Source organism: Perognathus longimembris, chromosome 24 (genome assembly GCF_023159225.1).
Source record: "Perognathus longimembris pacificus isolate PPM17 chromosome 24, ASM2315922v1, whole genome shotgun sequence".
In the NCBI taxonomy this organism is placed as follows: domain Eukaryota; kingdom Metazoa; phylum Chordata; class Mammalia; order Rodentia; family Heteromyidae; genus Perognathus; species Perognathus longimembris.
The window spans coordinates 17,017,360-17,087,116 of NC_063184.1; the positions used below are offsets into that span (position 1 = coordinate 17,017,360).

The following is a 69,757-nucleotide window of genomic DNA, read 5'->3' on the forward strand; positions in this document are numbered from 1 at the left end:
GAATAGCCAAAATATGGAAACAACCCAGATGCCCCACTACAGATGAATAGATCCAAAAAAATGTGGTACCTATACACAATGGAATACTACATAGCGATTAGGAATGATAAAATATTGGTATTCGCAGGGAAATGGTCAGAACTTGAACAAATAATGTTGAGTGAGACAAGCCTAGAGCACAGAACAAAGGGGTATGGTCTCCTGGATATATGACTATTCGGGGGGGGGGGGGGGGACAGTAGAGACCAGGTCTGCAAAACAAAAAACTTCTTTTTTTTTTTTTTGCCAGTCCTAGGCCTTGGACTCAGGGCCTGAGCACTGTCCCTGGCTTCTTCCCGCTCAAGGCTAGCACTCTGCCACCTGAGCCACAGCGCCCCTTCTGGCCGTTTTCCATATATGTGGTGCTGGGGAATCGAACCGAGAGTTTCATGTGTTGGAGGCAAGCACTCTTGCCACTAGGCCATATTCCCAGCCAAAAATAACTTCTTGTCAAATGGTATTTCCACAGGTTTGGGTCAGCGACCTTACATTATGTATCTAAAACCAAACAACTAGTAAACATAAAAAGGCCTAGAATAGACCTATCAGTGGAACACAGTAGCTCAACAGCTATGTACAAATGATCATATAAGACAAGGATAAGCAAAAACAACTCCAAGGATACAGGAGGATTCTATTGTTGACGTTACATTTAAAGTTCTAGGTGAATTTCCTTTGGCGTATGCCATGTGGTTACTGTATATGATTTTGGTACACTGGGTATTGTATATATGCCTACCTGATCTAGGGAAGGGAAAGAAAAACGAGGGTGTAAGATATCACAAGAAATGTACACACTGCCTTATTATGTAACTGTACCCCTTTTGCACAACACCTTGTCAACAAAATTTAATTAATAAAAAATGCTAAAATAAAAAGAAAGAATGATGTTGTATCATTTGCAAAGAAATGGAAGGATCTGGAAAATATTATGGTAAGTGAAGGTGGACCAAGAAAGACAGACGTAACATATATGGAAGCGCAAATTAGTTTATGTTTATAAATATTTCAGGTGGTATGTAATTGTATACAAATGTATTAACTGAAATATGGTAGGTTTAGGGGAGAACTCAAACAATGTAATTCCTCAGAAAGACAAAACCATAATTCATAAACAACAGGAAACCAGTACTTAAAAGGGGGTAGAGTGGAGTTGAAGAGAGAGGGGTAGCAAATGAAGAGAAGAAGGAGGGAGAAAATGTATATCCTGTAAAAGCAAAGTGAGGGAAGGGCTGGGTTGGGGCAGTTTGTATTTCTTCCAGGTTTGGACTTTCTCCTGCGATAGTTTTTCTTCTATTCTAGGAAGCCTGGGCATTTCATTAGAGGAACCTGATGGAAGTCTTGTCACATACAACTTCTAGGTTCATCTTCAAACCAAAACAGCTCTGCTTTCCTTGTTTCTTTTAAATGACTTCTTAGGCAGAAAATAAAACGGTTTTGTACGGTTAGCAGTATATCGGGGGTTTGTTTTGTACCAACTCCTGCCATGTCCCATTTATGTGCACCCCGCCATTCCCACACCCTTTACACATGAGAAAACTAGATGGGGAGATTAGTATTTGCCTGGGTCCTATAGCTAGAAAGTGATGGAACTGAAGCTTGAACCCAGGGACTCCTGACTTCTAGAGACTTGTTTGTTTCCCTTCACCATCGGGTTGTATCAATGCTGGTTTCAGGGTACACATGGGTTTTGACAAGTTACTCCTGTCACCTGCAATCTCAGGGCGTGACTTCTTAGCTGAAATACCCAATGATATCAACTTTGTCCCGGGACTTTTACAACCCAGTAGGCCAATTATCCAGAAACGATGTTGAAAGAAGAAAAGAAAAAAAAAAAGAAGGTTGAATAAATAAACACAACACACAGCAAAATTGGCGAGCCCCCAAACTTGTACCTCTGCAGCCAGGAGGTGCTATGGTTCCCGCAGCCATAGGCCCCACCCCCTGCACCTGCAAGCCACGCCCCACCGATGGAAGCCACGCCCCGAGGCGGTGGGCCCCACCCCTCCGCACAGCCCGGGTCCCAGTTTCAGGCACCGCGGCGACGGCGCGTTGGGGCCCGGGAGACCCGCCCCCCCCCCCCCCGCCCCCGACACCTTGAGCGCAGCGCGTGGCTTCCTCAACGGTTGCTGAGCGCCTGGTCCGGGGAGAGCTGCTCAAGGAAAGAGGGGCAGGTACGCCCGGCTTTCTCAACGCCCTTCTCGGGCTCTGGGGCACTTGTCAAGGGAGCCCACCAGGAGCCCCTTTTCTAGACACTGGGGGTGGGGGGAAATCACGACTGCCCCTTTCCATCCCCCCTCTGACTCAGTTTCTTCACGCCTGTGTCTGTCCTGAAACTTGAACTCAGGGCCTGGGCACTGTCCCTGAGCTTTTTCACTCAAAGCTAGTGCTCTGCCATTTGAGCTACAGCCCCGCTTCCTCCTTTTTTGCCTGTTGATCGAAGATAAGAGTCTCATAAACTTTCCTGCTCAGGCTCGCTTCGAACCGTGATCCTCAGATCTCAGCCTCCGGTGAAGCGAGGATTCCTGGCGTGAGCCATCGGAGGCCGCTTTCTCATCACCCATCCTTCAGCTCCCTCCTTTCCTCTTGGGTTTCTTCCCTCATGGGTTTCTTCCCTCATGGTAAACCGTCCTGCGAGGAAGGAAGAGGAGGTCTTTCAGTTAAGATCGATTTGCACAATTATCCTCCTTAAGATAATTAGACCCTATAGGCTCGTGTACAAACGGTGACATTCAACAGAGGAGCCTTCTCACGCTCCTGTGTTTGGATATATTTTCTGTCTAGTCCTCTTGATGCTTTAAAATGGTTTTCTTGTGCTTTTAACTGTTGACAGTATGTGTTTATTAGAGCACAAAAATCTACCACTTAAATATTAAAGGGAAGGTGAAGCAATGAAATCTAGAAATTCTGCTGATTTACAGGTAGGATGACTGGCAATAGGGGGATTCATATTCACTCTCATAGAAAAAAAATTAATCGCACTTTTGATAGCACTCCACATTTTCTGCCATCCTTTTACCTCATTTGATTCTTGTACTTGCTTCTTTTCAGATTAGGAAATTGAGGTCCAGAGAGGTATGTTGGTAATGGACACATACCTAAGTGGCAGAATTATCACTAGAGTAGTTTGCCTTTTTTTGCTTTTAAATGGAATTGATGAATACTGCATTGTATCCAAAAAAATTTTTTTAAAAAGATAGCAAAGAAAAACTCTGCAGGGTTGAAAGTACCTCTACTAGTCAGAAATCTCTCACAATAGAGAAAAAGTCCTTTATAAATTCTTAGATCTAACAAGCTCAGGACTGTGGCTCAGTAGTCCAGTCGAGCATGCATGCGGCCCTGGGTTTGATGGCAGGTCTTTTGTCTTAATTTAGAGGAGGAAATAGGAACAGAAGTCACTAACAAGCACCTCTTGGTCTTTTCGTATGGTTGTCTACAGTAGTTTGACCTGTGTACATTATATACTGGGCTTTCAATGAATGTCTGCCAAATTTCAGAGGGGTGGATGGATTGGGGGAGGGGGGGCATCTTGGAGGAAGTGCCAGGGAAACTTTTTGGAAGGAAGGACTTCAGAACTGATAGTTTGCTGGGCAAAGCAGGTGTGTTAGGACAGGGAAACAGCACAATGAAGGAGTAAATTTTGGAGACACAAACCATAGCGAATTGAGGAACTGAAATTTAGAGAAGAATGAAAAAGACAGTAGGGAAAAGGATAGGCATGTTGATTTGAAGGTGAATTTAAGGAGCTTGACCATTTTATTCTATGAGAAACCACTGAAAGATTATTAGGCAGAGAAGTGTCCTAATCAAACGTTAATTGACACTATTCTTTGCAGAAATTACACTTAGGGAAAACAACACTGGAGGTCAAGTGAACAGTTAAAGGCCATTCCACTATTTAAGGAAAAAGATGTTTATGGCCTAGACTAGAGAATGGGTAGTCTATCTGGAGAGAAGTCAGCATTATTTAAAATACTTCTTAGCTTATATTAACATGATTTGGTAATTTACTGAAAAGTGGCAGAAAAGGGGAAGCGGGGAGAAAGAATTTCTCAGTTTCTAATTTGAGGAACTAAGTTGATACTGTCTTCTAAGATAGGAAATGCTCTGAAGAAGGAATAAATAACTTTGGTGAGAAATAACCTTGGTTTCAGCCAAGTGTTTGGTGGTTCACACCTGTAACCCTAGCTACTCAGGAGGCTGAGATCTGAGGATCATGCTTCAAAGCCAGGCTGGGCAGGAAAGTTTGTGAGATTCTTACTTATACTTAGCCACTAAAAAAACGGGAAGTAGCCCTGGGGCTCAGAGTGATAGAGCACTAGCCTTGAGCAAAAGAGCTCAGGAACAGTGCCAAAACCCTAAATTTAAGCCCCATGACCAACAGAAAGGAAGGAGGGAGGGAGGGAGGGAAAATTTTGAGTTCAATAATGTATATACTGAGCTTAAGTGGTGTCATATGCACAAAGCTTCATTAGAATGACTCTCTATCCCTGGATACCATTTGTTTGTTCGTTTGTCCTGGAGCTGTATGGGGGCCTGAACTCAGTCAGGGACAGAATTCCGTTCCTTAGCTTTTTTGCTCAAGGCTGATGCTCTGTCATTTGAGCCACAGCTCCACTTGCAGCTTTTTGGTGGTATATTGAAGATAAGCATTTCATTGACTTTCCTGTGCCCAACTTAGAACCAGTATCCTCAGATCTCAGCCTCTGGAGTAGCTAAGGAGGTGTGAGTCTGTACAGGTATAGTCCACTAGTGCCTGGCTTTGGGATATTACTTTTTTTATTTTCAAACTGATGTACAGAGAGGTTACAGTTTCATATGTTAGGCATTGGATACATTTCTTTTACTGTTTGTTACCTCCTTCCTCATTCCCTCCTCCCCCCGCTTTCCTTTCCCCCCCAAAGAGTTGTTCAGTTCAATTACACCAAACAGTTTTGCAAGTATTGCTTTTGTAGTCGTTTGTCTTTTTTACCCTGTGTCTCACGATGTTAGTATTCCCTTTCAGTTTCCTAGTTCTAATACCAGTATACCTGGTTTCCAATGTACTCAGATAAGATACAGAGATAGTGCAGGTACAACCACAGGAAGGTGATACAAGAAGATCATCAATAATAGAAGCTATGGTTACACATAGCACGTTGAAAGTAGTTACAACAGTGATATAACAATCGTTTCCATAACCTGGAGTTTATTTCACTCAGCATCATCTTATGTGTTCATAAGGGTATAGCTATTGGGCTCTTGTGATCCTCTGCTGTGACTTGCCTAAACCTGTGCTAATTATTCCCTATAAGGGAGACCATAGAGTCCATGTTTCTTTGGGTCTGGCTCACTTCACTTAGTATAATTTTTTCCAGGTCCTTCCATCTCCTTACAAATGGGGCAATATCATTCTTTCTGATAGAGGCATAAAATTCCATTGTGTATATGTACCACATTTTCCTGATCCATTCGTCTACTGAGGGGCATCTGGGTTGGTTCTCGCTATGACAGATTCTCGCTATGACAAATTGTGCTGTGATGAACATTGTTGTGCTGGTGGCTTTAGTGTGTTCTTGTTTGTGGTCTTTTGGGTAGATGCCCAAAAGTGGGGCTGCTGGGTCATAGGAGAGCTCTATGTTTAGCCTTCTGAGGAATCTCCATACTGCTTGCCAGAGTGGCTGAACCAGCTTACATTGGGATATTATTTATAAGAAGAAATATAGTGGGACAATATCAAAACCAAATAAAAGAGAACAAATAAACACATGGGAATTTTCATTCCTAGTTGGGTATTTAACGAAGTTTGATTTTTAAAGAAAATTTTGAATTTCTCTTTTAAGTTTGTTGTTTGTTTTTGCAATGCTGAGGGTGAAGCCTTGTACATGCAAGTGTTCTACCATTGAGCTATGTCCCATCTATAAATTTCAGTTGTTTTACTTTTTAAAAATTGTACCTATCTTTCTATTATGCATTCATTCATCCATTCAACTTTTTGTGTGTCTGAAACATGATCTTGCTATGCAGCCCTCAAGCATATCATCTTCCTGCCTCCGTCTTCCAAAATGTTATCACTGGCAGGCATTACCATGCCTGGTGGGACACTTCAATTCTTAGGTACTTAATTATTATGAAATTTAGCTTGCATTTTCAGACATACAGAGGAGAAGCAAGGGGGACTTTTGGAAGTACTTAGTCATTCTGCAAAGTGAACCAAATGCAGTTAGAAGACAGAGATGGCCATGATTTTTGCTGAATGATCTTTTCTAGTTTTTCACTAGATGTCACTATTGTACAGCATTGCTCTAAGGATAACTCCGACATCCATATGAATACACCAGAAAAAGGAAAATGTTTATATTAAGTGGTGAACACACATGCACACACACACGCATTAGTGATACTTATTTTAAAAATCAATTTCTAAAGCAGCATGTGTTAGATTTTTTTTCACCTGTTTCTTTTTAAAATTTTTTAAATTTCTTTTTGTTTTTGTTGCCAGTCCTGGGGCATGGACTCAGGGCCTGAGCACTGTCCCTGGCTTCTTTTTGCTCAAGGCTAGCACTCTACCTCTTGAGCCACAGCGCAACTTCCGGCTTTTTCTATATATGTGGTGCTGAGGAATTGAACCCAAGGCTTCATGTACATGAGGCAAGCACTTTACCACTAGGCCATATTCCCTGCCCCTTCACCTTATTTCTTAGTAAGTTGATTCTAGAATAGAAACATAGACTTAAAGTCCTTGCATCACATAAAATGCCCCCTTTTGACCCCATTTTCTTGGTTTGGAATTAAGCTGTAAAGAGGTGAAGTGATAAGTTTAGTCAGTTATGTAGCAAGTGGGCAGTTCTGATTGCTCAGTTCTTTTTACAATTCCATACTTTTCTCATTCTTCGTCTGTGTAACCAAATAGACATTCTAAGGAAACAGGGTGAAAACAAAACCTCTATATCATCAAAATGTTCACTTCTTTAAAGGCAAAGCCTATCAATAAGGTAACTATTCATACTTTACACTCATAAAAATTTTGAAAGGAGTTTGTGCTATAAATTACATGGATATCTCACTTAATCCCCTAACAGCAAGATACATAGATCTGTGTATATGTGTATTCATTTGTATGTGCAGATAGGTAGGTAGATAGATAGATAGGTAGATAGATAGATATACTCTGCCTTATTTCAAGTAAAAAGCATTTTAAAAAACATCCTGAAATACAGCAAAAAAAAAAGATGATGGGGTCATAAATTAATAAACTGGGATATAAGGTGTCTGAAATCTTATTTTTGTTGGTATTTTTTAAAATGCTACAATTCTCCCGATAAGCTCATATCTGACCCTCTCTTCTCTCAGCTCTGACTCTGCTTTCCTTACCTGTGAGTGTGGAGTAAAGGAGAGATGAGTGAATGTGGCTATGCCCATTAAAGGACAATGAGAGCTTGTCATTTATTTAAGATCGCACAACTAGTGTATTCCTTATTTCAAAGACTTCCTTCATTCTATCACTCCAGGTGTCTGACATCAGGAAGGCACGAAGAAGAGCCAGTCATTGTAGCCCTTAGACACCTAGATTACCACAATTACTTCTTACACAGGTAAACTTTTGCTAACATCAGAATTTTTTTTCTCAAACAGTTGTACAGATGTGATGGCAAAATGCCTTTCTATGAAAGAAATGGACTCCTCAAAAAAAAGCCAGTTATTAAAGTGTGGTCTGCTTACATCTTTCTAAACTCTGTTTTCCTTATTATTGTATAGCTGCCGATCTTCAAAGATACAGATTTATGTCTTTATTTATTTATTTATTTATTTATTTTTTGCCAGTCCTGGGGCTTGGACTCAGGACCTGAACACTGTCCCTGGCTTCCTTTTGCTCAAGGCTAGCACTCTGCCACTTGAACCACAGCGCCACTTCTGGCCATTTTCTGTATATGTGGTGCTGGGGAATCGAACCCAGGGCCTCATGTATATGAGGCAGGCACTCTTGCCACTAGGCCATATCCTCAGCCCCCAGTTTTATGTCTTGGTCTATACTTACAAAGGTGTTTGGTGTTGCTCCTAGTCCATTTGCCTGGTTAGGATGCTCCTGATTTTACACTTCCAACGTGAGCCAGATCATCCCATAATACCATTCTCATCCATTTTTTTACTACTTGAACTTGGGGCCTGGATGCCATCCCTTAGTTTTTTCACTCAAGGCTGAGCATTCTACCTTTTGAGCCACAGCTCCACTCCTGACTTTTTTTTTTTTTTCTGGTTAATTGGCTATAAGAGTCTCAGGGACTTTCCTACCTGGTCTGGCTTCAAACTGCAATCCTCAGATCTCACAGGAGCTAGAGTTATAAGAATGAGCCACCAGGACCCAGCTTAACTCAAACTTTTAAAGATGGTTCTAACTTTAAATTTATCCCTTCCAGAACTTGAGGGAATTAGGCAATTCACTCTTCCTCCCTGTTGGAATTAATTACTATGTAGCTACTGGTTTAGTAGCTGTTGGTAAGTTACCTTTTTGAGGACAAAATAGTATGGTAGTCATTTTTACAACCACTTTAATGAAAATGGAATTTCACACTAAAGAAATTCACTATGATTATTTAATCAAACTTTCAAAGACAAATATTGTCTTCTGTTTCATTTTAAATTGTCCTGATGTCTCATTCAGGATTGTGGCGTAGGATAAAAAAAAAATCCTGGATATTATCTCAAACATACTAGTTCAGTGCATGAAAGAACTGATTTTTATACATGCTTTTAAAAACTGAGCCCATCATCATGAACTAGTATCAAGTGTTAAATTTCTATATATAATGGATTTCAAAATTGAGTCATGTAGTGCCAAAAGCCAGTGGCATAGCTGTAATCCTTGCTATTCAGAAGATCTAGAAAAATCTCATTTCAAAACCAGCCCAGGCAGAAAATTCCAAGAGCCTCTATCTCCAACTAATTAGCAAAAAAAAAAAAAAAAAAATACTGGGCCAGAGGCAAGGCTCAAGTGGTAGAGTACCAGACAAGCAAACAAGCTAAGCAAGCAGGAGGTCCTAAGTTCAAATTCTGTTACAGGCAAAAAAAAGAAATCTTAAGAACAAATGTTTATACTTAGCTAGTGGGAAAAAAAAGAACAAATGTTTACATATTTTTTGCTATAAAGACATCATGTGTGACTTTGCTACAACTGGGATATAATTTTTAAAAAGCTCTAAAAATTAGTGCCACTTAACCATGTTGGTTTTGATGTGAATTTTGTAGTCCTATTGTTTTTCAAATTATGTTTTTCTTTTAGCTCTTAGCATGAGTACCACACAATCAGAAAATAAACTTTTGGAGGACGAAACTTCCCTACCACCTACTACAAGTATTGAGGTAAATCATGGCGGCCTCACCAATTGCATGCTGGGATCTTCCCAGATAGCTGCTCACATAGGAACTGTATTTCACATGGTGTCCATACTCATATTTATTTACGTATGAGATGTGGTAGTTTATTACATTCCTGAATGGGAGGTATCATTCGTAAAAGATTTCCTTGTTTTACCTCAGATCCTCCATGATCCTAACAGTAGTACACATGAAGAATCTAAGGAAACAGTCCTGTTAGAAACAGAGGAACCGATGCCACAGGTGAAAAAGAAGACATACCTTTCTTGTCCTCCACGAGGACGACTGAATAAAATAATTACATATGGTATGTGAAATAAGAACTAGAAATGAGAAATATACATAATGAATTTAATTTGTACACTACAGGCAATCAGCACTGCAGACAAAGAGAAAATATTCCCTTAAATCTTTCAAAATCAACCCAATTTTGCTTAAGAGATTGTCTATTTAATCCTTTCCATGTGTTCTTTTGTTAAATTTTTAGGATTTAGAACAGCATGAATTATACATTTTTTACAGATCTACTTTTTTGGGGAGGGTAGGGGTCCTAAAGCTTGAACTCAGGGCCTAGGCATTGTCCCAGAGTTTCTCTTGTCCAAGGTTAGTGCTTTACCACTTGAGCCACAGCTCCACTTCTAGCTTTTTGTGGTTCATTGGAGATAAGAGTCTCATGGACTTTCCTGCCCAGGCTGGTTTCAGACAGCAGTCCTCAGATCTCAGCCTCCTGAGTAGCTAGGATTACATGTATTCGCTACCAGCACCCAGTCACAGACCTACTTATCACATTTAGTCTTAACTTAGCTAGAAATAACATTATGTTCCTTGCAATATTAAAGTTTGTCAAATGAGGCCTCAAATTTCAAAAACAGCTGCAGACTTGTAAAAATTGTATAAAACTTGTTTTCCTACATAAGTTTTAAGGCATTTTATTGTTACAAAATATTCATGAAGCTGTTTTCTTGTTTCTTTCTCAATATTCTGTACAATTAGACTAAAATATAATATTGAACTAAAATATAATATTAGATTAAAATATTGGACTACAGTATAGTAATGGAAGTTTCAGTCTTCCATTATTCTATCTTGTGCTAACTTTAAACTGTTAAAAGCAAATTATTTCATTCATTTACTTGTCATTAGTAAAGGTTGCTTTTTTAAAAATTAACATCAGTGTTTGAAAGGCCCTGAGTCAGGCTTTTCCCTAAGCTTGAAAAGTCCTCATCTGCCCATGTAAATTACTGCACTCTTGGAAGTTTAAGGTTCAAAAGGAATAATATGCCCGAGACTTCCTGTTTCAAGTTCTATATGGAAGGAGCTTAGCGCCAATAATACTCTGCCCTAACAACAAACAAAGAACTGAACAAAGTGAAAAACAACTTGCCTTAGGTCCATAAGAGGGCTGAGTCACAGGGAAGTGCTGCCCAGAACAACTGGGGGAGACAGACAAGTAGAGACGGAAATGCAACTTGCCCTAGAAATCTCTGTGGGAACCAGCAGCAGGGTGGGAAAGTCTGAATTGTAGCCAATGGATTGGCTGAAGCTGTGTGTGGACAAGTGTGAGAATGAAACCCTCGAGGAGGGGCCATGTCATGGACTAGGAAAGGCCCACGCTTCTATAGCTTGGGCAAGGAGGAGACAGTAATCATTGTGAAATAGGCCACAGCCTATTATGCCTATCTCCTTAACAAGGCCTGATCTCAAGAGAAAGGATTTTACAAGAGCACAAACCTATAGGAGTTGTTTTTGTTTTTTTCACAGTCTAACCAATATAGAGGAAGAGAAATACCCAACTCTAGCACCCTCTATCTATTCTGCACTGACTACAAGAGTTAAAAGAAAACTGAAATTGAGGGGCAATTGTGACAAGTATGACCCACAAGCACAGGCTGAGTAAAATATGGCATTGTAACACTGCAGAATAGAAACCCCTCCAGCCCAGTTCTTACCACCATATTCAGAATGGCTTCCTCAGACCAGTACTTTTCAGTGCTAGGTCATACTCCTTTAAACTAACATTTATGAGTCTATTAAAAGGCAAAAAAAAAAAGTTTGAAGAGAAAACGTAAACATCACCATTGAGCCCAAATACATTATAGATGTCAGAATTACCAGACTTTAGTTAAAACAACTGGCTAGCCAGGTGCTGGTGGCTCACACCTATAATTCTAGCTACTCAGGAGACTGAGATCTGAGGATCGAGGTTCAAAGCCAGGCTAGACAAACAAAACCAGGGACTCTCATATCCAGTTAACCAGCAAAAATCAGAACCAGAAGTAAGGCTTTAAGTGGGAAAGCCACTACCCAAAACTTAAGCACTTTTTTTCCAAGAATAAATAATTGCCTCTTAATTTGGTAACTAACTTTGGTCAATTTTCTCTATCCTGAAAGAGCTGTATCCTGAAAGATTTTTTTAATAACTTTGTGCAATATGAGAAGTAATTTTTTTCTTTTTCTTTTTCTTTTTTTTTTTTCTTGCCAGTCCTGGGGCTTGAACTCAAGCACTGTCCCCGGCTGCTGCTGCTGCTGCTGCTGCTTCTTTTTGTTCCTCAAGGCTAGCACTCTACCACTTGAGCCACAGTGCCACTTCTAGCCTTCTCTATGTAAGTGGTGCTGAAGAATCAAACCCAGGGCTTCATGCATACGAGGCAAACACTCTTGCTACTAGGCCTTATTCCCAGCCCCTGAGAAGTAATTTTTTTCTTCTTCAGCATGGAAATATATTGCCAACCTAATTGTCACCATTGCTGTAGTATTCCTCCACCTAATTTGTACATTCCCTGATGAGCCATTTTCATCAGTAATGTGTTAGATGATAACACTTGTATAGACTAAACTACATGTATAAAGATTTCTGTCTATATCATTCTTCCTTTTTTGACTCTTATGTTCTATTTCTAAAGCACACCTTTCCATAGGTATTCTTGCTATAAAAAATAGCTGTACTTAGATGTTATTTGAAATTATGTTCAAATTATTCTTTGTTTGAATGACAGTTAAAGTATCCACAGAAAGAAAGAAGATTATCCTAAGTAAAAATCAAAATAGATTCTCATTTCTCAAAAATAGCAGGAAACACTAGAAGAAAACATGCCTAGTGTGGTCACTCATAGTTGTAATCTCAGCTACAAGGGAGAATCATGGCTTGAAGCCAATCTGGGCAAAAAGACCTCATCTCAACTCATTAGTTGGGTCTGCTGATGGGTAACCTATCATTCTACCCAAATGAAGGCATAAATGGGAGGATCAACGTTCAGGCTTGCCACGGCAAAAATATAAGAACCTCTCTGAAAAATAACTGAAGAGAAAAGGATTGGAAGCAGGGTTGTTGCTTGAGTGGTAGAATGCCTGATAAGTAAGCAGAGACATGCATTCAAAGCCCAGTAACATCAAAATGGAAAAAAAAAAAGTCAAACAGTACAAGAAATGGTTACCACCGTAAAGGACCCATACACAGTTAAAGAATACTTTTACTAAAAATGCTTTGTTAAAAAGTTGTCCCCCAGGGGCTGGGGATATGGCCTAGTGGCAAGAGAGCTTGCCTCGTATACATGAGGCCCTGGGTTTGATTCAGCACCACATATACAGAAAACGGCCAGAAGTGGCGCTGTGGCTCAAGTGGCAGAGTGCTACCCTTGAGCAAAAGGAAGCCAGGGACAGTGCTCAGGCCCTGAATCCAATGCCCAGGACTGGCCAAAAAAAAAAAAAAGTTGTCCCCCAAATTGACAGTCTTTGGAATGTATGTTAAACAACTATTTCTTCAACCATAGTATTAACAATATTAGTCCTTACTAAATATAACTAACTACTGAGGATTGGCTGCTAGTGGTTTTTAGTAACATAGAATCCACCTTTTGTTTGTACAGGTCCAGTCTATGTATATTTTAGATTAATGGTTGTTTTTATATTTCAGGAATTATATTATTTTCTATATGGGGTATATTGTGGGCCCTCTCAGGCCCTGAAGCACTTCCTGGTGGAAACTTATTTGCACTCTTAGTTATTTTTTTTAGTGCATTTCTTGGGGGAAAACTTTTGCAACTCATTAAAATACCTACAGTGCCTCCACTCCCACCTCTCCTTGGTAAGTACGTAGCTCACTGTGTACTGTACTGCTTTCCATTCAGACTAGAAATAATTCAAAATATCTCCATTTGCAATGTATATATTCCATAGAGCTTCTTTGTATGTACATTTACTGCCTATGTGTGCATGTATGTATGTATCCACCTATATATCTTTAAAGATTATTTATTCCCTATGTCAACACACACACACTTTCTTTTTACAAAATATTTTTACAACACTTTTAATATTCTCAATATATGATCAGTGTGGCGTCATTTAGCACGTTTTGTTTTTTACTAAACTTAAAATGTGTTCTAAGAAAAAGAAAAGTTTAGAAGAGACCATTTTGGGGTATGTCAGACGAGCAGAACATGGTTATAAATCCAGAGAGGAGGGCAGCTCTGTGCTGCCTGAGGCAGTACGCAGGCGTCCTCGGGCACAGTGACGGATGGCCTGCGTCATACGCTGTTTCACCACTCTAGATGTCTCCAGCTGGAGCTTAGCAGAGGTGTAATCAGTACACCAAATATTCAGCGCGTGCCAACAGAGAGGGTCTCTCTACCTGATCTCTAGTACCCTTTCCATGTCCATAATACCCCCGGCAGCACTTTCTTTTTCTTTTTTTAATTTAATTTTATTGTCAAGGTGATGTACAGAGGGGTTACCATTACATACATAAGGTAGTGAGTACATTTCTTGTCATGTTTGTTACCCCCTCCCTCATTTTTCTCCCACCTTTCCTCCCCCCAACCCCCCTAGTTGTACAGTTAATTTCCAACATATTGTCTTGTGAATATCGCTATTGCATTGGTTCACCCTTTAAACTTTGTCTCACCATTTTGTTGTTCCTCTTCCCTTCCCTAATTTAGATAAATGTATATACAATATCCAGAGTACCGAAATCAAATACAGTAATAACGGGATAAACTGTAGGAAAGAAAAAAACCATACTACATTAAAAATAACAACAATTAAAAAACCTCTTGTTTCTCTATCTTGGAGCTCATTTTGTTTAGTACCATCTTATGTGATCATATGTACAAAGCTATTGAGCTATTGTGATCCTCTCCAGTTTCCCTGCCGTACCTTCTAAACATGACATGGATTGGATCTTTTCCTTTCTCTAAAAACTTTGTGTTTGCTGAGGCTTAGAGCCTGTTTCCAGCTCTTGCATGGACTATGGCAGAGCCTAAACTAAACTCTGTCTCCAGTTTTATCTCTGTCTGATGCACTAAGGCCAGCATAGAGAAAGGGACATTCATTCTATCACTTCCTTCCTAGATCCCTGTTAGGCAGAGGGGACTCTGACCCTGTCAAGCGGAAGGGGAGCTTTCTGTGATCAGGCCCCCCTCCCCAGCTCCTTCTCACCCCTAACCAGGCCCTTCATGTCCCACTGCATTTTTTATTACTTGTATTGCATTTATATATCTTGTTTCTTATCTTTGTTACATTATGTATGCAGATCCCTCTACTAGTATGTAACCCACCCTTGTTTTTCTGTCTTGGAATATTAATCTCTCTTTCTCCTTCCTTCCTCCTTCCCTTCCACCCACCCTCCATTCTTCCTTTCTTCCTTCTTTATTTTCTTGTCTTCCCACCCTCCCTTCCTCCCTTCTTTTTCTCTCCTCCTCTCCACTTTTAGGGATGTTACTGGCTGGCTTTCTCATCAGGAACCTTCCTTACATCAATAAATATGTCCATGTTCAGACCACATGGTCTTCAACTTTACGAATCACTGCCCTTACCATTATCCTAATGAGAGCTGGGCTTGGACTCGATCCAGAGGTAGATTTCCAGTTATATTTTGATTAAGTCCACTGAATTATGTTGTCCATTATCTTTGCTCCCTGGTAAAAATCTCATCTAAAATATTTTTAATATTGTGATTTGAGTTTTGATTTTGATATTTGAGTTTTGAGAGGGTGAATATAATACTACTCAACTAAATGGAGCAAATGTCTGGGTTGAATGGAATGACTATCATGAGGTCATAAATAATTGTAACAAGTAATAGTCTATCTTCTCCTATGGGAAATCAGAACCATGAGAAAAAATTTTAAATCTTCCTTTTTAGATTAGTTGTACAGTTTTTAAATTATTTTCTTTCTTTGTCATGATGCCATTTTCTACTTATAATTGTGAATTATTTGAATAGTCCATCACAAAAAGCTCACTGGTAGGTTAAAAAAAAAACCAAGAGGGTATTAACTATACTATGCATGAGAAAAATTAAAGAAGATAGAAATAGTTAATGAGAGAGAAATGAATCTTTTAATATTATTATATCATCATTTTGTGAAGCATGAGATTGTTTGTAATCTAACTTATGATGACATATAAAATGAGCTATATATGAGTTTCAGTCCCAGTAGGATAATATGGCCAAATGAGATTAAGAGTAATAAAAAGGATAATAAAGTTTGTTACTAAACCAAGATGAAATTTTGGTGTTTGCTTAAATAATGCTTTTGTTGGACTTTGTAATTTTATCTAAATGTGGTCTTCTATCTTTCAGGCTTTGAAGCATTTGAAAGGAGTTTGTTTAAGGTTGTCTTTCGGTCCATGCATCACAGAGGCATGTTCAGCTGCTATTTTTTCCCACTTCATTATGAAATTTCCTTGGAAATGGGGATTTCTATTAGGGTAATTTTCCCCCTCCCCTTTCATGCACATATACCATTTAGGATGCTTGGTTTAAAAGTACAGAAATTTAAACTGTCAGTGGCTCATACCTGTACGCTTAGCTATTCAGGGGACTGAGATCTGAGGATCATGGTTCAAAGCCAGCTTGGGCAGGAAAGTCTGTGAGACTCTTATTTCCAGTTACCCACCAAAAAGCCAGTAGTGGGGCTCTGGATCAAGTGGTAGAGCTCTGACTGTGAGCAAAAAAAGCTCAGGGAGAGGGCCTAGGCCCTAAGTTCAAGCCATAGGGCCAGCAAAAATAAGAGAAAGTGTAATACTCAGAGAAAACAGGGCTGGAGGAGTGGCTCAAGTAATAGAGCATCAGTTTAGCAAGGACAAAGCTCTGAGTTCAAACCCCATTACTGAAAACAAAAAGGGAAAGTTAGGAAAAGAAAAAGCTCAGATAGTTTACAAATCTACTATGTTCAACTGATCCTTGTGGTATCCACCTATAATCCCAGCACTTTGGAGCCTGAGACAGGAGAGCCATGAGTTCAATACTAGCCTGGGCTGCATAATGAAATCCTATCTCAAAATAAATCTTCTGTGTTCTTTTTTTTTTGGCCAGTCCTGGGCCTTGGACTCAGGGCCTGAGCACTGTCCCTGGCTTCTTCCCGCTCAAGGCTAGCACTCTGCCACTTGAGCCACAGCGCCGCTTCTGGCCGTTTTCTGTATATGTGGTGCTGGGGAATCGAACCTAGGGCCTCGTTTATCCGAGGCAGGCACTCTTGCCACTAGGCTATATCCCCAGCCCTTCTGTGTTCTTGATGAACATGGATAGTGCTCGTGTAGTCTACTAAACTAATGTAGTTGTCTTCTTCATTGCATCCGTATGTCTTAGTCAATAGCCTCTTTTTTGTGCATTACTTGTAGGAATATGAAAGTACACATGAGAGATTTTGTAGTTATGTAAATAAAAACTCTCATTTTAAAAAAAAGCAAAGAAAAAGAAAAACTCCCTAAAATCAGTGCACCGACACTTTCACCGTCCACTTCCCTTTTGTCGTGATTCCTCAGATCTGTAGGTACTAACTGGAGGCGAACGGACAGTTCAGGCCTTGCTCCACGTGTCGGAATGCAGTTCTGATGTACCTTGCTTTAAGGTTCCCTTGCATCCTGTCGTCATGGAGTACATAGATGAGCTCCCATGCAGTGACACATATCTTGTCACAGTGATTGCATCTTCCAGAATTGAACTATTCTGAAAAGATCTCAGCATTTAAGGTTATGCTCGTTAGAATAACATGAAGAGTTGGCATCACCAGTACAATATGTTTACAAATCAGCAGCAATATCTTAATAATGATTATCTCCATTTTTGCACATAAAGAAACGTTAAGTGGTGTTCCCAAGGTCAGACAGCTGCTAAATTGTAGAATGGCGATTGACAGCCGTACTCTGGCTCAGCTTGGAGCATCCCAGTGTTAATGGTGTGCTGCCTGTATCTTCATCTCCTTTATATCACACTGTGTCCTTCCTACTGTGCTTACCTAATTCTTTTAAACCTGAGGAGTGGACAGTTAGCTTTTGTTCTCTCCTCACTCATCCTTTATTATATCCTTGTTAACTTTCTCTTCCTGCCTACAGAGATATTTTTAAACTTTGCATTTGTTTATCTTTTTGCAGCACAAACTGCAAGCTCCTCCCTTCTCAGTCTTTCAGCCTTACCTCCCTCTTCACCTGTGTCCATATCACTTATTTGTGTTTTAAATTTTGACAATAAATGGTTAATATCTATGAACCATAGGTTAAAATGTATGGGTAGATTTAGTATGTCTTCATTGTTCTAAGAATATTGGTCATTATTCTAAATCATGTTTTGTTGCTCTCTGTTAAATATGCCTCTCCTCAAGAATATTTTTTCCATTAAAAAAATGGAAATCCCATCTGGCATTGGTGACTCACACCTAGCTACTCAGGAGACTGAGATCTGAAGTTCATGGCTCTAAGCCAGACCCAGCAGAAAAGTTCCCATGAGACTTTTATCTCCAATTAACTACTCAAAAACCAGAAGTGGCACTGTGGCTCAAAGTGGTAGAGCATTAGCCTGAGCAAAAGAGCCCAGGCCCTGAGTTCAAGGCCCATGACTGACAAAAAATATATTAATAACTCAAAGTATTAGATTTCCTCCAAACATTTGGTATTGTTTCAATAAGTACTTATTTGTATATTAAGGGCTTTCTAACACCTTATGATTACCCTCTGTGCTATTGCCCTTTTGTGGAGAATAACATATTCTACCAAACAAGGTCCTTAAATTTTCTAGAAGCAAAGGCTAAGATTAGGATCTTTATGCACGTTATTTGTTGAGGGAGTTATCAGTAGAAAACTCTAAATGAAATGAACCAGATCAAACTTGGAAAAATCCACTAGTTCCCAAACCTTGCTATGCATTAAAATTGCCCAGGGATATTATAGCACTCAGCTGAAAGCTGCCAAAGCAGGTCTCTCCCAACACAGCATTCTGGATAGTAACCTTGGAGAAATGTCCATCTGGTTATCATTACTACCATCTTCTGATTGGGTAAGATGTCATCAGGGCCGTTCCAGATGGCTTGGATTGGAGATACCCTTGTTTTTAGATTAAGGGTAAGAAGGATTTGAAGCTTCTTCCATGCAGACTTTATTCCAAAAGAGAAAATGAAGGGGGAGAAACATCAAGAGTCACACACACACACACACACACACACACACACACACACACACACACACACCAGCCCATGCAGAAACATCTTGGAGATGTCCATTTCTATGAAGGAAAGCTGCATGTGGCCATGTATGCCTCTGGCTCCAACAATGATAGTGAACCAACAGTAGGCAGATACAGCTTAGGCATGTGCCTGGGTGGGAAGGCAAGACTCTATCTAAAAATAACCAACAAAAACCAGGACTATGGTGGTAGAGTACTAGCCTAGCAAGCTCCACACTCTTGGGTTCAAGCCCCAATACTTCCAAAACAATAAATAAACAAAAACCAAATAAAACAAGTGCAGATCACCTTCCCAAAAGATGTACAAATTGTGACTTAGAAACACAAGTAATAAAAAAAAGAAACACAAGTAATATGAAATGGCAGAACAACTTGATTCCTCCAAAAGTTTACAACTCTTCAGTAACTTTAACCAAACATGTTGATATGGTTGGAATTGAAGATAGTGAATTCAAACATCTAGTTTTTTAAATGATCAGCGACCTTAAAGAGGATTCAAATAACAGATGAAGAAGTCGGTGAAGATGAGAAATTCAACAACCTGGATGAGAAATTCATCAAAGAGATATTCTAGAAAGAAAAAATGTCTTAGAAATGAAAGACTCAAACTTTTAAAGCTCAATGGAAAGTGACACCAATAGGCAAAGCAAAGAACATCAGAAATTTTGGTGGAGACTAAAAATGGTTGAACTAGATATATGAAAATGGAGACACTTTTGGCTGGAGGCGGTGGAGACAGAAAGAAAGCTGGAGGTGGTGGAGACAAAGTGTGATAAGAGGGGGTGAGCTTGATTTGACTACAATGTAAAAGTGTGATGATATAACAATGAAATCCCCCATATGTCTAATACACGCTAATAAAACAACAGTTGAAGACAAGATTGAGCAATTACTACATTCAGATAGCAATAATGAAAAAAAATTGGAAATCAGGATCACAGCAAAGACAACTGGGATCCAATTAAGGTGCTATGAATCATTAGTATAGAAGAAGGAATCGAGGCAATATATTCAATTAAACCAAAGCAGAAAATCCCCCAAATTTGAAGAAATGTACACTCCATACTAGAAACATCTAGAACCTTGTATATACACAAGGTTCCAGAAAAGAACTTCTCTGCATTATAGTATAGTTAAAATGCCAAGAGTACAGCACAAAGGAAAATTACTGAAAACTGAGAAATGCCAAGTACCAAACACATACACACACACACACACACACACACACACACACACACACACACACACACACATCCTGGAATGCTTTGTCACCATAAAGTAGATTTCCCTCAAAACCAGAATGGTTTGCCTGTGCCACTATTTGAAAGGTCAACAGCTTTGTCATGATGTTTACCATAAAGTGCTACTCTGGTGTAAAGGGTATTTTCAAGCTGGTTTTCAAAGTCTGTCTTTCAGTTTCATACTAGGTGCCGTCTCTCCTGCAGTGGTGGTCCCGTCCATGCTGTTTTTGCAGGAAAAGGGGTACGGGGTAGAGAAGGGCATCCCCACCTTGCTCGTAGCTGCTAGTAGCATGGATGACATTATAGCCATCACTGGATTCAACATTTTCTTGAGCCTGGCCTTCTCCACAGGTAAGCAAGAAAACACACACAGGCTGTGTCCTTTGTGACCTTGGACTGTAGTTTTTCACTTAGGGTTTCTGTATTTATTGACCAAGATGCTTCAGGTTCACATCTTTCTCATAGAAAGCACATTCTAGGCCAGGAAGAGATTTTCTTTGGTAACACAACAACAAATAGTCTACTACCTAACACAGTGGTTTTATTGGAAGAATGAAGGGTTTCATTTGAGAATCCATATCATCACTATTTATCTGCTTCTGGTGTTTGGGAATTTTATTACTTTTCACTAAGAAAATTTTAACTAATTGTGTGTGTGTGCATATGTGTGTGTGTGTGCACGCCAGTACTGGGGCTTGAACCAAAGGCCTTGGGTTCTTAGCTTTTGCTACTAAAGACTGGCACTCTACCACTTGAGCCACAGCTCCCCTGTGGCATTTTGGTGGTTAATTAGAGGTTAAAGTCTCACTGATTTTCCTACCTAAGCTGGCTTCATACCCTGGTCCTTAGATCTCAGCTGATCCACCAGTGTCCAGAGACACTTTCGATAGATATTTTTGAAATGTACTGTTGTTTCTTTTACAATCCTGTTATAAACAACTCTACAATTTAAGTACATGAAGAAGTTTTAGCATACAAAATCAGAACAACACCGTGCCTCTTTGGTGGTTGTGGCACAAGATCCTACTATACCAGTTCTGACTCCCAAGGTCATATCTGGCCTTGAAAGTCACTGCAGAAATTGTGAAGGTAAGCATTTCCACAGTTAGTAATGCTTTAACTATAATATTTGAAATTCAGTCATCTGTATTATACATGCACTAAAATGCATGGTGGCAAATGCCTTTAATCCTAGCTATTCAGGAGGCAGAGGTAGTAAGATCATGGTTTGATGCCAGCCTGAGCACAAAGTTAGTAAAATCCTATCTCAAAAAGTAAAAGTAAATAGGGCGAGGTCTTTCATGTCTGTAATCCCAGCTACTTAGGAGGCAGAGGTGGGAGAAAGACGGTAGAAGACCGACCTGGTCAAAAGTTTGAGGTCCTATTTTTGAAAAATAGCAAAACTGAAAAGAGGACCTGGGGCGTGGCTCCAGTGCTAGAACGCTTGCCAAGTAAGTATTAGGCCCTGAGTTCCATTCCTAGTACCACCCAAAAAAAGTAGTGTATAAAGTTGGGCATAGTGGTACATGTCTATAGTTTAGGCTCTTTTAGAAACTGAGTCTGAAGAAACTAATGAGCCCTGGAGTTTGAGGCCAATATGAGAAACATAATGAGACCCCTACTCTCTAAATAAATAATTAACTTCAGAAAATAAAAATAAGTGAGGGAAAAGGAAAAGATAAAAATAAGATCCTCAAGAGTCACTTTTAAAAGAATCTTTCCCTTCTGAACTTTTTGATGTAAATCTAACCCACACTTCTCTTTCTTATTCCTGCCTTTTCTTCACCTTTGTTATTGAGTACTACATCTCTCTCAACTTAAACTGTTGCTTTTATCATTTACAGTGGTTACAATTCCATCAGTCAGATCATGAGTGTAATGTTTCCTGACAGTGTCATCCCTTCCTTCATTCTCCCCATTTTCCCCCTCCCATTCCTATCCAAGTTACATAGTTCATTTTTTACACAGTGGACATTGAATACAATGACTGTATTTTTTTTCATTTTTTACAATTCTATTTTTGAGGGCCAGTAATGAAGTTTGACTTGAACTACACTTAGCCCTTTCAGAATAGGAGCTCTTGCTTATGCTCTGGTAATCCAAGGCTATAATTCTCTACTTATGTCTCTCACACACCATCCTGCCTAGCCTTTTCTGGTTGGCATAGAACCTCACATTTTTCTGGACTGGCTTTGAATGAGAATCCTGTGGATTAAAGATCTCCACTTCCCGCGTAGCTAGGATTACAGACATTTGCCACCATGCTTGCTTCAAAAACACTTTTCACTGTGGTAAGATTTACTCTGTTGCACATTTGTAAGCATACAGCTTGATAGAGCTAGCCATATTCACATTGTTTATAATCTATCTCTAGAACTTTCCATAAACGAATTTTTTGTATCCATGAAACCACTCTGTTTTCCCTTTTCTGCAGTTGAAAACCAGCATTCTATTTTCTGTTATCATGATTCTGACTATAGCTTATAGAAATGGAATCATACAGTATTTGACCTTTTGTAACTGGCTTTTTTCAATCAGTGTAAGTTCTCATATATGTAAAAGTAATTAGCAGAATTCCTTCTATCCTATGGCTGAATTATAATTCAGCTATTTTCTAATTCTGTTGTTTGTCTGCACTACATTTATCCATTCATATATCTTTATCCATTTATCTGTCAACAGACTTTTAGCCCCCACCCCCATGGACTGTTTCTATAATGCTGCAATGAACACATTATGCAAGTATCTCTTCAAGATCCTGCTTTCAATTCTTTGGGATGTTTACTCATTTCTCAGAGAGAAACTAAACTTATTTTTGTAACTGAAGGTCAGGGTTCTTGCTTATTGAATACTTTTTACTTAACTACTGTGAACTATAAATATGGTATACATTATTAACATCAAAGACCCAATTTTTTTACTTAATTATGAGCATAAAAGCTGAAGATCAGGCCACTTATTAGTGGCCTGTAATCCTGGCTACTCAGAAGGCTAAGATCTGAGGACTGAAAATTTCAAAGCCAGCCCAAGTCAGGAAAATCTGTGAGACTCTGATTTCCAATTAAACACACCTAGAAAGCCAGAAATAGAACTGTGGCTCAACAGATACAGTGCTAGCTAGCTTTGAGCACAAAAGCTCAGAGACAGTGCCCAGGCCGAGTTCAAGTCCCAGGACAGGCACACACATACACACACACACACACACACACACACAATATTATGATGTATAAATATGATCGCACATTATTACGAGCACAAAATTTGTTGGAAACTCAAATAACCTTTGCTAATTTTAGGACAGACTCTGGGATTAAATTACTTTATGTTGTTGTTTTTATTTTTACCTGTAAATTTTTTCCTTTGTGTACAATACTATATCCAAGAATTATTAATATAGCTTCTACTCAGGCATGTGCTAAATGTCACAGGTTCTTCATTGTTAGTTCCTCTCCATTTCTCTACCTCACCTGCTCTTCACACTGTGGCTTCTTTGTTTTGTGACCCTTTGACACAATGGAAATTTCTCTGTATATATTACATTATTTGAGAGCAAACATTTAATTTCAAATGCAGTTAAATATGCCTGCACATGCATCTATATTAAAGGTCCAATTTTCATATTCTGTAGGAATGTACCATTTCTTTATGACCCACCTAGATTTGATCTTCTAGTCAGAGTGGTATATGAGAACTACTTCTCTGAAGGTTTTCCTCTTTGTATGCCCTCACAGGTGCCGTCATTCATAACCTCCTCTCATCTCTTCGAGAAATAGTTATTGCTGTGCTGGTAGGAGTTATTTTGGGATGTTTTGCTCACTATTTTCCAAGTTCTGATCAGGTAAATTAAAAAATAGCTGTTTGGGGGCTGGGAATGGGGCTTAGGGGGAGAGAGCTTGCCTTGCATGCACGAAGCCCTGGGTTTGATTCCGCAGCACCACATAAACAGAAAAGGCTGGAGGTGGCACTGTGGCTCAAGAGGTAGAGTGCTAGCCTTCAGAAAAAGAAGCCAGGGACAGTGCTCAGACCCTGAGTCCAAGGCCCAGGACTGGCAGAAACAAAACAAAACAAAACAAAAACCCTGTAGAATGATAGTGTGTGAGTCAACTTTACATCACTATGATAAACTACCAAGGCAATTAAGTTTTATAAGATAAAAGGTTTATTTTGGCTCGTAGGTTTAGAGGTCTTGATCCGTGATTATTAACCCTATCCCATCATTGAAGCACAGAGTCAAGACAGTGAATTAAGGAGTACATGACACAGTAAGACCAAGTATTACACAAGCCCTAGAACCAAGAGAGGAAGAGGATAGGCTTGTGAAGTCCCCTTTGCAAGCTTGTTCCCTCAGTGAGCAAAGGACCTCTCACAGGCTTCATCTCCCAAAGGTCCTGTCAGCACTATTACCCTATAGATTAAAAAACTCTAAAACGAGGGCCTTGGGGAAAAACATTCAACATCCAAATCATAAGATGTCATTTTGGACATTTCTTTTTAAGACTTGAACACTGGGAAGAGCTATTAAACAGTACATTTCTGCTTATCATTTTCTTTAAAAGTCACTTCCCAGCCAGGCATTGATGGCTCATGCCTGTCATCCTAATAACTCAGGAAGCTGAGATCTGAAGATTGTAGTTCAAAGCCAGGCTAGGGAAGAAAAGTCTGTGAGACTGTTGTCTAAGTAACCAGCAAATAAGCAGAGGTGGGGTTGTGGCTCAAGTGGTAGAGTGCTAGCCTTGAACACAAAAGCTCAGAGAGTGCCCCAGCGCTTGAGTTCAAGCCCAAGAATGGGAACACACACACACACACACACACACACACACACACACACACACACAATCTCCAAAGACCACTCGTGATTAAATAGGTGAGCCAATTGTGATTGACACAAGTCAATCACTGATATTATCATTGTTTCCTGACATGGAAAATAAAGAATCTTAGAAAGTGTACTTAACTGAGACTATTCCCTTTCATTTTCTTTGTCTTTTGCCCCATACTTTTCCTTGAACATTTTTAGAAGTGATAGTTTCCCATTTATCTCTTCATATGCTTTGAATTAAAGGTGTTCCCACCCTCCCTTAAGACAGGCAACACTACTAAAGGGTTACTCTGCGTGTGCCATTACCCTGGCTTTTGATGACTTTTATCCTAACTGATATGTCACAGTTATTTTGACTAAAGAAACATCCCAAACATTTTTTTTTTAAGAATTCACTATGGAACTGTGGGCTACACAAGTCTCTTCCTTTCTTCTTTATTTTCTATTAGAAGTATTATTGTTATCTATACCAGAGATGTATCAGAGGATGGAAATTTAATATTTGAAAAAAGTACTACCAAGTATCATATCTGCCAATGTTTTTGGTGAAAAAAAATCAACATTTTAGAGTTATTTTTCATTGTTATTATCGTCAAATAATAGTTCACAAAGGGGTTTCAATTCAACCTGTCAGCTCCTGGATATAATGCGTCTTGATAAATGTCACCCTCCTTCCCTCTCCCCTGTGTCTCCCAAAGCCCACTTGTCCCCTGAATTTTCCTACTTTTATTACATATACACACTCATATGTGTGTGTTGATTATGACTGCATTCACTCACTTTTCCTCTCTTAAAGCTATATGATAACAAAAGGTCAGAGATAAGCCTTAGATATTTAATGTAAACCAATTTCTATTTGTAGGAAAAACTTCCAAAGAGGAGAGCATTCCTCATGCTGAGCATGTGTATTTTTGTGGTCTTAGGCAGCGAACGTATTGGTTTACATGGAAGTGGAGGACTATGCACACTAGTGCTGACTTTCGTAGCAGGGAATAAATGGTCGAAGGATAAGGTACATATTTTTAATATGTTTTAAAATAAAGTAACAGATTTTTTTTCATGTACAATGGATATTGAGAAATACCATCATACTAGTTGGAAATTTAGTTATCCAACTAATATATTATAAAGATTAAAACATAGAATAAAACCTAGATGATATCTTCATTCCCACCACTCATAAACACACAATTTTCTACCCCAAATTAATTATTTCTTTCTTTCTATTTTTTTTTTGTTTGTTTTATTTTTTTGCTAGTCCTGGGGCTTGAACTCAGGATCTGGGCACTGTCCCTGAGCCTCTCTGTACTCAAGGCTAGCACTCCACCACTTGAGCCACAACACCACTTCCAGCTTGTCCTATTTGTATGGTGCTGAGGAATCAAACCCAGGGCTTCATATATATGAGGGAAGCACTCTACCACTAAGCCACGTCCCCAGCCCTAATTATTTCTTCTAAGTAGTCTTGCTACGAACAGTTTTGTTCATGTGTCTTCCTGCATGTATACAAGTATTTTTGTATGAGTAGCTTCCCAGAATTAAGGTTACTGAGTCAAGATACCTTTGTTTGTTCAATGCTGGTGGCGCACGCCTGTAATCCTAGCTGCTCAGGTGGCTGACAGCTGAGGATCTCCAATTAGCCAGCAAAAAGCTGGAAGTGAAAGCAAAGGTGTGGCTCAAGTGGTAGAACGTCAGCCTTTGGGAGAAAAAGCAAAGCAAGAACATGAGACCATGAGTTCAAGCCCCAGTACTATCATATACACAAAGAAATTATTCTTTTACTTTTACTTTGATGGCCATTGCTAAATAATAATTTGAAAAGATTTTTATTATTTATACTCCTGCCAACAGTAAAGTAATATCTTAACCAGTTCTATGACTTTTACTGTCACATGGTTAAGGAACTATATGGCATTATTATAATCTATTTACACTTTAGTAATTAGTGGACAAAATATCTCTTCATTTGTTCTTTTCAAACTAGTCATTAGTAGTCTTTTCCCATTTCTATTGAATTATTGTTCTTTATATTTGGTTGAGAGATTGTTTTGTGTTTTTTTTTTTGCCAGTCCTGGGCCTTAGACTCAGGGCCTGAGCACTGTCCCTGGCTTCTTTTTGCTCAAGGCTAGCACTCTGCCACTTGAGCCACAGCGCCACTTCTGGCCATTTTCTGTATATGTGGTGCCGGGGAATCGAACCCAGGGCTTCATGTATATGAGGCAAGCACTCTTGCCACTAGGCTATATTCCCAGCCCCAGAGGGAGATTGGTTTTTGTTTTAGGTTTTTTTTCTCTTTTTTTAAAATATATTTTTATTTTCTTCAAGTAATTGTACAAAAGAATTGCCATTCAGCAGAGCAGTTTATGAATATAGTGCTGCTTGATCAATGTCACTTCTTTAAACAATCTCTTATTATGTATTATGTATTGAATTTTTTGTTATTTTAAAAAAGCAATTTACGGGGCTGGGAATATGGCCTAGTGGTAAAGTGCTCACCTCATATACATGAAGCCTTAGGTTTGATTCCTCAGTACCACATATATAGAAAAAGCAGGACGTGGTGCTGTGGCTCAAGTGGGAGAGTGCTAGCCTTGAGCAAAAAGAAGCCAGGGAAAGTGCTCAGGCCCTGAGTTCAAGCCCCAGGACTGGCAAAAAAAAAAAAAGCAATTTATGTATACAAGGCAAGTATTCTACCATCTGAGGCATATCCTGAGACCCTTTTGTTTTGTTTTTGAGATATGTTCTCCTAATTTTGCCTGGGCTTGCCTCAAACTCAAAAATATCTTGCTTCAGCTTTCGAAGTAGCTGAGATTTCAGGTATATGCCACCTGTCCAGACTTATAGTTCCTCTGTGTATCAGGATACTGGTCCTTGGTTACATATATATATATATATATACATATATCTTGTATATGGAAGATTTGCTATATCCATGTCTATCAATTTTTCCTTACTCGTTCTGGATTCTGCATCATGTTTAGGAAGGATTTCCTTATCCAAAATTCTAAGATTATAAACCATACTAGAGATGTGCTATTAACTATGTTATCATCTAATACTTTAGTAGCTATTATTTATTTAGTTTTAGCATTTAGTTCTTTCATCCACCTAGATATATCTTTGTGACCTCTATGAAGTAAAAATATATGTACATATTTGTGTGTCTGTATGTCAATATATATATACTTACACATGATATGTACATGCCTGTAACTGAATATAGTTAACTTTCATTAAAATCATTTACAAATTCATCATTTGGTTCTTTTAAATGCCTCTTTTAACATAAATTCTCACATATACATGTATTATATTTTGAAATCAGTTTCATCTCCTTTTATCTATTCAGCCCTATGCCAATACTACACCAAATTAAATCACTGTTGTTTTATGCCTGCCTCCTTACTGTACTTCTTCTGAATGTGTTTCTTCACTGTCTTTACCAGTATCCTTTTTTAGAGGTATTTCAGGATCAAATTGAAAGAACACCATGCTGTGTTCTGATATAATCACTATTGTGAAACTAATTGATTACTAAAAGAATGAAATACAAGTTAAAAATAAAATGAAAATCACATAATTCTTTTCACATGACAAAAACAAACAGGGTTTGAAAAATTAAGAGCAACAAATAGGATAATATACTATACAAAAATAGAGGGCTGGGATGTAGCTCAGTGGCAAAGCGCTTGCCTAGCAAGTGCAATGTCCTGGGTTCAATCCCCAGTACCAAAAAAGACAAAAAAAAAAAAAAGAGTAACATTGTTCATTGTGTTTTCTTTTTATTATTATCTTTAAGTAGTTGTACAAAGGAGTTGCCATTTAACAAAGCAGTTTATGAATACAATATATCTTGATCAACATCACCCCTTCCAATATTCCCACCCATCTCCTTCCTATCCACCCCTTCCCTCACTCTTCTTAATGGGATATACATTGGATTCTTGTCTACATATTTTTTGGTGGTCATGGGGCTTGAACTCAGAGCCTAGGGCTCTGTTCTCCAGCTCTTTGTCCTCAAGGCTAGCACTCTTACCACTTTGAGCCACACCACCACTTCCAGTTTTCGGGTGGTTAATTGGATTATGAGTCACATGGGGACTTTTCAGCCCGGGCTGGCTTTGAATCCTGATCCTCAGATCTCAACCTCCTTAGTAGCTAGGACTACAGGTGTGAGCCACAGCACCTGACCTTCTTTTTCTCTTTGTGCATATGGCATGTCAGGATGCATTTCCATAGGGTTGGGTTCCAGATAACTGTTAGTAGAAGTCTTCCCAACTCCTTGCAAGGGGGGCTACATGTTTGCACAAGCTGTTATGTAGTGCCATGTGGTTCCATCCCTTCTCTATCACATTTCAGGCAAAAGCTAGAACTCCTCTTGAATGTTTATAGAACTCTGAAAACCTCCATTATTTTCCAGCAATAATGTAGTTTATTCTATAGTCTTGTAGGTTTCTTTGAACTACTTCCTACCTAAAGTGTTTCAATAGCAGAATTAGCCTACTCAGGTTGTATTAAATAGGTTTTAACATTTCTCCTAAAGACACAAAACCTCATCAATTTTCTAAATGCTAAAGATGACTTAAAATGTAGGAAGTGCAGTTATCTTTATGTGCAACAGTAGGTAAAATATGTTTCTCTCCTTTCCACAGACTGAAGTCCAGAAAATTATTTCAAAAGCATGGAATATTTTTCAGCCACTTCTTTTTGGCTTAGTTGGATCTGAAGTGTCTGTTGCATCTCTTGAATCAAATACTATTGGTAAGAATAATGAGAATTTTTAAACTACACAGTTCAAAACTATGTAAGAAAACTGTACATTTTTATCTACAATATATCTTTGAGTGACTACAAAGACCTTTGAGAACTCTGTGTTAATACAATATATTTGCTCTTGCTCTACTCTGTAATTTTTTTTTGTTTTTAACAAGAAACAGACTTGAATATTTCTATTGAGTGCTCCAGAGAAACATAGATTAAGATTATTTTTCCCAAGGGAAAATGCCTAGATAACATCAGATGCTTTGGATTGCTTTCATTTAAAAGCACTCCCAAAATGCCAATTAGTCTAGAATTGAATGCCATCTGCTTTCTTTTTCATGGTACTTGCACCATCAGATAATCCTTGGCAGTTAGGTAGGCGACTCAGTCATACCTTTATTTTTTGCAATAATTATTTTTCCTTAAAATAGACATAGAGGGCTGGGGATATAGCCTAGTGGCAAGAGTGCCTGCCTCGGATACACGAGGCCCTAGGTTCGATTCCCCAGCACCACATATACAGAAAACGGCCAGAAGCGGCGCTGTGGCTCAAGTGGCAGAGTGCTAGCCTTGAGCGGGAAGAAGCCAGGGACAGTGCTCAGGCCCTGAGTCCAAGGCCCAGGACTGGCCAAAAAAAAAAAAAAAATAGACATAGAGACTCGACAGCCTTCACATACTTTCCAGCTGAAGTTTTAGTTATCTGTAAGTTATCTGTAAGCATTAGGAACCACTTTCTCTGCCAGATGCTGGTGGATCAGGCCTGTAATCCTAGCTACTCAGGAGTGGGAGATTTGAGGATAGTAGTTTGAAGCCACTCCAGGCTGAAAAGTCCTTAAGAGAATGTTATCTTCAATCAACCCCCCAGAAGGTGGAAGAAGTGCTGTGGTTCAAGTGGAAAAGTGTTAGCCTTGAGCAAAAAGAACTCAGGAATAGTGCTCAGGCCCTGAGTGTAACCAGCATACACACACACACACATACACACACATACACACACGCACACTTCCTTCTATTTTGTTATTAACACTTGTTTTGTCTATTACAGGCTTTAGTGTTATTATTCTGTCTTTGGCACTATGCACTCGAATTTTAACTGCCTTTCTATTGATGTCTTTTGCTGGTTTTACTTTTAAGGAGAAAATATTTATTGCTTTAGCATGGATGCCCAAAGCTACAGTCCAGGTAAGAACATATTGATGAATGACATTGCCTCGTTCGTAAAGAAATGGAAAGACTTGGGAAAAAAAATTATACTAAGTGAAGTGGGTCAGACCCCAAAGAATCATGTTTTACCTCATTGGTAATGATTAGTACATATCTAGCATAGTCTTAGCAGAGGATCACAATAGCTCAATAGTATGTACATATGACCATATAAGATGATGCTAAGTGAAATGAACTCTTAAGATATGGAAACAAGTGGTTTTTCATTGTTGTTATTTTTAATGTATTATGTGAAATTATTTCTTTTTTTCTTTGCTATGGTTTAGCTCCTCTTGTCACTGTATTTGATATTGGTACCCTGGGTAATGTGTGTGTGTGTGTGTGTGTGTGTGTGTGTGTGTGTGTGTGTGTATGTGTTTGTCTGAATTAGGGAAGGGAATGGGAACATCAAAATGGTGAGACAACGGACAAAAGGTGAACCAATGCAACAGCATACTTACAAGACAATACATTGTAAACAGTGCAACTTAGGGTGGGGGAGGGAAGGTAGGAGAAAAATAATGAGGAACGAGGTAACAAGTTTGACAAGAAATGTACTCACTACCTTTGTATGTAACTGTAACCCTCTGTGCATCACCTTGACAATAAAGTTAAATTTAAAAAAAAGAACATATTAAGTCATTGGGAAATGTGTACTGAGGAGAGGAGCCAGGATGGTAGTTTAGAAGCAGGTAGCACTTTCCAGCCTCTCAGTAGCTTGGAACTGAAACAACCAGAAAACTACTTCTCTGTGAGAACTGCAGAGGAATTAGAGCTGGTGACACAGGGGTCTAGGCTCTATAAATAGCCCACAAGTTTGCTATTTGCAGCCAGCAAGTCCAGATCCATGACTTCCATAACAGGGCTAGATAGCCATCCAGTATGCCATCTTGAAGAGGTTCCAGAAAGACCTGGTAAAAAATTGTGCACAGACCAACTGCACCAGAGAATTCCTCCCCCCCATCCCATGAGACAAGAGATGAATGTTGGTTTGTTTCAATGCTGCTTCCAGTCTCAAACCCATCTAGGAAATCCCAGCAGCAATGTGGAGCTAAGTCATGGGACCAGATCACCAGCAAGCAGAGTCTTGGAAAGGAATGGGTGGTTTAAAGACCTCAGTTTCCTCTTCAAGTAGAATCAGGACTGGATGCAGCAGTGTGAACACACAGCAGTTCACTACCAAGCCACATGTTCTTTGTGGAATAGTAATAAGAAAATCCATCACAACCCTGCCAGAACCCAGCTGCATCTAAGTATCAGCTGGGAAATCTTCAGCTGAAAGATCATAAGAGACTAAACACCCAACCAAAAACTTGAACAAGGATACACACAAATCCCAACACAGAAATATCAGTAAAATGAAAACACAGGATATGTATCTTTTTCAAAGGCTGAAAATCTCCAACAAGAAAGGAATTGAATGAAAATGAATTGATGAAATCTCAATAAACTTAAAAGATCAACAACAAGAATGACCAAAAAATTAAAGAGGGATGTATAAGCTCCTGATGGAAATACAGTGAATTTAAAGTGAATTTCACCAAACAGATGAATAAAATAAGGAAAACAATACAAGGTATCAAAGAGGAATTCAAGCTAGATGCTGGTGGGTCATGCCTGTAATAGGAGGCTGAGATCTGAGGATTGCAGTTTGAAGCCAGTTTTGGCAGAAAAGTCCCCATGACACATTTTTTTCTCCAATTAATCACTCAAAAACCAGAAGTGATGCCGTGGCTCAGAGTGGTAGAGAGTTTGCCTTGAGCAAAAGAAGTCAGGGACAGCACCCAGGCCCTGAGTTCAAGCCTCATGATTGACAAACAAAAAAAAAAGAGGAAAGAAAGATTTAGAAATCCTGCAATTTTAAAAATCAGAAATGAAAAGCTTAAACAAAAAGCTCAATCAAAAGCCTTACTCATAGAATCCCCCTCATATAAAAAGTTTGTCAAGAACACTGAATCACATCCATGTTCAGTTAGATCTCCTGAGGTGCAGGGGGCAATAGGACCTTGCAAAGGAGATGTATAAATACAGAAACCCCGTGGGGACAAGTATACAAAATCAACCTCAACCTAGCTTCCCACTGATTTGTCATGACAGCTCTCTTCTTCCACACATATTTGCTAGCCACAACATAATGTAGTAGACTACTAAAAATTTTTTAAAAGGACAAGACTCCTAGGTTTCAGTTATTTCAATAAAGACATTTGCTTTTATTATACCTTGACACTAACCTTTGTCTTTATGCCCATCTTCCCCTATGGCAGGCTGTATTAGGTCCTCTGGCTATGGAAACAGCAAGGCTCACCTCTGCACCTGAGTTGGAAGTATATGCAAAAAATGTGATGACAATGGCGTTCTTAGCCATTTTGATCACAGCTCCAAATGGAGCTCTGTTTATTGGCATACTGGGGCCGAAAGTACTCACACGCCACGATGATTCAAGCAACCTGCACATAAAGCTGTCAGATTTTCAACATCACTGAAAAGTTTTGCCACCATCCATTCACTTGCTGCCTAATGAATTACCCCCACACAAACAGAAAAAGAAATTAAAGTACAATTATGTGGAGACTGTACATAGAACCCAGGATTTAATAAATATGTGATTTCTCTACAGGGCTCTCCTCTTTTTTTTTTTTTTTTTTTTTTTTTTTTTTTTAAATTTTTATTTTTTTTTTTATTATCAATTGAACATAAATTTTTTTTTTTTTTACAAGGTGCTGTGCAAAGAGGGTGCAGTTACATAGTAGGGCATTGTGTACATTTCTTGTGATATCTTACAACCTGTTTTCCCATCCCTTGTCTAGGTCAGGTAGACCCATATGCAGTATACAATGTATCAAGCACATATACAGTGTTCACAGACTTGGTCTCTACTGTCTCTCCATCTCCCTTTGTTAACAGTCATATATCAGGGAGATCATGCCCCTTTGTTTTCTGTGTTCTAGGCTTGTCTCACTCAACATTATTTGTTCGAGTTCTGACCATTTCCCTGCAAATAACAATATTTCACCATTCCTAATCGCTATGTAGTATTCCATTGTGTATAAGTACCATATTTTTTGGATCCATTCATCTGTGGAGGGGCATCTGGGTTGTTTCCAAATTTTGGCTATTGTGAATTGTGCTGCGATAAACATGGAAGTACAAATGTCCTTTTGATATCTTGGGTTTTGCTGTTTAGGATAGATGCCTAGGAGTGGTATGGCTGGGTCATAGGGTAGGTCTATATTGAGCTTTTTGAGAAACCTCCATACTGTTCTCCAAAGTGGCTGTACTAATTTGCACTCCCACCAACAATGGAGAAGGGTTCCTCTTTCCCCACAGCCCCTCCAGCATTTGTTGTTTCCTGAGTTCAGAGTATAGGCCATTCTAACTGGGGTGAGGTGGTATCTCAGGGTTGTTTTTATTTGCATTTCCTTTACTAGCAGGGATGTTGAGCATTTCCTCATGTGTTTCTTTGCCATTTTTATATCTTCTCTTGTGAAGTCTCTCTTTAGCTCTTTTGCCCATTTCCTAATAGGTTTATTGGGCTTGGAGGGGCTTAGTTTTTTGAGTTCTCTGTAGATGACAGATATCAGGCCTTTGTCTGTTGCTGTGCTGGTAAATATCCTTTCCCATATCGTTGGCTGTCTTTCTATTTTGGTGGCTATGACCTTAGCTGTGCAGAAACTTTTTAATTTGTAGTAGTCCCATTTGTTGAGTCTTTCCCCTATTTGTTGTGCGCCTGGGACTCTATTCAGGAAGTTCCTTCCTGTGCCTATAAGTTCTAGTGTCTTTCCTACTCTGTCCTTCAGTAGTTTCAAGGATTCAGGTCTGATGTTGAGGTCCTTGATCCATTTTGAGTTGATCTTGGTGCATGGTGATAGGCTTGGGTCTACTTTGAGTTTTCTGCATATGGCTGCCCAGTTCTCCCAGCACCAGTAGTTGAAGAGGCTATGTTTATTCCATTGTATGTCTTTAGCTCCTTTGTCGAATATCAGTTGGCTGTAAGAGTGCGGTTTTATTTCTGGGTCTTCAATTCTAATCCACTGGTCTTCCGATCTGTTTTTATACCAATACCATGCTGTTTTTGTTATGATGGCCTTGTAGTAGAGCTTGAAGTCTGGTATGGTGATACCTCCTGCACTATGTTTTTTGCCTAGAATTGCTTTGGCTATTCTAGGTTTTTTGCTGTTCCATATGAACTTATGGATTGGTTTCTCTATTTCAGTGAAGAATGTGGCTGGGATTTTGATAGGTATTGCATTGAATTTGTATAACAATTTGGGCAGTATGGCCATTTTCACTATATTGATTCTGCCTACCCATGAGCATGGGAGGTCTTTCCATCTCCTTGTGTCTTCTTTGATTTCCCTTATTAGATTTTTGTAGTTTTCATTGAATAGGTCCGTCACGTCCTTGGTTAAGTTGATCCCTAGGTACTTTATTATTTTTTTGGCTACTGTAAATGGAATCGTTTCCATAATTTCCTTTTCTGTTTGTCTATTGCTGGTGTACAGAAAAGCTGCTGACTTTTGTGGATTGATTTTGTATCCTGCTACTTTGCCAAATTGGTTTATTAGATGTAGGAGTTTGGGTACTGAGTTTTTTGGGTCCTTGAGATATAAGATCATGTCGTCTGCGAATAGGGATAACTTGATTTCTTCCTTGCCGATGTGGATCCCTTTGATGTCCTCCTCTTGCCTTATTGCTATGGCTAGGGATTCCAGTACTATGTTGAACAGAAGTGGGGAGAGTGGGCATCCTTGTCTTGTTCCTGTGTTTAGGGGGAATGATTTAAGTTTCTCTCCATTTAATATGATATTAGCAGTTGGTCTGTTGTATATGGCTTTTATTGTTTTGAGGAATGTTCCATCTATTCCTGTTCTCTCCAAAGCTTTTAATAGGTATGGATGTTGTATTTTGTCAAAGGCTTTTTGGGCATCGACTGAGATAACAATGTGATTCTTGATTTTAGTTCTGTTTATGTGGTGAATTACATTGATTGATTTACGGATGTTGAACCATCCTTGTGACTGAGGGATGAAGCCTACTTGGTCATGATGTATGATATTCTTGATCGCTTTCTGGATCCTGTTAGCTAATATTTTATTGAGGAGCTTTGCATCTGTGTTCATTAGTGATATTGGTCTGTAGTTCTCTTTTTTTGTTGGATCTTTGCCTGGTTTGGGGATGAGTATGATATTAGCTTCGTAGAATGAGTTCGGGATTTTTCCCTCCGTTTCTATTTCGCGGAAGAGTTTGAGGAGTATTGGAATTAGCTCCTCACTAAAGGTTTTGTAGAATTCATTGGTGAATCCATCTGGGCCTGGGCTTTTCTTAGTAGGGAGGTTCTTGATTACCTCCTGTATCTCACCGTAAGTTATTGGTTTATTTAGTTGATTTATTTCTTCTTGGTTCAGTTTGGGTAGTTTGTACTTCTCTAAGAATTGATCCATTTCTGTAAAATTATTGTTTTTTGTTGAGTAGAGGTTCTGGAAATAGCTCCTTATGATTGTTTGAATATCGTGTGTATTTGTTGTAATTTTTCCTGTGGAGTCCCTGATTTTACGTATATGAGTCTCTTCTCTTCTTTTTTTTGTGAGTCTTGCAAGGGGTCTGTCAATTTTGTTTATTTTCTCAAAGAACCAGCTTTTAGTCTTATTTATTTGTTGAATGGTCTTTCTATTTTCAATCAGATTTATCTCTTCTTTAATCTTTGTAATCTCTCCCCTCCTAGTCGTTTTAGATTCTGTCATTTCTTGTTTCTCCAGTTGTTTTAGTTTCATCGTGAGGGTATTCACCTGCTCTGCTTCCATTCTTTTAATGTGAGTACTGAGTGCAATGATCTTGCCCCTCAGTACTGCCTTAGCTGTGTCCCATAGGTTTCTTTGTGATGTGTTTTCTTTGTCATTGTGGCTTATGAATTCGTTGATTTCATCTTTAATTTGATCTGTGGCCCAAGTGTTGGATAGCAGCGTGGGGTTTAGCCTCCAAGAGTGTGTATAGGCTCTGTGGTATCCTTTGTTGTTGAGGGTTACCTTTAATCCACTGTGATCAGATATAATACATGGGATGATGTCAATTCTTTTGTATTTGCTGAGGTTCTTTGTGTGGGCTATGACGTGGTCTATTTTGGAATATGATCCATGGGCTGCTGAAAAGAAGGTGTATTGGGTCTCTGTAGGGTGGAAGGTTCTATATAGGTCTGTTAGATCCATTTGGGCAATGGTGTTATTTAGGTCCTCAGCTCCCTTACTAATCCTCTGGGTGTTGGATCTGTCTCTTGGAGAGAGAGGAGTATTAAAGTCACCCACTATGATTGTGTTTGCATCTATCTTGCTCTGTAATTCTGTGAGAATTTGCTTGACATATGTCGGGCCTCTTTTGTTCGGTGAGTATACATTTATCACCGTGATGTCTTGATTCTGGATTTTTCCTTGTATCAATATGTAGTGTCCTTCTTTGTCTTTTTGAGTGGACTTTAAAGAGAAATCCAGCTTGTCTGAGATCAGGATGGCTACACCTGCCGTTTTGGTGGGTGCATTTGCTTGGTAGATCTTGCTCCATCCTTTCATTCGAAGCCTGTTTTTGTCCCTTGCTGTAAGGTGGGTCTCTTGTAGACAACAGATGTCAACTTTTTGCTTGCGGATCCATTCTGCCAGTCTGCTCCTCTTGATCGGGGAGTTTAAGCCATTTATATTTAAAGAGATCAAGGATAAGGGTGTTTTTTCTCCTTCCATTTTCTTGTTGGGCTGTTTTTTCCTGTTGTTTTTTTTTTTTCTTCTTGTCTTTAGTGAGCTTGTGTTTCTGCTGGACTTTGGCTATTGAAGTTTCTTTCTGAATCTGTCTGTGTGTCTTTTACGATCTCTGTTGGGTGGGCTTCCCCTCTTAATATTCGCTGTAGGGCTGGTTTTTTATTCACATACTCCTTTAGCTCCTCTTTGGTGTGGAAAGATCTGGTTCTCCCTTCGAATGTGAACTCCAGTTTCGCTGGATATTTGATCCGAGGTTGTAAATTGTTATTCTGAAGTACTTGGATGGTGTTCTTCCACTCACTTCGAGCTTGGTAAGTTTGTGTGGATAAGTCGGATGTTATTCGAATCCTCTTCCCATTGAAAAAAGTTTCCTTCTTCGCTTTGGCTGAATTCAGAATTTGCTCTTTAATCTTGAGGTCTGTAGTCTTGAATATTATGTGCCTTGGGGTGGTTTTCCTGGGGTCTGGCCTGCCAGGTGTCCTATAGGCTTCGGTTACCTGGATGGGGTCCCCTGTGAGATTGGGGAAGTTTTCTGCAATAACTTTATTGAGAACATGATTAAGCCCTCTGCTCTGATATTCGGCTCCTTCTTCTATTCCAATTATACGCAGATTATATCTCTTGTCTTTGTCCATTAGTTCCTGGAGTAATCTTCCCTGAAGCTTCACCTTTTCTTGGAGTGTGGTCATTTTCTGGTTGTTGTCAGCTGCTTCATCGTCCAGGCGAGAGATTCTGGATTCCATATGGTCCACTCTTTGTGTTATGGTTTCAATTGCGGAGTTTATGGATGTCAGAGAGCTATTCATGGTTGTCATATCAGCTCTGATCGTGGAAATTTCTTCCTTTAAAGAGTTGTATTTTAAATCTATTTTTTCATGCATTTCAATTCTCAGGGTGTGGAGATTTTCTTTAAAGGCGGCTTGCATTATATCCATTTTTGCTTCCATTTCTTTAAACGAGGCTTGCATTGTATCCAGTTTTGCTTCCATTTCTTTCTTGGCTTCCTGGGTGTCCTTCCAGATTTCCGCTCTAAACTCCTGGAATTGTTTTCTGATTTCATTTCTGACGGTTTCGATCATTCCTGTTAACATGTCCTCATTTGCTTTTTTATTCTCCATCTCCTCTCCAGTCGTGCTGCTTTTTGGAGCTGGCGAGTTGGCTTGTCCTTTGATGAACTGAGTTATGTTTCTTTGTGATTTGCGCATCTGGAAGTCTGTGTAGTTCTTCCCTCCCTTCTGTGTAGGCGTGTCTGCGTCAGCAGGTGCTGTCGCTGTGGCCCCGCCCACCAGTGCAGGGCACGCCTATCAGAGCGGGCGCTTTCGCCGGGGCCCCGCCCTCCTGTGCACTGTGAGTCCCCTACAACAGGCACTTAAGTGGGGTCTGCCTCCCAGAGCGAGCCCTGGGTTGTTGGGTTGTGCTTGCGCCCTCCCGCGAGTCCGTTGGGGGGGGGAAGCAGTATGTGTGGGGCCCAGTGGGATCGACTGTCCGGGTGTGGCTTGGCACCCTCAGACCTCGCCTCCGCTTCGAGGAGGGGGAACGAGATCAGGCTCAGGTGACCCTGCTGGGCTGGTATTGCCCACCAGCGCCTGTGATTTTAGTTGTAAGAGTCCGCAAGGTCTAGGCGCCTCGGGTGGGGCTTGCCCTGCCGGCCGTCCCTGGCCCCTGTTGGGAAGGGGACGGGGCCGGTTCTGCCAGTTCAGGAACCTTTGGGGGCTTGGGGCTGTTCCGCCCTTCCCCTGCTAGACTGGCTTCCCAGTGCCTGCTGGGAGCTTCCCGCCTGATTTGGGGAATCTTTGTTCCCACGGGAGTGGGGAGGGGGAGGGAGGGAGATATATCGTCTTTGTCGGGCTTGGGTCTCCCGTTGGGGGAAGGGATTATGGGGGACTCACTTTTGCTGCTTTGTGTGCGTGTCCCGCACCGCCGTTGGCCCTTCAGGGGTTGGCGAAGTGTCGTGGTGGCTCCCCCGTTCCCTCTTTCTGCCGCGCTGGGTTCCCTTGTCCGAATCCGGTGTGGACCCGAACTTCTCGTCGCTGCTGGGTGTGTCTTGGTCCGCACCCTGCTTTGTGTCCGTGGGGTCTCCCGCTATATGGATTCTGCGCTCCTGGCAACCTGTCTGCCGATCGCCGGGTTTCCCTTTCCCAGCCTGACCCTGTTTGGGCCAGGGCCGGCTGGTGGGGGGAGGGTGCCCCGATGAATCTCCGGCTCCGTGTAGGTTTTCGGTTCTTCTTTTTTGCTCCTTTTTGTTTTCCTGCGTTTCTCCACTGCTTCTGGATGCTGGTTTTGCTGGGTTCTTGGTGGAGTGTTGGGTGTTGGAGTTCCCAGCTCGCTATTCAGTTGGTGCGAGTCGGGGTGCCTCCCTATTGTCTCGGCGCCATCTTTCTCCTCAGGGCTCTCCTCTTGATTTGTGCTTCTCAAGAATCAATACTAAGTAGAATTTTCTCTTAGTACTTATATATTTCCAAGAACAAAGTCAATTTGTGAATAGGGAGGTATAAAGCAATCCAGAAGGGTGAATCAGATGCCATAATAAGCTTAAGAAAAAGAATTTAATGGACTGCTGGCTATGGTAAGACAGCCTGAGTTTCCAAAGAAGAGTAGAAATCCTATCACTTCAGAGGGCCATTTTAAAAGTTGGTCAGAGCCTGGCCCTGCTGGCTCATGCCTATAATCCTAGCTATACAAGAGGGTGATATCTGAGGATCACCGTTCAAAGCCAAGCCAGACAAGGAAGTCCATGAGACTCTTATCCCCAATAATTACTCAGAAAAAGCCAGAAGTGGCTCTGTGGCTCAAGCAGTAGGGTGCTGGCCTTATGCATAAAAAAAAGCACAGGGACAGCACCCAGATTCTGAGTTCAAGCCCCGGGACTGAAAAAAAAAAAGTTGGTCAGAAAAAGAAAAAAAATGACAGAAACAACACAAATAACACATCCCAATTTTTGTATCTTTTTTGTGGTTAATACTGAGGCTTGAACTCATGGTCTTGTGCTTAATTGGCTTTTTTGTTTGACTGATAGTCTCTCATTTGAATCACACTTCCACTCCTGGCTTTTTGATGGTTAATTGGCAATAACAATCTGACTTTTCTGTCCAGGGGAGGTTGAAATGGTATTTTCATGTCTCAGCCCCCTGAGTTGCTAGGATTACAGGGGTCAGGCACCAGCACACGGATCAGTTTAATTTGTTTGTTTGTTTATATATGTTGGTATAAGGCTTGAACTCAGGGCCTGGGCACTGTCCCTCAGCTTTTTTTCTCAAGGCTACACTCTCTTACTTGAGCCACACTTCCACTTCAATACACATCAGTTTTAACTGGCTCAACTAAATATATTTGAAATTCTAGTTCTAATGACTACTTGAATAAAGAATGGTAAGCAAAAAGTAGTCTTTTGTTATTTCCATGATGCTCTTACATTGAAAGTGTGGTTTAGCAGTTTGTAGATAACACACTATCTGTACAGTTTTTATTTGAAAAAATAAAAATAAATGACAAATGGAAATAAAGTTTTTTAACAAATATTTAAAAATCTAGGTAATATACAGAAATGAAAATTAACAGACTACTATATAAATGAGAGGATCCCCCCCCCCCCCCCCCCGCCTTAGTAACAATTACTTTTCAATTCTGGCTAATGAATTCTGCTCTACTAATATAAAAGCACAAATCAAGTGCAGTCTCATTTGACTTCAAGATTATCTTAAAGGGGCTGGGGATATGGCCTAGTGGCAAGAGTGCTTGCCTCCTATACATGAGGCCCTGGGTTCAATTCCCCAGCACCACATATACAGAAAATGGCCAGAAGTGGCGCTGTGGCTCAGTGGCAGAGTGCTAGCCTTGAGCAAAAAGAAGCCAGGGACAGTGCTCAGGCCCTGAGTCCAAGCCCCAGGACTGGCAAAAATAAATAAATAAAAATAAAAAATTATCTTAAAGGTAGAAGAGTCATTGTCAAGACTTTTCAAATGATCTCATGGAGTGTGTCTTTGTGGTTGTTGTGGGGTTGTGTTAGGAAGGGATATCATAAATCAGAACCAAGGTAACTGATGCTCAAGTGCAGGCTTTAGTGAAAAGGATTCCTTGTTATTTGATTTCTTAAATTTGTTTCTAAACTGTATGTAACCTATATATGATCCTACTCTAGATACTGGAGAAAAGGGCCACTTTTTTCTATACTTTTCTAAAAAGAATAACCAAGCACTATGGACTTTTGTAAAAATATTGCATTCTTTGTATTCCTGAAAAACATTTTTCCCAATTGATGCTTGGCAGAGAAGTCCTCTTTCTCCTCCTCCTCCTCTTCCTCCAGTGCTGAACTTTTCCCTTCTTATAGGGATATGAGTCATGGGATTAAGAACGACCTTACTCCAGTATGACTTCACCTTATCTAATTACACTTGCAACACTCTTATTTCCAAGCAAGGCCACTTTCTGTGACACTAGAGGATAGGGCATATTTTAAGGAAGGGAGAAATACAATTCAATCTGTTTTAGATAGCATTTATCAAAATACCTCTCCATTCCCTCCTATGATTCAAAATGTCTTCATTGCCATGTATTGAATTTCCATATAAATACTTGAGTGTATTTCTGGAGTTTCTATTCTAGTTCACTGGCTTAGCTTCTAATACACAAATACTCAAATACTTTTTTTACTAGCTTCCTATTCCTTTAGTGGACAAAACATTACTTAAAGTGCTGTAGACAACAATATGTATTCAAATCCAAAAGTCGTTTGGATACAGATTTTGAGAACAGAGAAAACTTGCATTGCCTGATTCCTTTTGGCTTGAAAACAACTTCTAGAACAACTTTGTTGTAACCCCTAAGGAGACAGCATTAGTACCGGAGTCCTGATAAGAAGATCTGGGCTGTACTTCACACACAGTCACTGCCCACCCTTTGGAACATTTGGATCCATTGCTTCATAGTTTCATTCCATCTAGGAAAAGCTCTAAGATTCTAGTTAGTAGATTAGGACAAGGAAAACATTTATGATCTTAACCATAGCCCCTTGTCTCTGCAGGTGGTCTCTTATGCTCCATGTATTCTCTCTTTTCTCTACTAGCTATGATCTGTGTTATATTCCTTCTCAAATGAATGTAGAATGCTATACTCAGCCTTGGCTACTACACCCATTCATTTAAATCGAGCAATTGACAATTGAGCAAGGAACTATCTAGAAAACTCTTAGTGCCAACAACCTTCATCTCCACTCATTTGCATTGTGTAACATCACTGAATATCAGCAATAGAAAGGGAAACTTTCCCAGAAAAATCACTGGGAGTGGTAATGGTCAGTGGTAACACTCCCATCAGCCTTGATCTGGTCTGTCAGAGACGGGACCATGTCATGATCTAGACTACAGTACAAGTTGCTGTCTCATTCTTGAAGCTTCAAATCGCTACTGGAGGCTGTTTTACAGCTGCTGGTTATTGCAGTTTGTGACAGGATACCTGAATTACTGCAACTGCATGCTATAAACCCAATGGTCCCATGTAGTGATAGGAAGGATTGCATGTTGGTGGATAACTACTCCGTTAGCCCTTGGCTCATGGTGCTGGTTGAAGTCATACGAGCAGAAGGAACAGATCCACACCTAGAATAAGCATCAGTTCCAGTCAAGATGAATTGTTTTTCCTACAAGGAAATGATCCAGGATATCAATTTATCATCATGTACTTCATTACTGCCCTTGAGGGACAGTGTTATATATGAAGCCTCAACTTGTTACTGTTTTAACCTGCAGCTGCATCAGCAGCAAGAGCTGTAGAAGATTTGGTCAGTAGAAAGTTCTACTGTTCAAGCTCCTGCATAGCCTTCAAACCCAACTGCTACACGGTCACCAACTACATCCATGCTGAAGCGACTGATGGAAGCCATTGGCTGATTTCAACTGACTGAATCATTTTGAAAACTTAGTTGTTCATAGATACTTTCTGTAAGAGTTAGTACATAAAATAAATTACATGATGTGTTTAATCTATAGGCCTCTAACATACCTTTTCCCCTATCTTCCAGTCTTTCCTTCTAGACCCTTGACCTACCAACCAAGCCACTGACTGTGAGTCAATTGTTCTTGCCTCAAGTCATTTCTCTTCCCATGCAAAGTAAATGACAAAGCACACAGTCCAAAGTTCTAGGAAGATTTTAAAAAATAACTTAGGAGTTTAAAACACTTTAATAGACAAAAAAAACTTGGATTCATGGTGTACTATGTTTTGAAATCTGCATATATCAACAAGGGAAGGGTGAAATCAAGCTAATTAACAAATATTACCTCACCAGGTTTTCATAGGAATTTACTTATTGATTACTGAATATACAAAATACTAACCTTAGTCACAATGTGCAATAGGTCTCTTCAACACTTTGCGTGTTTGTGTGTGGGTGTGTTGGTCCTAAGGCTCGAACTTAAGAGCCCAGGTGCTGACTCTGAGCTTTTGTGCTCAAAGCTAGCTCTACCACTTGTGCCATCAGCTCCACTTCTGGCTGACTGGTGGTTAACTGGGGCACAAAGTCTTTCAGACTTTCTTGTCTGGACTAGCTTCCAACCACAATCTTCAGATCTCAGTAGCTAGGAATATGGGCATGAACCACCAATGCCCTTCATTTTTAAATGAATATGTCCTGGTGTTTGTTTTAATTTCTTGTTTCTCTGATTTAGATGTTTTTATTTCTACAGTTTAGGCATTTATTCTGAATAACCATATTATTGTTTTGCAATGATGCTTTGTTTTGTACACCAGGAAATAATTTGATGTTTATCTTTAGGTCATTAGTGTCGCATTGATTTTTATAACTACTTCATATGTGTAAGGAATGAATACATTTGGGGGGGTGATACTGAAGTTTTGAACTCCAGGTTTTGCTTACTAGGCAAGCAAGCACTCTACTACTTGAACTACATTCTCAGTTGTAGCAAAAAGTTGCTTTTGCCATTTTTAATAGGATTTTTTTTTTTTTTTGCCCAGCCATTTTAAACCAAGATCCTATTTCAGGCCTTCCACATTGCTGGGATGACATGAACCTGCCACTTCACCCAACTTAATCGTTAAGATGGGGTCTTGTGGGGTTGTAGGTGTGGTTCAGGTGGTAGAGTGCCAGCCAATGAATGAAAGCAACTGTCAGATACTGAGTCCCGGTCTCAGACAAAAAAGTAAAGAAAAAGTGATCCACCAGCTTTAAATTATATATATTTTAAATATAGAACCTTGTTATGTAGCCCAGGCTGGCTCCCAAGTGTCAAGTGTTAAGGTGTGCATCATGATGTCCAGAAAGTATAGGAATTCTTCAACTGTTGAAGAGTTTTGTACCATCTAGAGAGCCTTCCTAATTTTATATCCACTTAATTTTTTAGGATGAGGTGCTAAAAAACCTCTTGCTATATTTGTAAATTTGATTACTTTCCTCTGTTTGGGATTTATTTATATTGAGCATATTGAGTTGGAACTGGCACATCTTCCTGGTGATATTTACTAGCATCCTTTCTAGCAGTATTCTGCAGCACTAGAATTAAGCATCAATAGGTCTGTGAGGATTAGGATATGGCCACGAGGTGGCAGCAGTGTATACAAGCTTGTGGGACAAGCTAGTGTGCTGAGGTCTTCACAACAGGAAGCTCTACTACAGTGAAGGGAGAGTGAGAGAACTGCTTCCCTGCACACCCACTCTCAACCTCTAGCAAATCAAGGCCCTAATGAGATGCCATCTCTTCTCAGCCAGAACGCTAGACTCAGAAAGAAAAAGATGGTAAATGCTGGTGAGGCTGCAGCGAAAGGGGCACTCTTATACATGGTGGGTGAGGAATATAAGCCAGTATAGCCATTATGGAGAAAATTGAGGCTTTTCAGATGAAGCATGGTAGGAGAGAGACAGACAGGGTGGGAGGGAGGGAAAGGTGGGGGGAGAGAAACAATAAAGCAGTGGCTGGGTGTGGCAGTGCAAGTCCATAATCCCAACAAACCTGGAGACACAAGATTTCAAGTTTCAAGTCAACCAAGACAAAGTTAGTGCTATTACATAAAGAACTGGAAATCAGCTCAAGCTGTTGAACACATGTGCCTAACAAGTCCAAGGACTTGGGTTCGATGCAGTTCTGATGGAAGAATGGAGAAACCTCTAGGTGCCTCTATGCCCAACTTGTTTGGGGCAAAGGCAGAGGCTGTCATGGAAAAGCTGCTCACATGAAAGTGAAGGTCAAGGAATCCAGTTTATGTGGTTTAAATCACTCCTGTTTCATTCAGTTTTCCAACAAATTATGTAGTCATTAAACTTAAAAAATGGCTCAACCGAGTAGAAAATGTTCCTATGATAAAGCTTTCACATATGAAGGAATGACTCAAGTATACTGGGCACAAACTTTCCCCATGGATATACCAAGTATTAAACACTGAACTTTCAACTCCACACATTGGTCTCCCTACATGAAACACATATCCTGCCTTGAGTGTTCTCTTTCATGTTGTCAGAGGGCTTGAACTCAGGGCCCCGAATGCACCCTCAGCTTCTTCCTCTCAAGGCTGGTATTTACCACCTGAGTTATATCTCCAGTTCTGCATTTTTTTTCTTTCTGGTTAACGGATTCACTCAAGGCTTTTCTGCCCAAGATGGCCTTCTAACTGCAATCCTCAGATCTCAACCTCCTGAGTAGCTAGAATTACAGGTCTGAGTCACCAGTGCCCAGCTATGTCCTGCGTTTTCAAATACCACATGCTACTACTTAGTGCTACTTATTTTCAGATTCACCACTGAACACCACAGGTATTGGATTACAATGATGTCCTCAGGGACTGTGGTGTGGGCAATATGCTGAGGCACCTATGTGTTTAATGTTTAGTTCATTTTTGGTCATCTCTCCGGCCACAGGATAGATTTCATTGTTTACCTACCTCTACCAGAATCCTTTTGATACCTGTTCAGGAACAGAAATCAGATAGCCAGTCTTTTCAGAAGTGAGTGTGAAGGAAGAATGAGGAGACTTTGAGCAGTCACTCAGGAATTCAGTATGCGCATTACTAACATGGCCCCTGGGATTCAGAAAGGTGATGCTGCCCCCATGAATTCTAAACAAGCCGAGTGCAATTAGTTAGATATGCCTGGAAGGTTTCAAACAAAATATCCACTTTAATTTCTTAAAAACCCTGTTAAGATAGGAGGGTTTACAAATGCTTGTACAGGAAGAGTCTGAAAGCACATTCCCAAGGAAAGACCAAGTTCACAATGGGGAAGAATTCTATATATCAGCAGCTGGCTTATTAACAAATTAGGTTACGCCATACAAACGTCCTTCAGTGAATCATCATACGGAGCACCAAATTCAAAGATGCATTGTAATGTGCTTTTCATAACACAACGTGCTTAATTATCCACACAAGTGAATCATTAATAACGCAAGCTTGGGATACCCGGTATTTATGTAGTGGTGGTTGCTCACCTGCTGAGTAAGGCATGAGTAGTTCCCTAGTTAAGCAGGAGAGGCAGTCCTCCAAATGATCAGAGTTGTTTCCCGAAGGCTCTTTCCCAAAGATTCTAGAAACCTCAGACATGTATTTCTCCCCCCCCCCCCACCCTCTTGGGGCTTGAACTCTGGGCCTGGGCTCTCTGCCCCTGAGCCTCTCTGTGCTTAAAGCTAGTGCTCTACCACTTGAACCACAGCACTGCTTCCAGCTTTTTCTGAGTAGTTTATGTGGGATAAGAGTCTTATGGACTTTTCTGCCCTGGCTGGTTTAGAACCACAATCCTCAGATCCCAGCCTACTGAGTAGCTAGGATTACATGTGTGAGCCACCGGTGCCCAGCTCAGACATGTATTTAAGCTGAATTTGGTTACTTGATGTTTATGTTTTAAGGCATACATGATAGATGAAACAATCCTGTAAATTTCAAGCAGTGGTAAATGATACTGATGCTTCTGTAAAGGACTTCATAAAATAACTGCTTGCTTCATTAGGTGGGAAAATATTTGGGATAGCTCTTTAACAATGTGCGGGAAAACAATTCAGAGAGCATAACCATTTTACTTTCTTAAATTAATTTTTTATGAAAACTGTCAATTTTTAAATGCTCATATTTATCTAAATTAAAAGTTGACAATTTCATGGGAGATTACACATTTTGAGTCAATTTACCTACTGTGTAATTTATGTTTGGAAACCACTAGAACATATGTAAAACCATGCTGTGGTGAGCTCCAATATTTTATACAAAGAAAAGTATTGAATATCCACTTTTGGCAATGACTTCTAGAAAGACTTATGACCAAGGGAAAAATGAGCAGCAAGTCACACTCCTGGAGGGTGTTAGATAAAAGCTTTCAAAAAATACCCAGAGTCACAGAACTGAAAGAAATGTGACATTTCTCCTCCACTGGCAATTGGGAAGAACAGAAACAATTTTAGACATACACCTTGTTAAAGGTGTCAGAAAACTGACTGTATTTCTGCTGATAGCTTTGAAGTTCTTGCCATTAGTCATGAGAACACTAAGACTACACACTGAAATCTGTTAACTTACCTGTAACACACCCCAAATCCAAGTACCATGTTTGGTGTAGTTTCTGATGCACATAAATGTGCACAAATGAACATTTTTGGATACCTTATTTTTGGAAGCTTTATTATTGTCTGCCTCCTGGATCTTCTTCTTGGATAAAGAAAACACAGTGAACAGAGGGGGTTGTACCCTTAGTACACAGACTTAAGGATAACTATTTTCTTTTTGCTAGTCTTGGGGCTTGAACGCAGGGCCTGGGCACTGACCCTGAGCTTCTTTTGCTCAAGGCTAGCACTCTACCACTTAAGCCACAGCACCACTTCTGGCTTTTTCTATTTCTGTGATTCTGAGGAATAAAACCCAGGGCTTCATTTTTGCTAGGCAAGCACTCTTCCAATAAGCCACATTCCCAGCCCAAGGATGATTATTAATATGAGAATTTTAGTGTAAAATACAATAGCAGAGGCTCCAATTGTAGACTAAAAATAACAAATGTTGTAAAAATTCTCCAGTAAACTTACATTGTAGTTTATTTTATTAAAAAGAAAAAAACTATGTTTACCACTAAACTATCATTTTAATCTGGGTTCGGATATGTTTTATTTCTAATTAGCCTTCAAGTTACAGCAGCCAGAAGTTTACCTTTCAAAGTTCTCAGTACCCAGGCTGTCACTGAGCCAAAGAGCTCAAGACATACAGACACACACACATATACACACACACAGACACACACATTTTCTAAAGTAAACAAATATGTTACATTGCTGGAACAATGTTACTGTTGGAACTTTTTATATCCAGTTTACTTTTTCTGAAATTGAGATATTTAGATTATTGAAACAAGAATCTCTAGAACACAAAGAATTTTTTCTGTAACCTCAAAAATTCTTGATGGCAATATTTTTCTTAATTCACCAAGAAGAGAATGAAGTATGGAAGGCCAAACCACTGCAAATGGTCAAAACAAAACCAGTATGAAAAATATTTGTGAAGTATATATTATCTTGAATGAATATTCAATGGTACAGCTCGGACCCATTGCCAAAATTTAGACCCCCAATTAACTAAAAAAGAAATATTGATTTTATTGGTGGAAGATACACTGATTCTCTGAAATCAGAAAGCTCCACAATTACTATATAAATGACTGACTATACAAAAGTATCAAATATAAGCAGCAGTGTAGCAAGAAAATAAATTGGCAGAAATAATTATTCAACTAGTAATAATAATTAAGACACCATTTCAAAGAATTTTCTATACACAAAGAATGAGAAATATTTTAAAGCACACACTGGACCAATGCTAAGTCATTAATGTTATACTTCTTTCTTCTTCAATATAAGTGGACCCACATTATCTCCTGTCAATTCATTATGCTTATTATGGGAACCATCACAGGCAGGAAACTAAAAGAAAAAAGAATTACAAGTGTTATTTAGAGATATAATTCATTAAATAGATATATCTGTGAAATGCTTTCATAAAAAGTGTAGCACTTATTAAACCAAAAAAGAATCAACAGACAGAATTCTTGAGTCATACTCTCTATTGTTTTGGTTTGGTTTTTTTTTGCCAGTCCTGGGGCTTGGACTCAGGGCCTGAGCACTGTCTCTGGCTTCTTTTTGCTCAAGGCTAGCACTCTGCCACTTGAGCCACAGCACCACTTCTGGCCGTTTTCTATATATGTGGCACTGAGGAATCGAACCCAGGGCTTCATGTATACGAAGCGAGTGCTTTTGCCACTAGGCTATATTCCTAGTCCCTCATACTCTCTATTGAATAGCAACATATCACAGCAAATCTAACAATTTAAATAATTTGGTCTATATTTTAAATTAAAAAATTTCATCTTTGGATGATTTCATGAGTGACTACTTAGGCTCAAAAAGGAATCAAAATAAATTCTTGGTCTTACGGTCATTCTACACAATTTTATCGTATACAGAAATGGACATCTTACCGTCTTAGAACGCCAACACCTACAATAAGCTGCTTTCGTAAGACACAAATCTTCAATGTTTATTTCATTCACCACTTTGGGATTTTCCTTCTGTATTTTAAGATTAATCAAACTATCCTTCTGCTGTTTTTTCTTCTGGAGAAATGGACGAACTGCAAGGTAGCCAAGGAGGGCGAGTACACCAAGGAAAGGCAGCAAGCGAAGCCATTCTGAAACTAAGTGGACATACCTGTCAGAATCTACAGTGTTCTTGTTAACACACACACACACACACACACACACACACACACACACGTATGTGTGGGTTCTTCTTTATCTGTTATGCTCACATTCATTTAGCTTATCTGTAAAACTGCAAGTAAATCACACAGTAGCCCTAATAGAACCAGGTAAGTTTTTTTTCTTTTTGGTTGGTTAGGACCAGGTAATTTTAATTTGTAGGCTACCTTGAAATTTGTGAAACAGAAAATCTAACTTTTCAGAAACACGTGCTACTTCAAATATGCTACCTCATTGTTCCTAGTAAGTATATTTGTGCTTGTCTTTTTTAAAACCAGGAATTACCATCATCATAACTAAAAACAAAAAATCATTGAAATATTTAAATATTAAGCAACCTAACTAACCATATATGAAATCAAACTCTTACGGAAAATGAATTAGAAGAACGCCATGAGGCAGAGCAAAGCAATGGTGAGAGAACACAACCTCCCAGACATACAATGAAATAGTCCTCCAGAAAATAATTCCAGCTGAAACCAAGGCAGTGGTCATTAAATCAAGGAGAAATAATTAGGCTTAAGAGGAGACATAGTCAACCTTCTTACAGAGTCACAGGTAGCTATAACACTATTTCAGATATATGTTTACTTATCAGAATAAGTAAACATAGTCCTACTTTTTTTTTTCCTTGCCAGTCCTGGGGCTTGAACTCAGGGCCTGAGCACTGTCCCTGGCTTCTTTTTGCTCAAGGCTAGCACTCTACTGCTTGAGCCACAGCGCCACTTCTGGCCTTTTCCGTTTATGTGGTGCTGAGGAATCGAACCCAGGGCTTCATGCATGTTAGGCAAGAGCTCTACCGCTAGGACACATTCCCAGCCCCTACTTGTTTTTATCTCCCATATAGCCTTTGGCTTCTTCAGCTTGCTCACTCAGTTGATGCTCCACCACTTGGACCATACTACCAGCCCTACGATTTGCTAGTTATTTGGAGATAAAAGTCTCATGGACTTTTCTACTGTGATGCTCTGGATCTTAACTTCTTGAGTAGCTAGGATTGCAAATATGAGCTACTAGTGCCGAGCTATAAAAGAAAATCTTTTATTAAAGTAAACATAGAAACAAATGTACCTTAATGAGGACTAATAAGAAACTAGGAATTTTTTTTTTTCAAATTTATAACAGGCAGTTGGGTACTGGTGGCTCACATTTGTAATCCCAGCTATCAGGGGGCTGAGATCTGAGGATCACACTTTGAAGGCAGCCGGGGCAGAAAAGTCCATGGGCCTCTCATCTCCAGTAAACTACACAGAAAAAGCTGCAAGTGATGCTGCAGCTCAAATTGTAGTGCGCTAGTCTTGAGCACAAAGAGGATCAGGGACAATGCCCAGGCCCTGAGTTCAATCCCTAGAACCAGCAAAATAAATAAATGCAATTTTTTCCTTTGAATTTTTGTGTCTCCCTAATCCGAAAACTCACCTTTTATTCTAAAAAATGAGAAATAACTTACACAAAGTAAAATAAACAGATCTTAAGTAGTAGGCTCTAATTTTGTCAAGTAAATACTCTGTAGCCTCCAGTAAAAATATGCGGAAATATTTATATCCAAGTATATAAAAAAAATCCTTCCACCACTCCAGTAAGTACTTTCCCATACCTGTCTGGTATATTCTCCACTACTACTTTAACCAATTTCTTTCAATCAACATAAAAGTTGTGTTTCATCTAGTGGGCCAATAATTTTTTCCTTTTTATTGCTAAGTAGTTTTGTTTTTAAGTTATGAATAAACTATGGCTTATTTACCTATTTTCCTGTTGGTGCATACTTGAATTGCTTCCAGTATGGGAACAATTACACATTAAATGGCTGCCATGAACATACTTGTACAGTATGTTTGTGAGTATATGTTTTTAACTCTGTTCTATTTCTAAATTCCAAGTCCAGAACCGGCCCCTCTGGATAAACAACACGAATGAACTTACAGCTCTGAGCTCTGACATGCTTTTGTTACTCTGGGAAACTTACTACCTAAGTTTCATACTGATTTGTCTTTAAGAGTAAAGAAAAGCTTGTAAGTTTTAAAAACCAAACTAATCTGAGTGGGCAAAATTTCATAGTTTATAATCTCGAAATAAACTTTTCCAACTTTTGAATGGGAATATTTTTCTCAGTATGGTGCTAATTTCAAGTTCATATGACAATAAGAAAAATATTTCTTTAGAGACCCAAATATTACAATATACTTTGAATGTAACATGAGTTTGTGTTTGAGAGGAATCTTGTCTGTATTTTTATCTCCTGTATAATAATTACTTCTGTTTCCCAACAATGCAGAGTCATCATGAGACACTTGCTTAAGAGAGAGAAAAAAACAAAACACCTCTTAGTTCTAAATAAGGAAGGAAAAACAGGCAACAAAGCAAAGTGTAACTCTGCATCTAACTTTCATAGAAGAAAAAGTGAATACTTTCTGGCCTCCTAGACTCTTATCTTACATTAACTGCTGAGAAGTTGTCTAGGTCTTGCTTTTTTTTCAACCAAAACCTACAGATGGATTCCATAAGCAGCTCATTCAAAAAAGCCAAATGTCCTTAGTTCTCACCATCTATTCTGGAGACTCAAGAGTAGAAAAAAGGTATTCAAGTTTTTTTTCCTAAAGTAGAAAGTTTAAAAACAACAACTCACAACTGTTAACTGTCCAATTCAAAACAGCTACTTTTTTTTCCATAAAACTGGTATTACAAGTAGGCTCGTGTTTCTCAAATAAAGACAATGAGAACTAAACTGAAGGCATACTGTGATATTGTTAAACACAACAATTTTTGAATGGTACATACTATGTGCTATTAATCTAAGAGCAAAGAAAAATTGGTTTCATTTCCTTAATGCCGTTAATAGGAATTAAGTATTTGTTAAGAGCAGGAATCTTAATAGACAAAGACAAAAACCCACCACATTTCTAAAATCTCCTAGCAAAACTTTCTATTCTGCTTTAATTACACTACCTTTACAAAAATCTGAAACTTAGTATGAACACTGCCACCATCAGAATGGGCACATGCAATTCAGCTTGTCCTGGACTGCAGAATGAAGCCAGTTCCCTTGTTGGCTGTTCAAGTCATTCAAATTAAGATCAACTGACAAAAGGGAATATATGGCTAAATCATAGTCTTTTTACATTGTACTACCAATTTAGTGGCTACATTCAAGAACATACGACCCCAAGGTAGAAAAAATGACAACTGATATATGGCTGTTGACTAGTGAAAAAGAAATCCCAATGTTTCAGCTATTGGAGAATGGTTCAAAATGTTTCACTTCGTTACTTCTAAATTGCTTCTGAGATTTAGATGGTTCTTTTTAGTGTTTATTATTCAATTACATATTTTCCACTAAACCCTTAATATCTAAATGTTAAAAACTTCACAATCCACATAACAATGCATAACCATAAAAATCAGTTTGACTTATCCAGTTTACTTCATCTACATTTATTCACCATCACAGTTTGGTTTTGTTTGAAATCTCTGAGAAGGGCTACTATGGAAAGCACCACACTACGTGTTCCAGGAAAGTTGTTTTTGCTTTTGTTTTTAATCTTCCTTGGAGTGTGATACCCACCTCTAAATAGCTCTTACCAATCTGGTACTAATTCTGTCTTTTGATCTACTATTTTTAGTCTTTTGATAAACCTAACATTTATTCCACTCCATGGGTCTTCTAATGACATTTCAAAATCAGCTACTAAATCGTTAGAACGCTCCAAGTTAAGCAACCCTATTTTCCTGAGGTAGGGTTTAATTCATGTTTGTACACAGGAGCTCCATATTTGCTGGGTTTTTCCCCCCAGCATCCTATTCAGTCTGGGGGTATGGTATACACACGTCTCCTTTACACTGTAAAGCGCCAACCCAACCAAATCAAGAAGTGGCTGCATACTGGAGAGTTTCTATTCAAGGCGTGAAATCCTGAGTTGCTATGCCTTTGCTGGCACGAGAGGCCTTAGTTGCCCAATGTTTATGTATACACACACACATGCATACGTATATGATTTCATGTACGTTTTATTTCTTAAGATTCCACCCACCATACCAGCACTGGACTACTTTCTGGCCACCTTCCTCGCAGACTGGCTCCCGGGGTGCTGGCGGAGAGGTGACCTCGCATCACCCCAGGACAGGTCAGCCGTCGGGGAAAGGGAGGTTATAAATGAAGCATTCGCGTTCCGTGTATGCTCGAAGCATTCCCACTCAGGCGGGGGACCCAGCTAAGATAATCAGGACTCCATCGCCCAGAGCGAGGAACAAGGCAGGAAAGGAACCAGATGGGCCCGCTCCAAACTCGGCACCTTCCCTGTAAAATCCTGGTCTCCCGCCACCCGACAGGGACGTCCACCTCCCAGGGCGGCTGCGCGCCACGAACCCCACCTCCGGGGCACTGCGCAGGCGCACGCACGGTCACGTGGTGCTCGCTAGGGGTTTGCCCCGCCCCTTGCCACAAAGGTTTTTTTTTTTGCACCTCCCCCTCCGCGCGGGACGTGCAAGGATGGGAACTGGCGAGTGTGGAGTTTACCTGTGAGCCGGGCGAACCCCGTAATGCTCTCCGGGACTGGGAGCTGTTTAAGATAGGCAGGGAGTTGTACCTTCACGATGCGGGCCACGCTCTCCAGTACCATCCTGGGGCCAGCGGCGGCAGATCCTCTCTTGTCCCCCCGCTGCGGCTCTTCGGCTGGCTACTGCGCCTGCGCGAGCGCGGTAGCAGCTGGCGGGCGCTCTCGACCTGGGCCCGGCGCAGGAGGGGCTGCGCGCCCTGGGCGGAGAGGTGACCTGCCGCGCGCCGATTGGCTGCGACGCGAGTGACGTATATGCGCGGCGACTGCGAGTCGCGGGCGCGCGTGAGTTGCCGGTCTTCGTTGGAATCGCTGCGGGGAAGCGGCTTCCGAGACGCCGGAGGTCTGCGGGGAGTTGGGTCACGTCTTCCCCGAGACACAGGAGGTCGGCAGGAGGCGGGCTTGCGCTTCGCCGGGGCTCTCTGGTAAAGAGCCTCTGGAAGTTACCTTTTCGTTCCTCCAGCCCCTGCTCCCCGGATGTGGCTGACTTGAGATTCACCTCGCCGGACTCCCCCCGCCCCCGCGTGCCTAAGTCCTCCTTCACCAAGAATTGAAATACCTAAGCTAAGGACGGCTTGCGTCCTTGCTCGAGTGTCCGGAGGGTTTGGTCTCTCTAGGAAGACCTGTAATCGCCCCCCTCCCCCCGTAGACACTGCCCGTTCCTTCTGCAGGCCACTTCTGTCTACTAACCCTCTCGGAAACGTGGTTAAAATAGAAAGCCTCAGAATTTTACTTTGCAAGGGCCTTTGCTGACATCCAAAATATCCATAAAAATTCTTTTTTTTTTTTTGGCCAGTCCTGGGCCTTGGACTCAGGGCCTGAGCACTGTCCCTGGCTTCTTTTTGCTCAAGGCTAGCACTCTGCCACTTGAGCCACAGCGCCGCTTCTGGCCGTTTTTCTGTATATGTGGTGCTGGGGAATCGAACCTAGGGCCTCGTGTATCCGAGGCAGGCACTCTTGCCACTAGGCTATATCCCCAGCCCCCCATAAAAATTCTTAAGTTCACCTTGGGTGGGGGAGAGAGGGGTTCTGAGTGCAGGTTCTGGGGCCTGAATTCCGAGTCTGGGCGCTGTCCCTGAGTTTTTCCTCAGGGCTAGCTTTCTACCACTTTAAGCCACAGCTCCACTTCCAGCTTTTTTTTTGGGGGGGGGGGGCGCGGAAGGAGAAGCGGGGTTAATTGGAGTTGAAAGCCTCACTGATTTTCCCGCTTGGGGTGGTTCGAACCACAATCCTCATTTCAGCCTCCTGAGTAGCTAGGATTACAGGCCTGAGCCACTACCTCCTAGCTTATTTTTTGTATTTTATGAGGAAAACTCTACCTCTACGCCATGTTCCCAGCTATTTTTTTGTATTTTATTAATTCTCTCCCTACGAAATAATTCTGTGTCACAGTTTGATAATGAATTTTTTTCAAATCATGTACTCGGTTTCTAGAAGCATTAGGTCATACATGTTGAATGGACTATTCAACTTTAAAAATAAACAGCTAAGCTATTAACTAGTTTATTAACTGAATCTGTTGCACCTTTTTTTTTTTTTTTTTTTTTTGGCCAGTCCTGGGCCTTGGACTCAGGGCCTGAGCACTGTCCCTGGCTTCTTTTTGCTCAAGGCTAGCACTCTGCCACTTGAGCCACAGCGCCGCTTCTGGCCGTTTTTCTGTATATGTGGTGCTGGGGAATCGAACCTAGGGCCTCGTGTATCCGAGGCAGGCACTCTTGCCACTAGGCTATATCCCCAGCCCCTGTTGCACCATTTTTGATTTTCAATCTTAACATGTTTAAAAAATGTGCTGAAGTAATACATTGTAGTAGTAGGATTATATACTCCTTGGCTGAGAATTCTGAGTACTGTGGTTCTACTGTTGGGTGGAAAACTCTGGGAGTTAAAACATTGAATATAAGAAAAGGCTTTTTAAATGAAGGTCATCATTGTATGTGAGGTGATCCAGGCAAATATAGATAGTCCATAGTTCTGGGGTTTTGGTTTATATCTGGTTCTTGAATCAAGTTTTAAAATGGATGATGAGATTTGTATGAGAAAAGTAATAAATGCAAGGCTAGTTGTTGAGAACGGAGGCAGAATAGAGCTTGCTTATAGATTTTTCTGATAGTAGCTTTAAGAAATGTGCTTTATAGACTTAAGATTTATTGAAGTATAAATATGTAGTAATGATACAATGTATTTTAAGTCATACCAGAAAATGTAGGGACTTGCATTTGAATCTTTCTCTGTGCTGAGAGGAAACAATTTCCAATAAAGCTATAAACTCCTGCTCTAAGATTAAGAAGAAAAAATTCTCTCTTGGGGGCTGGGAATGTGGCTTAGGGTAGAGTGCTTGTCTGGCATGCATGAAGACCTGGGTTCAATTCCTCAGCACCACATACATTGAAAAACCCAGAAGTGACGCTGTGGCTCAAGAGGTAGAGTGCTAGCCTTGAGCAAAATGAAGCCAGGGACAGTGCTCAGGCTCTGAGTTCAAGCCCTAAGACTGGCAAAAAAACAAATTCTCTATCACTCTGTGTATGTCTGTCTCTCCCTCCCTCTCTCCTCTCCTCTTTCTCATCATGACCATTTTCCTTGCTACTCAGGAGGATGAGATCTGAGGACCAAAGCTTTAAAGGCAGGGCTGGGATGTAGCTCAGTGGCAAAGCTCTTGCCTAGCAAGTGGAACGTTCTGGATTCAATCCCCAGTACCAAAAAAGAAAAAGACAAAGTCTTAAAGGCAGCCTGGACAAAATAGTTACTGTGACTTTTTCTCAACCACCAAAACTCCAGGCTGGAGGTGTGTCTTAGATGACAGAGCACTAACCTTGAGCAAGAAAAGACTAGCCAGTGTGGATGAAAACTGGCCCTAAAACAAACCTCTAGGATGAAGAGCTCCAAACTTTCAAGACGATTGCCTTGATAATATTTTTTCCATGTATAGCTGAAGTTATATCCATGGTAATTCACTTGTGTTGCCCGAGTACTATGTCTTTTTTGTTGTTGTTGTTGTTTGCCAGTCCTGGCTTAACTCAGACACTTAAGTCCCTGAGCTTCTTTTGCTAGAGGCTATCATTCTTACCTCTTGAGCCACAGCAGCACCACAGCTTTTTCTGAAAATGATAGAAGTGAAACATTTTTGCCTCTAAACTGTTGGGTTAATTGTTAATTTGGAAAGAGGGGGTGCAGTAGAAAAAACGCTTGGAAAAGGCTATCAAATATTTGTTCTTTCTCATAATTACAGACTATCATCTTGATAAGAGCAAAACATTGCTATGTTAAATCAAGTTAAAATTACCAAGCAGTTCTTTAAAAATTAAAATAAAGATACTTCAGTTTAGAGAAATGGGAAAATGCTAAGTGCCAAGTGTAAAATTGGATGTAACAACCACCAGTATCAGTATAAAAACTGTCTTAACACTCTAGAGGTAGTGTGTGCCTTTTGTAACCTTACTACCACAATTATGCTTGGTATAGCATTGTTTTGGGGCTTCATATAGAAATTATACACTATGTAGTGTTGTAACTAATTTCTCCTTAGCCGTAAGTGTAGATAATTGATTTGGTATTTTCATTTAGAAGAAATATAGCCAGCCAGGCGCTGGTGGCTCGCGCCTATAATCTTAGCTACTCTGGAAGAGATCTGAGGATCATAATTCAAGAAGTCAGCTTGGCCAGGAAAGTTAGTGAGACTCCAATCTTCAGTTTCACTGAGAAGCTGAAGTGGAGCTGTATCTCAAGTGGTAGAGCAGTAGCCTTGAGCAAAAAAACTCAGGGATAGCACCTAGTCCCTGAGTTCAAGACCCAGGACTAGCATACATTTGAGGAGCTCTTTCTCTGTGTATCTTCCTTTTAACCTTTGTCTTAGGAAGATAAATAGTAGGTTGTACAAGTTGTACAATGCATACAGAGATGAATGTACTGGACTTCTCATTTGGAATTCTGGAAATTACAGGATGATAGATCAACACTTCAAAATTCTGGAAAAAAAATAATGCACGTACTTGTAATTCAGAATTCTATACTAGGTTAAACTATCACCCAGTTATGAGTCTAAAGTAAAGATACCTTCAAACCTAAAATGTCTCAACCGATGTATAGTGTAACCATTCTTTCTCCAGAAGTTAGTGGAGGATATGTTCCAACTAAATGAGGAATGAACAAAGAAAAAGTAGACATGTGAGGATATAAGAAGCCTAAAATAAGAGAAGGAAGATGGAATCACAAAGTGATGATCTGAACAATGCATTTAATGTATTTAATTTGGGGGGGGGGGGGCGGTTAACATGGATTCTAGGCCTTGAAATCCAGACCTGGGATCTTCCCTAAGCTTTTTGTGCTCAAGGCTTGAGTCACAGCTTTACTTTCAGCTTTTTGGCAGCAGGTAAGAGTCCCACTGACTTTCTTGCCTGGGCTGGTTTCGAATTGCTATATTCAGATCCCAGCCTACTGAGTAGCTAGGATTGATTATAGGTGTGAGCCATCAGTGCCTGACTTAATAAGTTTTCACATAATGAAAAGAGCCTACTGTACGGTTCATAGACTGGGGTCAGAATAATGATGATTACATGAGAAACTAAGCAAATGAAAAACATTACATCTCTTTTTTTTTTTTTTCTTTTTTCTTTTTGGTCTGTCATGGGGCTTGAAGAAAGGACCTGGGTGTTGTCCCTGAGCTTTTTCACTCAAAGCTATCTCTCTACTGCTTGGAGCCACAGTGCCACTTCCAGTTTTCTAGTGGTTGATTGTCTCATGGACTTTCCTGCCCAAGCTGGCTTTGAACCAAAATTCTCAGATCTCTCCTGAGTAGTGAAGATTATAGGTGTGAGCCTCTGGCATCTGACTCAATTTTTTATTTAGACATTTTTATAGGATGAATGTTTCAAAGAATGTTATGATGTTGGTCCTTCTTGTTCTTTCATTGTATTTCCTTTTTTTTGGAGGAACTACATTTGAACTACCTTGGCTTACAGATAGCTTTAACAGGAAGTGCAGCAAGCTAGAAATAAGGGGACAATTCAAAAAACAGAACTAGTTAATATGTGATAAAACTTTTTAAATTATTTTCCCTGAAACTTCTGGTGCTATAACAGTAATACCTAGAACTCCCTGTAAATTCTTAAAGACACGTAAAAGAATGAACTTTGGGAAATCCTTCTTCTGTGAGCAAATATTGACATACCACTTTCGCAATCACTGACTAGAAAGATTGTGAGCTGGTAGGCAGGGTGTGGTGGCACGTGCCTGTAGTCCCTGCACTTATGAGGCTGAGGCAGGACAATGTCCAGTTCTAGGCCAGTCTGGGCTATGTACAAAGACTCTGAGTCAAAAACAAAAGTTTCATGTTACTGTAACCTACATATGTAAAAGAAGGATCTGACTAATGCTTTGTGATATCACTGCCGTGCATAGAATAAATTTTAGAATAACTAACATTGCCCTGTTTAACTTCTTTACTTACCTTTTTCCTTTAAGAAAATAAACTCAAATGACATTTTCTGTGCAGTAGTGCTATTCATATTAAATGTGCTATGGCTGACATCAGTAGCATAGTGGAATGGGAAGGAGGTCCCTACCTCAACTGCCAAAGAATCACTGATTTAAGCAACCATCACAGATGAAATTTTCAGGGGATGGAGTTAGAAAGAATGTATCACCATGATGATTACAGTGCTTCTAAAGATTATGGGTCTACCTGCCTATCCTTATGATCCTAGAGAGTATATCATAATGGAAAAACTTTAAAACTGAAGATGCAATTAATTCACATAGAGAATTAGAACTCCCTACAGCTTGGAGGAGTTTCATCTGTAATTATGTGGCAGATATAGTAAATATGTAGCCCCATTTACATGGTCAGTTCTTTCTTAGGAATGAATGAGCTTCTAAGACATAGTATAGTAGTAATTTTAGCAGAAAAGGATGAAGCGCTTAAGGTACTCATAGTTCACTGTAAGTTGGAGTGGTGGCCTATAAAATGAAGTTTATACCTAAAGCTGGTAATCAATATGATGCCATATTCCCCAGAAGTACACAAAGATGCATGCAGCAAGTTCCAATACAAAAAACACTCCTAGAATTTGGGAGTAAAGATGTTTTTCTCGGCGAATATTTTGTTTGACTTTTTCCCCCTTTGAACAGCTAATTATTTACTGGGACATCAAGTGCCTGGGAGAACTGTCTATCTACTGGTATTATCTGATTCACCAAGCCATACAACTACATGACCACCACAGCAGTATACTATCAGACTGGGACCATGCCCACAAGGAAACAGGATTGAACAAGTGAGTATAACTTCTATAGTTAGTGCCCCTACTCCTTCAGCACTTCTCCCTCAACCTACATAAATCATAATGAGTTCTCTCAAACCTGCTAATTAGGGGGTGGGGGAATTTTGATTCATGAAAGGATCTAGATTTGGATGTAGTCACTACTATAATACTGCTGTGCTGAAACACAAAAAGAATCTTCCACCAGGAAGAACTTTAATAAACGCAACCTCAGCTATACATTGATTTATTGTCAGTCGCTTGTGAATTGATTGGCTGGACAAACCTTGCAGAAAATGAGTTAGAAAATGGGTTCCATTTGAGAGACAGCAGTCTGTAAACTAGAATGTAGTATATGTTTAAAGTCAGTGACCCATAAAGAGTGCCATCTTCCATAAAGGGTATGTAATAGAGGGAAATGAAAATGATCCTTTTAGTTTTATATATTTACTTCTGTTTCCTTAATACTGGCAGAACAGTTTTCAAATTGGGTAAAAAGCAGAAAATTACAGATCCATACAGCTCAGCAAATCACAAGTAAAAAGATTACAAAGAAAATCACAGATATGTACATTACATTCAAGATAAAATGAAGATAAATATCTTAAAAGCAGCCAAAGAAATTATATGCTACATATAAGAGCATATTTACTTAATTTTTTATTTTGTATTGCTGGGGATCTAGCCCAGCACCTCATGCATACAACGTACATCCCCTATCACTTAGCTACATACCTCATCCTTACATGAACTTTTGTTTAAGAATTGCTGGCTGCCAGTGGCTTACTCCTGTAGCCCTAGCTACTCAAGAGGTTGTGATCTGATGATCACAGTTTGAAGCCAGCCTGAGCAGGAAAGTCCATGAGACTCTCCAATTAACCTCCAAGCAGCTGGAAATAGACCTGTGCCCTGTGGCTGAAGTGCTAGCCTTAAGCAAGAGAGTAGGGGCAGTATCCAGATCCTGAGTTCAAGGACTGGTGCGCTTGCATGCAAGCACGCATACACACAAAGTTTTTTAATGGAAGCTTGACATGTATGTAGAAAGCGCACAAATACAACTCTCAGGCCCAATGTTTTATCACAAAATAACTATATAGCCACCACCATTACCAATAAGTACATTACTATAGGTAGTCATTACATGTTTTTCTTCCCAAAGGTAATCATGGTCCTGAATTCTAACACCAGATTGTGTTTATCACTACCTAACCTTTATATTATGTTTTCTTCCTTTGGTATCTGGCTTCATTTAATAATATGTGCATTAGCTTCACTATCAGTAACAGTTGTACACTAATTTCCACTGCTGTGTATCATTTTGCTTTATCAATACACCCTAATGTGTGTGTGTGCGTGCGCGTGCACACACACGCACGCGTTTGTGCTGATGCTTGAACTCCAAGCCTCCTATTCTTGTTTGGCTTTTTCCACTCAAGGCTGGTGCTCTACAACTTGAGCCATACCTCCATTTCCCATTTTTTGTTGAGTGATTGGCACTAAGTCTCTCTGACTTTTCTGCCTGGGCTGGCTTAAGACCTGTGATCCTCACATCTCAGCCGCCTGAATAGCTAGGGTTATAAGTGTGAGCCACCAGTGCCTGGCATCAAGTTACCATCAAGTTATCCACTTCACTATTGATGGGCATTGGGGCTGTTTCAATTTTTTGCCATTATGAGGCATACTACTAGGAATATGCTTGCATATGTGTTTTGGTGTACACATATTTGTATTATACATGTGTGCTGTGTGTGTATATGTACACCTTTAGTGGATTGTTCTCTTATACCTGAAACCCACTAGAGATTTTTTGGTTCCTGAGATTTTAATAATTTGGTGGTCCAAGTGTATAAAAGGAATGCTTCACAGGAAATAAGTTTTCAATGAATTAGAAATAGATACCGTTCATTGATATGTGTTTGGCTTCTTCAGACACTACATCACAAGATAATGGAAAGGATCATTGTGCTGGCAGGCACGAGGTATCCCATTTACCTGAGGGGAATTGGGTTACTACTGCACAGTGGAATAACAAGTATGTATGTAGAATGTAGTCACTGAGATGCCATGGTACTTCCTACCAATAGTCCCATTACAAAGCCTGGAGTAGGCCCATAAGGATGTCTACTAGGATTCAGATATTAGAGGAATGTATGTTTCAGTCACCCTACCTTTTAAAGAATTCCATTTCATTTAGCTGCTGATAAAGAATGAGAATCTTAGAGGAGGTAGTCAAAGAAATCACCTATACTACATAATCTAGGCAGTATGACCAGCTAAAGAGCCGGTTCTACGGAACTGCTGTTTTATTTTCTCCCTAACTATGTGTAGACAGTTCTGGGGTGGCTTGTGTTTTGGGTTTGAGATAAGAGATGCTTGGATTGACATTCCCTGCTGATTTTGTTGCTCAGGGGAGGAGAGTGCAGGGTGGTAAAGCAAGGTGAGGTATTTATTCCTCCTGGTGTCCTCTGATAGGGGTTTCCTTGTGTACTTGATCTGTACCTCTTACTGAACTCATCACAAGTCTCTCTCCTTCAAAGTCTGGTTAAGAATTCTAGGTTAGCGGGGCTGGGGATATGGCCTAGTGGCAAGAGTGCTTCCCTTGTATACATGAGGCCCTGGGTTCGATTCCCCAGCACCATATATACAGAAAATGGCCAGAAGTGGCGCTGTGGCTCAAGTGGCAGAGTGCTAGCTTTGAGCAAAAAGAAGCCAGGGAGACAGTGCTCAGGCCCTGAGTTCAAGGCCCAGGACTGGCCAAAAAAGATAATAATAATAATTATTCTAGGTTAGCAATATTTTCTTTCAGTACTTTGAATATAGCATTACTTGAGTTACAGAGCAGCTAGCTTATCGCCAGTTACTTATTCTTCTGAATGTTTACATTTTTATTTCCTGGTATTCAGTTTCACCAGGGCATGACTAGGTATGGTTTTCTTTGCCCTTTTATTACTTAAGCCTTGTAATGTATATTAAACCTGTGGCATCTTTCTAGTATTGCCATGTTCCATTTTCTCATTCCCCTACTTGTGATTATCATGTGTCAGAGCTTTTTTTAACCACTATTCTCCTGTCTCCTCTACTATTGTCCTCCAATTTTCTATACTTTGGTCTCTGTAAATCTTTTGACACATTTTCTTCTGAACTTATTCCACTTCTCTAATTTCTTCTTTAATGTATGGCTATTAATTTTATCCACTGTTGTTTTTGTTGTAGCTTTCAGTTGTAGGATTCCCAGTGGCTCTTCTGTTTTTAATCTCTGTATTCCTACACTTGTCTTAAGATCCTGAACATATTAATCAGTTGTTTTAAAGTCTTCACATCATAATACCTGTGGGTTTTGTTTATATGATGTTGATTGTCTAGTTTTGTCATCTTTTCATGTACATGATTATATGTGCTGAACAATGTATATAGAATATTGTAGACACATTTTGAGGCTCCATTTAGTATTATTTTCCTCTGTGGAAGATACATTTTTCTTCTGGTCAGGCAGCTACACCTGGACCATTAGCCCTAAATTCACCAGAACGAATTAGAACCTGAGATGATTCTGTTCTTGAAAGTTTTAATCTATTTTTTTTATCGGATTCTTGGGGGTGTAGTGCTTTCTGTCTTCTCTGAAATCTGAAGTATTTATATCTTTCTTAGTGAACTCAACTTCAGGTATTTTCTCTCCCACTCACCCCCAAGCCCTATAAATGAATGTAAAGTTCTGTACACTTTTTTTCTCTCTTTTGTTTTGGGTTGAGTATTAAGTAGTTGTTGCATGTAGATAATGTTTGGCATATAAGTGTTCAGTTCCAGTGTAATAACTATAATGCAAGAGTGTGTAACTTAAAGGGGATCACTGGTTAAAGCAAAAGCATACTCAAGAAAGTTAAGGAATGTTTGCCTGATTTTATTAGAGATTTCATGTATAAGAGAAAAGTTCTAATTTTTGTCTTCTATACAAGAAACTATTGAAAATGTCATTGTTACCTTAAAATGTACTTTATCTGATGCAGATATGCAAGAGAGACTTGAGAAAGAACAGCAGAGAAACCCGAGACATATACAATAATGGACCACGAGTTAATGAGAAGTATCATAGAGTCATGAGAAGAATGTTGACGTTAGAATCACAAGACTGACAGTAATTAATGGTCTGTCATCTCAGGTAAGTCATTCAACCTGTTTGATGCTTCCTTATTTACTTACTGGATACCTCGTAGGCCTTTAATAGATATTTGGGTGAAATGGCAATTGCTTTTTAACTATGGAATGGTTATATAATGAAAAAAATTTATATGAATTTTATTTGTTTGATTATATTTTTTTACCTTTTTTTTTTTGTTCTGGGGATCAAACCCATGATGTTGCACTTGTGAGGTAAACTTTGCCACTGAACTACATCCCAGCCCATATATAACATTTTAAAATGTAATATGCATAGAAGGAATCAAGTAGGAGTGGAGAGTGATTTTAAAAAATGGGAAAGATTAATATATTGAATCTAAAGGCTCAGGATGGGGCTCAAGTTGTAGTTCCTGCGTAGCAAGTATAAGACTGAATTTAATTTCCTCAGGCAAGCCCTTGTACTGTAAATCTTTTCTAGCTAGGACAAGACATCATCACTACATGCAGAGTTAGGAAGAAGTATTCTCTATCAAGCTACTACATAAGACTTCTCCCATACCTTTAACATGACCACAAAAGCAAGATAGTAAAGTACAAAGTATTTATTATTGAGGGTTACCAATTGGTTTAAAATTGTCTATTATTAATTTTTTTGCCTATGTTAGGACTTGAACCCAGTGCCTCACACTCATCCAGTTTATTTACTGACAGCTGGTGCCCTATGACTTGAGCCATACCTCCAGCACAGGTTTTTATTGGTTAGCTACAGATGTAGTGTCACAGACTTTTCTGACTGGGCTGGTTGTGAACTTATTCCCCCAGTCTTCTGAGTAGCTAGGATTACAGGCATGAGCCATTTGTAGTTTTGTTAATTTTTTAAAATTAAATTTTATTGACAAGGTGTTGTGCAAAGGGGTACAGTTACATAATAAGGCAGTGAATACATTTCTTGTGATATCTTACACCCTCGTTTTTCTTTCCCTTTGCTAGATCAGGTAGGCATATATACAATATCCAGTGTACCAAAATAATATACAGTAACCACGTAGGGTACGCCACAGGAAATTCACCTAGAACTTTAAAGATAACATAAACAGTAGAATCCTCCTGTGTCCTTCTCTTGGAGTTATTTTTGCTTATCCTTGTCTTATTAATTTTTTAAGTCATTATTTAACCATCAGTTAAAAAAAATTCCTTTAAAATACTTAAATTTGTACTAGTAAGCAGTATATAACAGTTATAGCATATTACTGTCTGTACTTTTGAGTTCTGGAAATGAACTAGCCAATGATAAAAGGAATGTATGTATATACGTAGATCTATATAGTCAACATTTGAATTACACTGGCACAAAGTAAAATTTCTCAGTCAGGGATGGTGAAAACCTGTAATCCCTTAGGAGACTGAAGCAGGAGGATAGCCAGTTTGGAGCCAGCCAGGGATACACAATGAGACACTGCTCAAAAAACAAACATACAAATAAACAAAAACCAAGTCTTTCAAAATGTTCTTCGTATATTTTTCATATTGCTCTGATATGACTTTATTACTTTTTAACATCTTTCAAGACTACTGTAGATATTTAATCTGCATGGCCTATAGATAAATGTTGATAAAAGGAATCCAGTAAACATTCTGAAAAAATATGGGCAGCTATTTCATCAAAGATTATATATGAAAAGATGCTCACTATTTATGTCAGTAGGGAAACACAAATCAAAATGACAGTAAGATTACCATTACAGTGAGGTACCATTATACACCTAATAAAATGGCTAAAATGGAAAAGATTTTCCTCATAAAGTGAGGAAGAACTGAGACACACACAGATGGTAGGAATGTGAAACAGTACCATTACTTAGGAAAACAATGTGACAGTTTCTTAAAAAGTTAAACACATGCCTATTCTATGATTCAGCCATTCTACTTCCAGCTATTTGCCCAAGAGAAATGACAGCATATTTCCATATAAACAACTGTATAAGGATGTTCAAAGTATTTTTATGTGTAATAAGACAAAAACTGGTACAATCCAGGTGTCTTTTGACAGAAATGTATAAATTGTAGTGTATTTACACAACAAAACATTAGAACATTTAGCAGTAAAAATAATTACTGAGGGGGGGAATATGGCCTAATGGCAAGAGTGCTTGCCTCGTATACATGAGGCCCTGGGTTTGATTCCTCAGCACCACATATACAGAAAATGGCCAGAAGTGGCGCTGTGGCTCAAGTAGCAGAGTGCTAGCCTTGAGCAAAAAGAAGCCAGGGACAGTGGTCAGACCCTGAGTTCACGGCCTAGGACTGGCAAAAAAAAAAAAAAAAATTACTGAGAGATCACAGGCAAATCTCAGTTACTCAAAATCAAATACTTGTATATTTTACATAGAACCTCTCAGCTTCTCTTTCTTGTATCTCATCTCTTTCATGACACTAAACTGTAAACTTACATCAGTCTCTCATTCCTGTGACTCTGAGGTTTTTTAAGTTAATACTCAAGCTACTTTCTCTTGACCAAACTCCCCATTTTTATGTTTCATCCATACCTAAACCCACTCAAATTTGAAATGTGTCATACAAATTGAATATTCCTAATCAGAAAAATTGATAGCCAAAATGCTTTTTAACTTTAGTACCACCATAATACCAGAGTTTCAAACACAAATTGCTTCATAAGACAGATCAGTCAAAAATGTGTAAAATTTCCTCCAGGATATGTACACAACATATATGTGAAACACAAATGCATTTCTTGTTCAGACTTAAGTCTTAACTTACAGATAGCACATTATATGTGTGCAAATATTCCAAAACCTGAAGCACTCTGGTCCCAAGCATTTTTTTAATTTTTTTTTTTTTTGCCAATCCCATGGCTTGAACTCAGGGCCAGAGCACTGTTCTGGCTTCTTTTTGCTCAAGGCTAGCACTCTGCCACTTCTGGCTGTTTTCTATATATGTGGTGCTGGGGAATTGAACCCAGGGCTTCATGTATACGAGGCAAGCACTCTTGCCACTAGGCCATATCACCAGGTCCCCTCTCCCAAGCATTTTTTAATAAGGGTACAATACTAACCTCACTGGACCTCTGGGTCATCAGGGACAAATTGGACAAAACCAAAACTTTCTAATCCTTAGTATGTTTGAACTTTGTCACATTTTGAGTCAGTGATGTCCTCATCCAAGTCCCTGAAACCTGAATGTATATTACATAGCAAAGAGGAATAGAGATTGCCAATCATGTAGCCTTGAGATGGGAGATTATCCTGGATTATCTAAGTGAGACTAGTATAATCAGAGTGTTCCTGAAAAGTGAAATGAGGCAGAGAATATATTAGAATATCTGATGAAGAATCAGTTACTACTGGCTTTGAACATGGAAACAGTTCTCATGACAAGAAATCAGCCTCTTGAGTCTGAAAAGATTACAAAAACAGACTCTACTCTAAAACCTCTAGGAAGGAATGCAGCCCTGCTGAAAACTTGATTTCAGCCCAGTAAGACTCATTTTAGTACACTGTTGACAATGATGACATGTCCTAAGAACTGCATCATTAGGTAACTTACTCTTTGTGTAAGCATCAGTGTCCTTACACAAACCTGGACATAGCCTCAATGCATTCAAGAGATGTGGAAAGGCAGACCTGTTGGAACAGGCTTCTAATTCTACCACTCAGGATGCTGAGGCAGGAGAGTGAGTTTGAAGCTAGTCTAGGCTGCATAGACCATCTCAACATAAAACAAAAACAGATGGCGTAAGCACAGATGACTTTGTGTGACATGGCATACTCTGTTATAGCAAACTTTAGGGGGAGGATGTAAGAAAAGAAAAACTGCAAAAAGGACAAGCTCAATAGGCTAACAGGCTTTATTTGGGGAAGGGTAAATGTTTGTCTCCCCCTCTTATAACTAGGGAACCTTTAAATATTAGGCAGAATGAAGTCGGGTGGGGCAGATGGAATTGGGGTGAGATGGAGGTGGCATGGGTGACTGAGGAGTTTCAAGTTTTCAAAAGCATCTCTGTCCGCTAAGGCTGTCAGCATCAGACTTGGCCTTGGTCTCAGGCTCTCTTCTAAGACCACTGGATGTGTTTGTTTGGGGGGGAAGAGGAGGGGAGATGACTTTCTAGTGTGAGCAGCAAGGTCAGTTCGAAGATAGGGCTGGGGGTGGGTGGGAAGGGGAAGGTGAGTGCTTTCAGTTCAAGTCATTTTTGTTCAGGGGGGGCGGTCGGGAGGCTTGCCCTCAGGGCTTTGCTCTACCACTTACTGAAGCCTTACCTCCATTTGCAGCATTTTTTAGTTGAACTGGAGATAAGCGTCTCACAGACTTCCCTGACCAGGATCCTTAGATCTCAGCCTCTTAGTAGCTAAGCCTGGGCCATCAGCTCTTGGCACAAAAAGTTTTATAAGTACACTCTAATAATTCAGTACAATAAATACATAAACTAGTATGTTACTTATTTCAAGTATCATACACTATACATAGGGTTATATGCT

General features: G+C 39.7%; 2 protein-coding genes and 1 long non-coding RNA gene across 3 annotated transcripts; 1 reads left to right on the forward strand and 2 right to left on the reverse strand.

Annotated features, from left to right (window-relative positions):
- The first annotated feature begins 1,722 nt into the window (after positions 1-1,722).
- On the forward strand, positions 1,723-33,480 carry Slc9b1 (solute carrier family 9 member B1). The gene is made up of 12 exons (XM_048333545.1): positions 1,723-1,825; positions 9,299-9,378; positions 9,556-9,700; positions 13,307-13,477; positions 15,104-15,246; positions 15,977-16,104; positions 20,270-20,445; positions 23,826-23,932; positions 25,776-25,925; positions 29,566-29,674; positions 30,717-30,853; positions 33,139-33,480. Exons 1-12 carry the CDS (start codon positions 1,723-1,725, stop codon positions 33,355-33,357), a joined length of 1,668 nt encoding a protein of 555 aa, XP_048189502.1. The 3' UTR covers positions 33,358-33,480.
- A 7,203-nt stretch (positions 33,481-40,683) lies between these two features.
- Positions 40,684-56,934, reverse strand: LOC125341639. Its single transcript, XR_007209031.1, has 4 exons — positions 56,645-56,934; positions 56,406-56,410; positions 46,022-46,027; positions 40,684-40,694 (listed from the first exon to the last, which is right to left on the reverse strand). It is a non-coding gene; the product is annotated as an uncharacterized LOC125341639 (long non-coding RNA).
- Cisd2 (CDGSH iron sulfur domain 2) lies at positions 48,889-55,385 on the reverse strand. The gene is made up of 3 exons (XM_048333697.1): positions 54,858-55,385; positions 50,066-50,280; positions 48,889-49,511 (listed from the first exon to the last, which is right to left on the reverse strand). The coding sequence occupies exons 1-3, from the start codon at positions 54,958-54,960 to the stop codon at positions 49,422-49,424; spliced, it is 408 nt and encodes a 135-aa protein (XP_048189654.1). The 5' UTR covers positions 54,961-55,385; the 3' UTR covers positions 48,889-49,421.
- Positions 56,935-69,757: the final 12,823 nt, after the last annotated feature.

What these genes read in the sequence shown, in the direction of transcription:
- Cisd2 (XM_048333697.1), bottom strand. Translation starts at nt 54,960, where the DNA reads ATGGTACTGGAGAGCGTGGCCCGCATCGTGAAGGTACAACTCCCTGCC. An exon ending in GGGGTTCGCCCGGCTCACAG is followed by an intron (nt 50,281 to 54,857) that starts GTAAACTCCACA and finishes ATGTCCACTTAG; the next exon opens with TTTCAGAATGGCTTCGCTTG. An exon ending in GGTGTTGGCGTTCTAAGACG is followed by an intron (nt 49,512 to 50,065) that starts GTAAGATGTCCA and finishes TTTTTCTTTTAG; the next exon opens with TTTCCTGCCTGTGATGGTTC.
- Slc9b1 (XM_048333545.1), top strand. Translation starts at nt 1,723, where the DNA reads ATGGGTTTTGACAAGTTACTCCTGTCACCTGCAATCTCAGGGCGTGAC. An exon ending in ATTTTCCAAGTTCTGATCAG is followed by an intron (nt 23,933 to 25,775) that starts GTAAATTAAAAA and finishes TTCTATTTGTAG; the next exon opens with GAAAAACTTCCAAAGAGGAG. An exon ending in TGCCCAAAGCTACAGTCCAG is followed by an intron (nt 30,854 to 33,138) that starts GTAAGAACATAT and finishes CCCCTATGGCAG; the next exon opens with GCTGTATTAGGTCCTCTGGC.